This window comes from Dipodomys merriami, unplaced genomic scaffold, assembly GCF_024711535.1.
Source record: "Dipodomys merriami isolate MVZ:Mamm:240054 unplaced genomic scaffold, mDipMer1.0.p SCAF_230, whole genome shotgun sequence".
Taxonomy (NCBI): Eukaryota; Metazoa; Chordata; class Mammalia; order Rodentia; family Heteromyidae; genus Dipodomys; species Dipodomys merriami.
This window is the reverse complement of record NW_027203716.1, coordinates 847,331-919,419: the sequence shown is the minus strand read 5'-3', so window position 1 is coordinate 919,419 and position 72,089 is coordinate 847,331. Positions and strand designations below refer to the sequence as shown.

The window sequence follows — 72,089 nt, the reverse complement described above, 5'->3', positions numbered from 1 at the left end:
ACCCACAGTATAACCCCTGCTTTCACTGTATTTGATGTCGGTATAGTTTGTGGAGGGGAAGGGGAAAAACAAGTCGTTTAAATAAGGATACAGGTGGACCCATTGCAACAATGAGAAGTACAAGTTGTCATGTCGAAAACGAGCTTTACAACTTTGGTGGGGAGGAGGATAGGGTGAGTGGGGGAGGCTGGGAACGGATGGGAAGGGGAAACAAAGGAGGAGGCTGCAATGTTTGATAAGAAATGTACTCATTATGTTGCCCATGTAATTGTAACCCCTCTGTACAGTATTTTCACAATAAAAAATAAATAAAAATTAAAAAAAGAAAAAGATAACCCCACAAGTGATCACACGAAGAATGCTTATTTATAAAATATGTAATAGCATCAAACAGGAAATGCTATCTATTTGTTTAGTTCTTGCTTAGTATTTGTTAAATTCTGATGTGCTATCGTAAACTATCATAAAGGGATATAAGAATGGTAAGCAACTAACTTATTATTTTTTTGGGTGGGGGGTCCGGTTGTGAGGCCTGAACTCTGGGCCTGAGCACTCTCCCTCAGCTCTTCAGCTCAAGGCTAGCCTTCTACCACTTGAGCCACAGCACCACTTCTGGCTTTTTCTTTTTTTTTGCTTATGTGGTGCTGAGGAATCGAACCCAGGGCCTCATGCATGCAAGGCAAGCACTCTACCGCTGAGCCACCTTCCCAGCCCTGCAACTAACTTCTTAATATCAAATTCTAATATTAGCTTAGTGCTACCTGTTATATATATGTGGCTGTATTTGAGTTTTGCCTCAATTTTACATGCTATATTCTTCCAGCATATAAGTAGAAGGAAGACTCCCTCTGGAAATATGCTATTTTTATAGCTAATTGAACACAAGTCAGCTGTTTGACACAGAAATGAGATAGAAATCTTCCCCTAGAAATTCCCTTTCACCATTTATGGTTTATTTTTGTAACCTGAAGTAAGTCACATGACTCATCTTGACACTCCAGAGTTGAGAGATAAATCTCACCTACTGGAAGCTGAAGCAGGACATAAAGTAACATGCAAAGATATGCAACACTTGAAATAAGGAGGGAAAAAATGAACCTATAATATAATCAATCATACTTGCCATAATATGTCACTTCCGGAAGGAAGATATTATTTACCTTTGTTTCTAAAACTACTGAGATCTTCAAATCCTGCCTTTTATTCTTGGATATTACAGGAATTAGAGAACATTTGCATACTGAGACAGCAAAAAACTCTAAGAAAACTGGAGTTAGCATTTTAATACTACATTTTGTTCTGCCTGGAAAGGAAATCATTTTATAGACAACAATTTATATTTTCTTACCTATTATCTTTTTTTTCCAGAACTGGTTTTTGTTAATATATGTGACTATCTACTAGAATAAATGTCTTCATTTATCTGCATCTTGTGCAGAGAGCATAGTCAATTAGATGTAAATGGGAGTTCATCAGTAGCACTTTTTAAAAATGCAAAAAAATGTGGATAGGGAACCAAAATACATATTTTTCCACCATCACCTTCCACATCTCCTTCTTCCTTCCCAGGACACACCCAATCTATAAAAAGGCTACGATATTTGACTCTTGACTTTGAAAGTGGAAGTAGAATGCAATGGATGTTGGAGATGACTGTTAATAGTGTTTTCTATAGTAATGTCACATACAACAGCCCTATGAGTCCTGCAGCTTGTAACACTATATTTCCTTAGTTATGTGATAGGAATCTCAGCCTTACTGGACTTAGTATTGTTTTCCACTTCCTTTTCTACCACCTGCTCTGGATTATAATATATAGTAAAAAAATGAAAAAGTAATGCCATCTTAAAAATTCCCATTGTAACTTTAGAACTTTGGCACAGGGCAGGGGGAAGAGGATTGGGGGGAAATTCGTGGGCAGGGATGGGAAAGGGAAGCAAAACATGAGGCAGCAATCCTTGATACGAAATGTACTCATTACCTTGCTCATGAAATTGTAACCCCTCTGTACAATATTTTCATAATAAAAATAAACTTATGAATATAAAAAAGAGAGTCATTCAGAGGGTAAAAAACAGTTTTGACAGAAGAGAAGGAATAAATCCAGATGGAAGGAATAAATAATAATAATAACTAACGCATACCAGAAACTCTTCTAGGGAACCTATTTTGGTTATTGAAAAACTTGTTATCAACTAGGCTTATTCCTCATTGCCTTTAGAATTCTAAATCTCTTAGGCTAGTTCTCTGTGTGATAAATGATATATCCTTCTATGCTGTTCTTTCATACCTGATCTACTTTGTTTTCTAAAAATCTCAGTTTTTCTCTATTTCTATATGAACAATATCTGATACTATATTCACATAAACAGACAGTGGAGGATGGTAATGTAAGAGTCTCATAGCTCATGAGTCATTAATGAAACAACATGGAAAAGGAGGACTTGTTACTACCTCAATTTTTCTAAAAAGTTGCAATGTGATCCATTGCTTCAAATTTCCATTCTTTGTCTTCATAGTGTCATTAAGTGCACTAAATGGACATATGAGCCAGACACTAGTGGCTCACGCCCATAATACTAGCTACTCAGGAATTTGAGACCATAAGATTGTGGTTCAATGTCAGCCTGGTCAGGAAAGCCCATGAGACACTTATCTTCAATTAACCACCAGAAACCAGGAAGTGGTGCTGAAGCTAAAGTGGTAGAGTATTCAATTTGAGCTTAATAGCTTAGGGACAATGCCCAGGATGAACGTTCAAGTCCCATAACCAACTAAAATGTGTAAATATGACTTTGAATTTCCCCAAAAGGAACAACAAGGTCAACAGCAATCTTCCCAGGCAGAAAAAAATATAATTCTAAAATGATTCAGTGCACCTACTTTTGCTGAGTTATTTAAGATATGCCTTTTTTACTGGACGTATTGCCTTCTTTAAAAATTGTCAAATATTAGCTTTATAATAAACTTCATCTAATATTTCTTGTTTCAAAAAAGAAGTCTATAGAGTTCGTGTCAGTTGGCTTTCTTACAATCTTAGTTCAAAGCCAACCCAGGAAGGAGAGTCTGTCAAACTCTTATCTGTAATTAAACACCAAAAAAGCCAGAAGTGGATTTTTGTCTCAAGCAGTGGAGTACTAGCATTGGGGCAGGTGGGCAGGAAAGACAACTGTTCAGGGACAGGGTCCAGCCTCTGAGTTCAAGCTCCACAACCAGCGCAAACTAAACAAACAAACAAGCAAACAAAAAAACCCCACATATTTCTTTGGGACCTTCCTTAAAGCACTGGTTTGAAAAGAGGATCATTTTGCTGATAATACTTACTGGATCCTGTTTTTTGGAATCCTTATTACTATAGAGAACTCAGGAATATACTAAAGGAATGGACAACTGACTTCTGCACCAAGAGAATCATCTCAGGAGGGAAATATGCATGCACAAGACACTTTAAAACCACCATTTCTTTCTTTCTTTGCAGTAGAACACTTTTTTGTTTGAGTGTTTTGTTTTTCACCTTTTTCTTTTTTGTTATTGTGAAAATACCCTACAGAGGGGTTACAATTACATGGCCAAGATAATGGGTACATTTCTTATCAAGCATTGTTGCCTCCTCCTTTGTTTCCCCTTTCCATCTCTTCCCCATTCCTCCCCATCCCCACTGCCACCCCCCCGGAGAAAGATGTAAAGTTTGTTTTCAACATAAATTCTTGTACATCTCATTGTTATTTCCATTTCTCCTATGCTGGCCTTCAAATGGCATATTGTTTTCTTTAGTAATACTTTCAACTAGAAATTTGCAGAAAGGTTTTATATGAGTAAAGAGCAACAACACCCCAACAAGTCAGGGATAGAGTTTCCTTCAAGCCTATTCTTTTCTTGTACAGTAAAAGGGACAGCACAAATTAATTGGAACTTTGTCATTTTTCTATGTTCAATTCCTCTCTTGGATTCAGTTTCCACTTGCAGTATCAGTTCCTTCCACTTACTTCCAGTAACAATCTATAGTGCTTTTCCAGGTAAAATGAATGTTTTCTGGCCTCATTGAAATAGCTCAAGTATATTTTTGGACATGAGGTAACACATGTTTCAGAGAAGAATTCGTAACGAGAAATATGATATTTAAATGGCTTATAAAACATTATCTAAGTACATATGGTCATATAAGATGATAAGTGAAATGGACCCCAATATAGGGACAAAACTTGTTTTCTTCTTTCTTGCTATTGTTTTTAATGTATCTAACATGTACTATGTGATTTTTTTTGTTTCTCTTCTATTTTCTTCCTACTCGGTATAACCCCTGTTTTCACTGTATTTGATGTCAGTGACCTGTATCTTGCATATACATTTTTCTAATATGGAAAGGGGAAGGTAAATAACTAAATGCTGAAACATGGATACAGTATGACCCATTGTCAAAATGAGATGAACAAGACACTATGTAGAAAATTTACAACTTGGGGAAGGGAGGGGGGAGTTGGGACGGTGAGAAGAAAAGGGATGGCAGGGGAAAAACAAAAGAGGAGGTAACAATGCTAGATAGATAATGTAATCATTAACTTACTTATGTAACTCTAACCCCTCTGTACACTATTTTTTTAAAGCGTGAAAAACCGTTTCCTGAAGCACATTATGTTCAAATTTCATAAATGCTCTGTAAATTAAAACCAATTTTAAATGGGAAGAAGGTTCTCAGAAATATATTTTGTGGGTGAGTGTGTGTGTTGTGCATTATTTCCCAAGGGTACATAAGTTAACAGTAGGAAAAACAATAGGAATAATAGGAGAGAGAGAAGCTCTGTGTTCAAGTATAATGGTTCAATACACTATAGAAGACTTTGCATATAAGACAACTTTGAAACAATAATGCCAAGACCAGTATGTTGATTAATGGGAATGGTACATTACTACTAAGTGGAACATGGAGGATGAGACTACTCTCTTTCATCTACCAGCTCTAAATCAGGGTAGCTAATCATGCAAATTTGTACAAAGTAGAATGGAAGAATAATTCTGGTTCCAACGAATGTTGGATATAAGAGCATGGACTTTACTGGAAATAATATCAGGTTGAGAGAGCAGGAATTATACTAGCAATGAACTGGTTGCTAAGATCACATTTCTTTTTCTTTCCTTTTCCTATTTTTTTTGATGGTTGTGGGGCTTGAACTCTGGGCCTGGGCAATGTTCCTCCACTGTTCAGCTCAAGGCTAGCTCTCTATCACTTGAGCCACAGCGCCAATTCCAGTTTTCTGTTGGTTAATTGGAGATAAGCCTCGGAAACTTTGAATTGCAATCCTCAGATCTCAGCCTCCTGAGTAGCTAGGATTAGGCCTGAGTCACTGGCACCAGGCTTAAGATCTCATTTCTAACAATGTACATTCAGGATATGTAATGTATATGTTCATCTAACTTTATATGAATTCTTTTGTTAAAAATCTGTGCTACAGATTAGACTTTTCACTTACAAAAATGTTTCTAGTTTAAAAGTTGATACTCCTGTAAAAATAAAACCTAAGAATTTAAAGAAGTCTGGGAAGTTCAGTTTGCATCCAGTCTGGGCAGAACAGTCTTTGAGACACTACCTATCATTAACCAGCCAAAAGCTGCATTGGAAGAATTACTCAAGTGATGGAGTAGTAATTATGAGCAAAATTGCTGAATAAGATCTTGAGGTTTTTGCATACATACATACAAACATGCACATACAAGCAGAAGCACTTATATGTGCAAACACATATATGCAACAACTCTCAGAATGTATAGAAATGTTAGAAAATAATAGAAAATATGTCCTGAGGAATACTATAACATGTGATAATTTTTAATATTAGAAAGTCGTCAAGTAGGAGGCAACAATGCTTGATAAGAAATGTACTCATTACCTTGCCCATGTAATTGTAACCCCTCTGTATGGTAGTTTCACAGTATCAAAAACTAAACATAAAACAGTCCTGAAGTAAACTTTCCCCAAAAAAGGTTGAGAATATTACATAGATAGGTCGCAGAGATAGTAAGAAAGTCAAGTTATCATAAGGGATCAGATCCATCCATGGAGGAAAGAATCAGAGACCATTGCTCGTGCATCTGATAATATTCATATCCTGTGTTAAATGTTAGAACATGATTTTTAAATTGTACATAAACATTCTGAGCGGTCAGTCTAGTGGATAAGATCATCAGAGAAATTCAGAATTGCTAGTCTGTTTCTAGATTAAATAAACCATCTAACTATAGCAGGACAATGTGATACAAGTATGGAATTCTAGCACTCAGACTAAGACAGGAGGCTAGAGAGTGGAATTACAAAGTGATACCTTCCCTGGACCAGGTAGTATAATTTCATGTCAATAAAACAAACCAAAGAAGAACATAATACAGAGTTGGGAAGTTTGTCATTATGATTTGAGAAGTCAAGTTTCCTATTGAAATGTTACTCACATATAATCCTCAGTTGTGTTTTAAATACTCTCTTCATTACAGAATATTCCTAGATGAGATGCAAAATGGTTCATGATTTCCAACCAAAAATTTGAAAAAGTAAGTATCATTCGGTTGGATTCCAAAGTAATGATGAAGGATTACAAAATGTTAAGCATGGAGAAATAGAGAACTTCCTCTAATGTAGGAATTTGCAGACATGGCTTAATTGGAATTTAGATTTAAAATAAATATTTTTGTTTGTAATTTCATATTCTATTGGATATTACAAAATTGTTTTCAAGTAAAAGATTTTATTTGCAAATTCAGAAATAATTCTGGCATTCTATTTGCCTAGAATATTCTTTCAAGTGAGATATAATTAGAACTGAGTTAATAGATAATTCCAACAGTTCATATAAAGTATGATAATGTGATAATCTAGACAGCGTTGCCAACAAATGGATGATACTAATTTATAAATTTAGAAAAAGAGCAATTTTTTGAGACTTTAGTATAACATGGTATGAAGAGTGTAATTGTGTGACATCTTTTTTTTCCTAACTACACTTAACACGAAGAAATTTCCTTAATTACGTACCTTTGTATACAATGATAAAAAATGCTAGGTTTGGGATTTGTTTTGTTGTTGTTGTTGTTTGGTTTGTCATAGGGCTTATCCTCTGGGCCTCGGCACTATCCCTGAGCTTGTTTTTGCTCAAGGCTAATGCTCTATCACTTGAGCCTCAGTGCCACTTGTGTCTGGCTTTTCCTGGGCAGTTTATTGGAAATAAGAATCTAAGGTACCTTCCTGCCTCGGTGGGCTTTGAACCATAATCTTCAGATCTTAGCCTCCTGAATATCTATGATAGATTAAAAATATATCTAAGTATATATAATATTTGCAAGTGTTCTGATTTCAAGAATACCACTGGGGAGAAAATGATGCAGGAAAGTTTAGTGTAGCGTTCTTTCCACCAAAGGAACAGTGCCCCATTAGCAGAAGTTTAGTACTTTTTCACAATAATGATAAGCTAGTCATGATGTGAATTTAGGGGTTTTAAGGTGTACCTTACATGTTGGAACCTGTTAGGATAGTTTGACTTTACTGCATAAAAACTTGGGATTGATTATCATAGAAATAATACCTTACTTTGATGAATGAATGTGTGCTCTTGAGGAATTAATTATTATACATACTTCATAGTTTTATCTTCTACCAGAATGTGGCTATTTTTTTCTGTTCTCTTTTAAATATGCAATGCCCCATTGGAAACTGCATCTATTGCAGAATTAAATAAAATGCAAATAGGTACTGTTTTGAATGTCTCTGATATGGCATGTTCAGTTTTTGAAAATGAAGAGTTAGTAGTCATAGGAATTTTGAAGAACACGTATATTCTATCCTCTTACAATTATTCAGTTTTAAAAGTTAGGAGTTTCCATAGAATTGAACTGTTTTCTGTTCCGTGTGACACAGTATTAAAATAATGTTTTTTTTCAAAATTATGGCAAATATATTGTGAAAATATTGTATAGTTAGATAACATTCAAGTTGATGACCCTCTGATAAAGGGGTAATTAATTCAAATTAGAAGCCATATATTGTTCATTTTCTAAAAAAGTTAATACACATAGAATAACATTTCCAATAGCATTACAGTGAAATTATTTGTAGCTTATTTTTTTATTTAATTTTATTGTCAAGGTGATATATAGATGGGGTTGCAGTACTTGTAAGTTAGTGAATACATAACATGTCAAACATTTTGCCCTCTCCCTCATTTCTCTCACACTTCCCTCACCTCATACCCCTCAGAAGTTGTAATGTAAATTTCCAATATGTTGTCTTGTGAGTATTTCTATTGTATTGGTTTGTCCTTTGTCCTTTGTCTCTCCATTTTGTTGTTCCTCTTCCCTTGCCAAATTAAGATAAATGTATATACAATACACAGGATACTGAAATCAAATACAGCAGAGGATAAGCCATAGGGGAAAACATAAAACAAAAAAGAAATCACATAGTACATTAAAAAGAACAACCACAAAGGAAAAACTCTGTTTCCATATCTAGGAGCTCATTTTGCTCAGCATCGTCTTATATGGTTATATATACATAGCTATTGATACGTTCTGCTCATCTGCTAGGACTATCCTAGACATTTCCTAGTTATTACAAATGACGGAAATCATGGAATCTGTTTCTTTGTTTCTTGTTTATTTTACTTAGTAGGATTTTTGCAAGTCTTTCGATTTCCTTATGAATTAGAAGCATTGAATTCCACTGTGTACATATATATATGTATATGCATATATATATATATGTGTGTGTGTGTGTGTGTGTGTGTGTGTGTGTCTGTGTGTCTGTGTGTCTGTGTGTCTGTGTGTATATATCATATTTTCTCAATTCAGTCATCGACTGAGTGGCATATTGGTATAAAACATGATTGCATGTAAGTGTCACTTAGGGTCTTTCAAACATGACAGATGCCACTTCTCCAGACGTTCTAAAATCACGATTTCTAAGTAAGATAGGATTTTATGGTAGTACAAGTGTTGAGATATCTGCATGAATCTAACGTATATCTTGGACTGAATTAGGCAGAAAGAAATCCAATATCAAATAGGACAAAAATGGTAGTGAAGAATATTACCTTGAGAAAAATATAGGAGGCTGCCAGAAGTATGAAGAAATTCAGATAATTTTGAAGAATTTAGAATTGCAAGTTCAAGTATGTCTCTTTAAATAAAAATTATGTAAGTGGAAGGGTAAAAGAAGTTAGAGAGAAGAAAATAACTGACAGCAAATCATTGTCCCAACTTAGAGTATAAAAGACATAATCTATAAATTCCAAGTAAAAAAGAGACCAATATAATATGTCCCACTTACATGCAAAATATTTACTTGGCTTTTTCCTACTTTAATGCTTTAAAATAAAGAAGTCATAAGAACAGTTATGTGATTGTCATTACTTCAACCTAAACTCTAACTGTAATGAGCCCTTTTTTTCTCACTTTGCACTTGGAAATAGTCCCTATGTTGATGATATTTTGGCTAAATAGAGTCAGAGTTAGGGGATTCTATTTGTACAATTAACTCAGAATAATTTAAAACAGTTTTTCTCACGGTATCCAACTACATTTTCTGAAGCTGTACTTTGAAAACACCATCATACCTGAGCACATAATTTGAATTCACACTTCAGCATTTCCTTGGAATATTCGACTTTGTGCCTTCCTTCTTTTTTATACATTCCTTTTGAGTTTATAGTTGCCCTATTGCCATTTCATCTGTACAAACTTCTAAGAATATGGTTCAACTACCACTTCTTGTTTGCACACACCCAGTCTATGTAAGAAGGTACTTTGTCCATATTAAGCAATAGAGTAGTACTCCCTCTCTGAGGAGAAAACTTCCACAGTATAACCCTATGTCCACATTAGAGAATGTAGAATGTAAAGCAATTTGACACAAACAGCGATACTAGAATTGAAACGCTTCTTTGGGACATTTTTTGGAGCTCAATTTGCCCAGGAGAAATATAAATATCCACAAACTTTGGAGCCAATTAGTAACTAACCAAATTAAGACTAGATCATAGATGTTGTGTTGATACACGTCACCATTGTATTATCAGAATCATTCCCTACTTCCAAATGTGTATGAGAAAATGAAAGAAAGGCATTAAAGCAAAATGTCTTACCTTTTTAAGCATTTAATCTTAGTGGGGACGGTAATGTCTGAACTCTTCCATTCAATAAAACTTGAAGTATATAAGAGCACTTCCTACACATAATAATTTCTGGCAGGTTGATTGACAGAGTTATTTCAGTATGGAGATATCTCTAACAATGACTTAAGTAGAGTATATGGCACTTATGATGGGTCAATGGCTATTGTGGCATTTTCTGTTCTAAAGAAAAATCAACTTGAGGAGTTTTCAGTAACATCAGTAAAGCTGTATGTTCAACCTAATACTTGGTGTTTCTTTTTCTACATTTATAATAAGTAGGCTGATAAGATATCCAAACATATCTAAAGATATTTCAATAAAATCCCAAACAAATGTGAATACATAGGTCACTTGTGCTGTAGTTCAATCTATAATCTCGTGGCTAAACAAAGTCTTCAAAAATATTCTCAAAATCATTCTAAATATAGTTCAAGAGAGTTATATCTGTATAATTCTTCTAAGGTCAGGATAAAAGCATTTGTTCCCAACACGTAAAATTAATAGGCTCTGTTGAATTCATGGATCAAGAATTTTATGTCTTCATATTTATATCCCAAAATTTTATCAAAACGACTTTCACCAAAACAATGTTCTTATTGAACTTGTTTATATCCTTTTAATTTTCATACCCAAATAGTGTGTTTCCTTCAATACCTTCTTGCAAATTCTATCCTTTCTTTACTTCCATAAATCTGTTTTTATTACATTTTTGTTTCCTTATTTATCTCTTTCTTCGAAATTGTTCACACTGTTGCTCATATTGCTCACACTTGTGTCAGAACTTTCCTTTACCTCTTCCCTTTAATAATTCACCCGATTTTATTACTGTTTTTCACATTCATGGTGGTGGATATTTTCGTGATGTCAAAACAGACCTATTTTTCCATCTGTTTAATAAAAACTTTAGAACTATCAGAGGGTTTTTCCCCCTGCATCCATCATTTGCACATGTAGTCCTTATCACCAAGAATATCACTCACACAGTTGCCTGGCCAGAGATGTAGAAGCCCTTTAGATTTCTCCTTACCCTTCTATTCCCGTACATTAGGTCAGATGTATGATGAAGGTTTTCTCAATTTCTCTCACTAATATGATTTCTATGTACTCCTTTTTATGCCCCTGACACAAGCCTGTTTCAAGTACTAATCACTGGTCACCTAGTCCTAAAACAACTATTTACAAAGCATGCTTTTTCCCCATAGTATTTTCATATTGGTCCTCTCCATCACCAAATTATTCTCCTTGTAAGCACACAGAGTGAAGAGTTCAGACACAAATTCTAGTATCATTATTTACTCAGTATTGACTGTTGGCCTTACATTTCTTATCTGTAAATGGATGTAATCTACCAGAAATATTGAAGAATATATTTGTTGACTTCTAGAGCAAGAAAAAAGAAAAGTGAAGAGTCCTTACATTTTCCACCTTAGCTTACAAATAAGGAAAGAGTCAAATTCAGTTTGCTGATATAAAGTCACAAATTGTTTCATGCAGAAATAAAAATAAATTTTAGCTCCTGGCTCTAAGAACTGTGTCCTTTTAAGGCAACTACAGATATGTACGTGTTATTAGGTAAATTATGTCATGTGTATACAGCTGTATTGAACATTCTCTCAATATATCTAGAAAACATTGGTTATTGAATAGTATCTATATGAGAATGTTATTTGAACAAATCACACTAAGTTGAAAACTACATCTTAGTCCATCAAAATCTGGAAATAAATAATTTTACTTATAAGAAAAAATACCACCACGAAAAGTGAGTATATATTAGAGAGACTGCAGGAATAACATTAGAGTTTTTACTGTCTCTACCTGTTTATGTGATTGTATTTCTTGATATTGAAACTCTCCACTTGTTATTCTTGATGTATATAATCCAACGCTGTCTATTACTATGTATTCAATGTGGGGAATAAAGCTTCAAATATATCTAAACTTTGTTTCCTTTTCCATTATAACGTCATTATCAGGGTACACTGATCATCCACACCTAACTTGCCAGTTTCAGCTATGGCTTCCTTAATAGTCCGCCAAACATCAGCAATGCAAAGTCATGTACTCTTTCTTTGCCTTGTCATTTACATCCAGAATGGTCACAATACAAAAGAAAAAAAAGGAGCAGCCCCAAGATTTGAACTCAGGTCCTAGGATCCAAGGGTTGGCTGTGGCTGAGGTGCCAAGACCTGAGAGCAAGCCCTGTGCTCGGCTAACAATAATAATAATAATAATAATAATAATAATAATAATAATAATAATAATAATGCCCGGATTTGGAATTTGCACTATTTTTCTGGCAGGCCTTGTATTTGAACTCAGGGTCTGGATAACTTTGTGGCACTGTGGATGAAGGGGAAAGGCTCACCATCCTTGAAGACAAGAAATTCAGACCAGTTCCCAGAGCATGAAATGAAGCCCCAGCACTGGAAAAAATAATATTAATATATAAGATCTATTTACATACATGGGTTTAGTGCATATGATGTTTATTACCCTTATTTATTTAGTATTATTACACATATAACAGTTCTTTTATTACATCATATCACATAAGATATATTTGCATATGGATTATACATCATACTGAGACCCCGGACTTTCACAGAAAAGGAAAAAAAATGTGTCAAAATTGACTTCTTACTCCACGAATAAATTTTTGGACATGCTGAGATTTGAACTTATAGCCTACAATGGCCAATCCTTAAATGGGGTCACAGTCTTAGCACAGAAGCCTCTAGCAACCTGAGCTGCCAGAAAGTTTTGAGGACCTGTGATCAAGCCACAGGAATACCCAATATAGATAGATAGATAGATAGATAGATAGATAGATAGATAGATAGATAGATAGATAGATAGATAGATAGACAGACATGTAGATAGATATGCAGAGAGAGGGAATGTGAGGATATTAAATGATATATATAATGAACAATTATCAATTTTCAAATTATGCCTCCATTTAATGAAGTATCATGTTTGAATATTTATAAAAGCATTAATTAAAATTAGTCAATAACCTTCCATTAGGGGAATCATACCATGGTGCTAGAATCAAAGATATAAATCCAATAATTTTTATGTGGCATTCTAAATTAGAATCATATTTAATTTCAAATTTAATAATTACTTTTATAGCATTCCATTAGCATTCACATGAATAGGAATGAGTTTGTCAGGATCACCTTCAATTTGTGGGTGGCAGTCTTGGCATTCAAACTCCAGGCTTGGGCAGTTTATTTATAATGCAAACCATTGAAATGACAGCGTGAAAACTTCAGATTGTTATGATTACAAAAAAGAACAAGAAAAGAAACCCAGGAGCCACGGGCTCCTGCCTGTAATCCTAACTTGTCAGGAGGCTAAGATATAGAGAAGGCCAATTTGAATTCAACCAGGACAGGAAAGTCCAAGACATTCTTATTTCTAAGAGATCACAGAAAAAAAAAAAACGAACATGAATTGGGCTGTGGCTCAAGGGCCGAGTATTACCTTTGAGCAAAGGAGCTCAGGGACAGGGTCTAGGCTCATAGTACAAACCTGGAACTGTCCCCACCCCAAAAATAGAGGCAATAACTCCTTGTCTCTGTGTATGGATGGATGATGGATGGATGAAAGGTATTCAGCAGGTTGCTCATGCCCAACTCTCCAACCTGGGCAAGCTGGGACAAGCCTTGAATTGTACAAAGTCTGAGCTGGAAGCTTGAACATAGCATCCTTTTCTGCCATTTAATAAATGAAGCATGATGGGACACCTAGCAGCCAGCCACTGCTTCCAGGGAGACCATAATACCTACACTGTAGGACTTGTCAAAGTTTCTGGCTCCATATTCTCTATCCCTCTGTAGAATGTGAGACTAGACCTCTGGGGCATGGTGGCTATCACTCATTCATCATTCCTCATTGCTGAGTCACAGGCTGGTCCCAAATCTTGGCAAAGATAAGAAATAGTCAGCAATATCTATGCCGAAAGGGGTATGCCAATCAATCTCACCCTCATAATTCCTATTAGAAGTGAGCCTTGGTCTGTGAATATGGCTTAGTGGTAGAGTGCTTACCTAGCACACACTAAGTCCTGAGTTTGATTGCTCAGTAGCACACAAACAGAAAAAGCCAAAAGTGGCACTGTGGCTTAAGTGATAGAGTGCTAGCCTTGAGCAAAAGAAGCTCAGAAACATGCCCAGAACCTGAGTTCAAGCCCAAAGACTGGCAAAAAAGTGAGCCTGGTGAGACATATTCTTCTGGGACTCAGAGGAGGACCGAGGTTATAGGTAAGAGGTAGGGTAGATGGCAGGTGCAGGTGGCTCACCCCTGTAAGCTACCCAGGAGGCTGAGATCTGACGATCCCAATTGCAAGCAAGAAAGTCTATATGAGACATTTTTCTCCAATTAAGCATCCAAAAAGCCAGAAGTAGAGCTGTGGCCCAAGTAGTAGAGTGCTAGCATTGAGCACAAAAACTCAAGGATAGGATAGCATGCATGCCATGAATTAAAACCCCAGAACTGGCATGCACAGGCACACACTCACACACACTCACTCTCTCTCTCTCTCTCTCTCTCTCTCTCTCTCTCTCTCTCTCTCTCTCTCTCTCTCTCTCTCACACACACACACACACACACACACACACACACACACACACACACACACACACACCAATAGAGCATTTGCCAGTAAGCCTGCAAAAGTTCCATCTCTAGCAACTCAATATTAAAAAGAAGAGGGAGAAGGGAAGGAAAGACTTGCTCCACGAGGTGATATAATCAGTGCCAAAATTCCACAGGAGTTCTAAGATGTGGATTCAGGAGAGAAGGTCTCAGGCAGAAGGTCCAACATGGGCAAAGGTCCTGAGGTGTGGTGTAGAGCAGATGGTGTGTTTGGGATGAAGGTTCTGTGGCTTCAGACAAGTTTGTGAGGACATTCAAGGCTGTGTGAAGGTTTGTACTTCAGTCACAGGTAGGGTACACAGTCGGGTCCCAGAATGGAGCCCAGGGGGAAGATTAGCTTGCTTTTTACCAGGTACCCCAGCCATTTTCTGTGGCTGGATGCTTATTTTTCACAGCTCCTGACCCTCAGACTTCCTTTGCATGGAGGAGTCAAGGCAAACTCAGGGAAGAAAGCTTGCTTAAGAAAAGCTTCTAGCCCAATGCCAGTGGTGGTTCAACCCCTGTAAATCCTAGCTATTCAGGAGACTGAGAAAGAGATTGTGGGTCAAGCCAGCTCAGGGAAAGAAAGTTAGTGAGGCTCTTCTTGCTAACTAATTACCAAAAGCCAGAAATGGAGTTGTGGCTCAAGTGGTAGAGTGCTAACCTTGAGGGAAAATGTTAAGAGACCAGAGCCCAGGCTGTGAGTTCAAGCCCGCGTACAGATAAAATAAAGAAAAGCTTTCAGGAGCTCCTAGTCTATTGTGGTGAAAGGCCAGATCAGCCGTGCACCGGTGGCTCACACCTGTCCTCCTACCTCCTCAGGAGGCTGAGATGTAAGGATCACTGTTCAAAGCCAGCCCAATTAGGAATCCTAGAGACTCTGATCTCCAAGGAACCTTCAGAAAACTGGAAGTGGCTCTGTAGCTCCAGTGATCAGCTGAAGAGCTTGGTTACGGCGCCCAGGCCCAGAGTTCAAGCCCCATGACCAACACCTGGCCTGCTTGGACCTCCCTCTGTTGCTCTAGGCAGATTACTTTCCAGTGGGCCACTGAGTGTCTCCCAATGTCTAGGTGTCCTACAAGTCTTGAGAGCAGCCTGTTTGGGGGCCATTACCTATAAAGCAAGCGACAGTACCAGAGAAGGGTTGAGCCTTGGGGCATGGAGATAATCAGAATGGCATCTATCGTGGGTGTAATGTATATCTGAGCAGTAAATTTACATCTCAGACAACGGTTCTGGGCCAGGAGGGGCAGAAGCTGCAAGATATCATACCAGGTAATGCCCACTCATGCGGGTATCACAAGAGTGTGAATTTGTCTCAGGAATTCACAGCCACCTGGTTGCTGCTTGTAGCAGTCGATGTCCCTGGAGTCCAAGGGCTTAGAGGCATGCTTTCCTCACCTCACCAGTGCTCAGGGACAGATGAAGGTCTGCAATCGTGGGCCGACTACAAACGAGCATCCGTACTGTCCATCCCGTGGTCCTGTGGCCCTGAACATGGATGTATCTCTTGAGAGTTTACTGTGACTCTGCCTCAGGACTGCCCCCAGTTCTAGTTCAGCTCATCATAACCACCTTCCTCTGTGTGTTGTGTTGTGTGTGTGTGTGTGTGTGTGTGTGTGTGTGTGTGTGTGTCTGTGAGTGTGTGCATAAGCATCTTGGGACTAGGGCTTGATCTCAGCGCTTGGGCTCTGTCCCTTACTTTTTTCATTCAGGGCTAGCACTCTACCAGTTAAGCCACAGCTTTTCTTCCAGCTTTCAGGTGGTTATTTGCAGAAGAGAGTCTCACAGATTTTTCTAGCTGGGCTGCCTCTGAATGACAATCCTCATATCTCAGACTCCTGAGGAGCTATGAATATGAGAGCATGAGTTATTACCATCTGGCCACAGTTTCTTTCTTGGCTAAAACAGACTACCTCTCTCCAGCTGAGCACCCATCTACAGCTACCCCTCCTAACCCTGGCTTCAGATGAAACATATCCTCCTCCCCTGAGGAAAAAGAAATGGGATCTGGTTTGAGCTTTATGTTCTTCACACAGTCAGGGGCTGCTGGGAGCTGATGTGGAGGTCAGAGATCTAGGCCAGGGCAAGAAGACAGCTTTTAGAACAGAAGAGATTATGAAAACACAGCCTTGCAGCTGGGGTCCAGTGGCTCATGCCTATAATCCTAGCTACTCAAGGCTGAGACCTGAGGATCAATCAAGATTCAAAGCTAGCCTGTGTAGTGACCGTCTACTCGACCAGCGAGGAAAAACGACCACCACACCAGGAGTCTTCTCAGATCACGCTTTATTGGAGAGCCTTTTAGTTGTAGGAGAGCTTGGGCGCGAGAGAGCGTGCACCCGAAACACAGCCGCTTATATAGGAGAATCGGAATGCGGGTCTTTCTGTTGTTGGTCGCCTGCCTTTCACCGTCAGCAGGTGTCATGGGATTGGCTGGGGACTCTACCTGGCTCGTGCACGCGCACAGCCCAGGCGTCCCGCCAAGCACCGTCTGGGGTGGTTACCTCAAAGCTGCAAGGGAGTGGGCGGAGTCTCGCCTCGGCTCCCTACCGTTCCCCCTTCTTTGTTTTATGGCAACAGGTAAGAGTAGAGGTTGGGCCTCTGTCTAAAACTTTAGGACCTTGCACTGGCCTTCGCCTGAGGGGCGCGCCTTCCCCAGTGATGACCAGGCCCGTCCGATGCCTTTTTTGCAGAGGTGGGATCTTGGGCATCAACCCATTTGCAACCCAGCATGCTCTTCTTGAGGAGATGAGAACCATCTCCTCAAGTGAAGTGCACTTGCCTTGCACCCTGTCCCAAATTGCAAGTTGCATACCTGTCCCGGTGCAATGGGATCCCCTGATCCCTCGGGGTGCTAAGGCTATGCAGAATGGTAAGGCTTAACTGCCTCTTAGGGCCGACAGCCAGATCTGGGGTGAGGATCCACTCTCCAAAGCGGCTAATGCTTGCAAGATAACAACCTTGTACCTTCTGGTTTGGGCTCGAAGGCGACAGACCAACCATAGGCAGACCACGCATCCTCCCAAACAGCAGGCTAAAAACATTCCGACTCCCACCCGCTCTTTAGAAAAGGACACCGCAGAGGCAATCCAGTCAGTAAATTGTAACAGCCCACAGCATCATTGGTTTAGCTATCACAGGGATTGCTATTAGCACTGTTGCTAACAGCAGGGAGATCAACTGCATCTTCAAGAGGGGGTTTTTCTGCAGTCTCCACCGGCCTGGTCAGTCTCATTGGCACCCAGTGAGGTACTTCTTGACTCTGTGGAAAAACACAAACAGCTCCCCTGGATCTCGTTATTACCGGATCCGGTCCATACCATTTATTATTAATAACATCCTTCCACATAACCATGTCTTTAGTATCCATGGAGTCTCTTGTCATATGCCGATCTGCGGCAGACTGATCGTTGTCATTTAGAATTAAAAAATTAAGGGTAAAGAGCGCAAGAGAAAGTCTTTCCCTGGGGGACGCGGACTCAGCAACTCCCCCTTTTTGCTTTTGAAGCATTTCTTTTATGCTTCGATTAGCTCTTTCCACTATACCTTGTCCTTGAGGATTGTAGGGCAATCCGGTGGTGTGGGCAACCTGCATTTGTGCGCAAAAGGCGCGAAAACCATGGGAAGTATAAGCAGGGACATTATCCGTCTTAAGTCTAAGGGGCTTTCCCCAAGCTGCCCAAGCTTCTAAGCAGTGTATTCTGACGTGAGACACCTTTTCTCCTGCCAAAGGTGTGGCATGAATGACACCAGAAAAGGTGTCCACAGACACATGTAAATATTTCAACTTACCAAATTCCATCAGATGAGTAACATCCATTTGCCATAGGGCGTTTGGTCTCAACCCCCTGGGGTTTACCCCCACATGGGGAGGATGAAGAAAGGTAACACAAGATTTACAGGCTTTAACAATAGCTCTTGCCACATGCCTGGACAAATTATATCTTTTCCTAAGGGTATTAGCAGGTACATGATACAATCTATGAAAGTCTTTTGCCAATTCTACAGGATCAGCAGCGACCAGAGCCATAGCCCGAGTTGCCTGGTCCACCAAATCATTACACTTTGCCATCGGGCCCGGCAACATAGAGTGGGCACGAATATCTCCAATATAAAAAGGATGTTTTCTGTTTAAGATAAGGGATTGAATCTGTAACAAAACATTAGAAACTGTACTGGCCTGCTTAACTGAAGCAGCAACTTCAAGAGAAGCAACGGCATTTACAACATACAATGAATCAGAAAATAAATTAAAAGGTTGATCAAATTTTTTAAAAACTTCAAGCACAATTAAACATTCAACAGCCTGTGGGGCATTCGGCCGAAAATTAAAGACTACCGGCTGTTTGTGTCCTTGAACAAAAAAGGCACCTTGTCCAGATTTTGATCCATCCGTAAAGATGGTCAGGGCATCAACCAAGGGCTCCTTTGAAGTGACAACAGGAAAATACACTAAATTTTTGTTAACTATGGCAAGCAGAGGATGCTTAGGATAATGATTATCAATTACATTTGGAAATGAACAAACAAGAATTGCCCACATATCCATTGTGGCTGCTAAAATTTCAACTTGCTCACGGGTGTATGGAATAATTAATTTATCTGGAATTTTTGCAAAGTGCATTAAACAATACTTTATACCCAAAATTGCCTTTTTTTTATTTTTTTATTTTTATTTTTTTTATTTTCAGATCAAAATTGCCTGTTTAGCCACTAATTCAGGAAAATATTGAACAGTTTTTGCTCCCACAGAATCATAGCATTAATAGTTAGCCTTTGAAGCAAGGCAGTGGTATAATTGGCCGTCACCCCATAAGTCCTGACTGCCTCAGCTAAATCTTTTAACTGGGAGTAGGAAACCCGCTCAAAATTTCTTTCATTAGTAATGGGATTTTCAAAAACTGGAAAGGTGGACGCTAAAGGAGACCAGGTGCTGCCTTTTATAAAGTGACTCTTCCCTGCCGGCGGGCACGGCAGGGGGGCCGACGGGTGAGGGGCAGCTCCGTTTCCTCTTCTTGGCTGCTGCGGTACTCCCACCCCTAGGGGGCGCCACCCTCCATATCTGTCTGCCTCGTGCTCCGCCGCAGCCTCTTCTAACTCTTCACTATCAGCTGGATCGAGCTGCTCTCCCTCCTCCTCTAACATTTCTTCCTCTGAGTCACTCACAAGATTACTATATTCTTGGTCCCGCCCTTCCACATGTAGGGCTGAGAACTGGTTTGCTTTTAAAGAAGGGCACGGGGGTCTCCTTGAGACCCCCTCCTCTCTGAAACCCTTCTCCTTTTGTGAGGGCTGCAGCCTCTCTTGCTTTAATTCTTTAGGATCCTTTTGTCTTTTTTCCCTTTTTCTTTTAGGCCTATTTTCCTCCCCCTTACTGTATGCTGACTCTGATAGACTATCCTGATGCCGTGTTAGTACTTTGCATCCTTCCTGGATTAAATCAAACCCTCCCTCCTCGAGGCAAGTGCGCACCATCAAAAAGACAAGCCACAAAGGAAGAAGCAATGCAAGCAACCAATAAATATCTAAATCTACAGTGAACAGCATACCAGGGGATATTTACCGACGTCCCCTCTCCGCGTGTTGAGTTCTGGCTCCGGTTCGGCCTCTCGCGCGGGTCCCGTCCCAGGTTCGTTCCCGGGTTTCAGCACCAGTTGTAGTGACCGTCTACTCGACCAGCGAGGAAAAACGACCACCACACCAGGAGTCTTCTCAGATCACGCTTTATTGGAGAGCCTTTTAGTTGTAGGAGAGCTTGGGCGCGAGAGAGCATGCACCCGAAACACAGCCGCTTATATAGGAGAATCGGAACGCGGGTCTTTCTATTGTTGGTCGCCTGCCTTTCACCGTCAGCAGGTGTCATGGGATTGGCTGGGGACTCTACCTGGCTCGTGCACGCGCACAGCCCAGGCGTCCCGCCAAGCACCGTCTGGGGTGGTTACCTCAAAGCTGCAAGGGAGTGGGCGGAGTCTCACCTCGGCTCCCTACAAGCCTGGGCAGACTCTTCTCTCCAATGAATCACCAAAAAGATGGGTAGCAGAGCTACTGTAGTTCAAATAGTACAGCAGCAACCTTGTGCAAACAAGCTAAAGCATACCACAGAGGCTCTGAGTTCAAGCCCTGGTACACACACACACACACACACACACACACACACACACACACACACACACACACACACACACACACATCCTTAGCAGGTGCCAGTGGCTCATTCCACCAATCCAAGATACTCAAGTGGCTGAGCTCTTAGTGCAGAAACTTGAAGCCAACCCAAGCAGGAAAATATGTGAGACACTTCTGTATACTAAGCTACTAAAAAAGATGAAAGGTGAGCTGTGGTTCAAGTGTTAGAGTGTTAGCCTTGAACAAAGGAAGCTCAGGGACAGTGCCAAGGTCTGAGTTCCAGCTCTAAGATTTTTTTAAAGACACCCTGCACCCCAATAAGACCATAAATCCAGATTTTGGTCATTCTAGATCTCACTTCCGCTCCTGCCACTTCCACAGCACAAGTGGCCTGTACTGGGTTAAGAAGTGAACTTACACAAGGAGGACATAGCCAGGTCAAGGATAATGCCCCAGAACATTGAGGTACTGGCCAAACCATTCTCTCATCCCCCAGTTGCCTTGCCCTACAGTTCAAAATCTGTGTCCCTGTATTCTGGACATCCAGAATTGTTTAGAAGGACCTGAGAGGCCCTGCTAGGGCCAGAAGATAGACTTGTCTGCGACAAGACATTGGCCAATACTTCCAAGCCACCTTGGCCTCACGTCTCATGTAGCCCCTGATCATCCTTGCTGGGTCAGCCTTCAGTCAGCCATCAAGCTCGAGTTGGCCAGAGCCACTGGCAACCAGCCTTCCTCCACTCCACTGCTCCACTGCCAGCCTGCTGGGAGTAGGATATGCAGTCAGAGGCCCAGCTGAAGAAACGGACAGGACATCGCATGACGACTGAACTTGCCCCCCCAAGAGGCAGGGGAGAACATATGCTAGCTGGACCTTCTGACCCAGAATCCTCTGGAAGTGGACAAAGATATGGACAGTCGAACTTGGGCCCCAAAGAAAAACTGGAATATTCAGGTCTCTGGCAATTTAGGACTCATTATAGATCCTGATAGGGGGCTAAAGGCAAGGCTGCCATGGAGGAGGGGCACTATATGAGTTAGGAATAGGCAGACAGGCACTCAGGAAGTGGACAGAGAAAGATGAGAGAAAAATACACACACACACGCATGCACGCACACACACACACACACACACACACACACACACACACACACACATACACACACACACACACACACACACACAAACGGGTAGTCCAAGGCCTCAGCAGTCCCTGAGCACATGAATATCCCAAACCCAGAGAAGATGGCACTATTGTCCTCAGACCAAATGTAGACAAAACTCAGAGCCTCTCACACATCTGGAATGGCTCCTAACACAACATAGCATTTCCTACTGTACACAACGCTGTGAAGAAAACTCAGCCACATTAGTTTTGGTTGTCGGTCATAGAGTTTGAACTATGGGCCTGTAAACAGTCCCTCAGCTCTTCAGCTGAAGGTGTGCGCTCTTCCACTGGAGCCAGAGCACCACTTCTGGTTTTCTGGTGGTTCACTGAAGATAGTCTCACAGACTTTCTTGCCCAAGCTAACTTTGAACTGTGATCCTCAGATCTCAGCCTCCTGAGTAGATAGGATGAGAGTTGTGAGCCACTGGCATCTCCCAGATTCAGCTACTTGCTCTACCACTTGAGCCATGGCCCACTTCCAGTTGGAGGTTGGAGATGAGACTCTCATGGGACTTTCCTGCCTTGGCTGGGAAATAAGATCCTCTGGATCACAATCTCCCAAGTATCCAGGATGACAGGTGTGAGCCACCAGCACAGGGATTATGTTCTCTCATTCTTTAGAATTTCCACCTAGTCCTCCTCTAGATAGTACCACCTAGACACTCTTTAATCTCCCTCAGGGACAGCAAAGTGAGGCTCGGAATCTGGGTAGGACCATGGGCATTAAAGGGCTCCTTCACATCACTACCCGTCTCTAAGCTCCCATCCACCTCCTCTGGATGGCCTGGTCATCTGGGACAGATCAGATCCACTAGGAAATCTGGTGGATGTCCTGTATCCCCCGCACCTACCAACTGGTACCTGAGGATTTCTGGAGCCAGCTACTCCATATCCATGTGGAAGACATTAAGAGGTTTGCTGATAACCAGGTCCAGGGTTGCCCAGGGAAGAAGGAGTGTCCAAATCCCATCTGTCAAAGGAGACACAAAGCATGGATGGATCTACTAAGAGCTACAGGGCATGGCCATCCACCTGTCATCCAGGTCCCTTGGAGTGCTGTTATATGTTGACAGTCCTGGTGCTTGACCTTGGGGCCCAGGCACTGTCCCAGAGCTACTTTTCCTCGAGGCAAGTGCTCTTCCACCTGAGCCATGGTGCCACTTCCGGCTTTTTCTGTGTATGCAGGACCTAGGAATCAAACTCAGGGTTTCCTGCATGTTAGGTGAGCTCATTACTGCTAAGACACAATCCCAACCCTGGATAGCTGTTCTTCTGTGACACGTTGGGCCTGTCTCGGGACAGACCTGCACATCTTTTTTTTTGGGGGGGGTCAGCTTGTGGGGCCTGAAATTTGGGCCTGGGCGCTGTCCCTTTAGCTCTTCAGCTCAAGGCTAGTGCTCTACCATATGCGCCACGGCGCCACTTCCGGCTTTATTTCTTTTTGCTTATGTAGTGCTGAGGAATCGAACCCAGGGCCTCATGCATGCAAGGCAAGCACTCTACCACTGAGCCACTTTCCCAGCCCAAGACCTGCACATTTTTACTGAGTTTTTCATCACTAGCTCTGGTTGGAAATGAACATGCTCAGCTATGTTGTCCTTTATCTACCGCATTTTTGCTCTCTGTGCTTCCTGTCAGGTCCTCCTTGTTAAGCAAGACCCCCTTTCAAGTGTTGCCTCTAAGAAGCCTGCTCCAATCACCCCGGCAGAGAGGGATCTTCTCTGCTCTGCAGGCTGCTGGCCTTGTCAAGCTTGGCCTACCAGCTGGTGTGTGTTCAGAGAGCACAATGTGGAAGGTCTGGCTTTTACCACCCAATTTCTGAAGGCTCTGATACACTACCCAGAGACCAGTACTGTATCACACTTCAGAAGAGAGCACTCAAGGCTCAGGCAGTCTGGGGGCAACACATGGGACCATTTCTTCATGTAGGCTTGAACTGAGGATCTGGGAGCTGTCTCTCTGAGTTTTTGTGCTCAATGCTGGTGCTCTATCACTTGAGGCACAGCTCCACTTCTAACTTTTTGGTGATTCCATGGAGAGTAGAGTCTCACTGGCTTTCCAGCTTATGGCTGGCTTCGATCTTTGATCCTCAGATATCTGCCTCCCGAGTAGCCAGGATGTCAGGCATGAGCCTGAGCCAGAGGTGACAGGCACCAGAGCCTTTCTTTTGAGCTTCTGTTTATCTCATGTCAACTAGCAAGCCCTAGTTAAAATAGTCATTTTACAGGTGATCAAGTTCCCCTCCTAGGACAGTTAGTCCAAGGAGATAAAGTGTCTTTGAAAAAGGCTACTCTGAGTTGGCCTAGGTGAGTGTGTGTTTGAGAGTATGAGTTTCAGGGATAGTTACTCCCATGTCTGCAGTGCCTCATCCTTCCAGTGGTGAGTAAATCCAGGATCCCCATCCCAAGGAAGGAAGGTAGGGGATGGTACTTAAGGTCATACCAAGAGGGATGATCTGATTTCTATCCTGTAGTTCAATCTGGGGGAGAGAAAATAAGACAGAAGGAGAGGTTTAGAGGAACATCAAGGGAAGCCCCTTACAAGTAAAAGAGAGAAGACTGAATCCATCCTTTTTGGTAGTAACATAACAGGTGCCCACTATTCATTTATTTTATTTTTTGTGAGTCCTAGGGCTGGGATTCAGGGCCTCGGCGTCATCCCTGAGCTTCTTTTACTCAAGGCTGAGGCTCTACCACTTGAGCCACAGCACCACATCTGACTTTTTTCTGGTGCGGGGGAGGTGGTTTATGGGAGATAAGAATATCACAGACTCTCCTGCCTAGGCTGGCTCTGAGTCACAACCATTAGACCTCAGCCAGGATGAGCAAGAGCCACCAGCACCTGTTCACCACCATCCATTTATAATCCCCTAGGGCCAGTCCTAGGCCACCCACACTGCACCCTCCATGTTGTGGGAATCAGACATGGGTGGGTTTGATACTTCAACAGCCTACCTACCTTTGAACATTTTTCTGGGTCAGTCTGATAGTGGCTTCCTTCTTATCCACAGCAATGACTTGGCTCTGACACAAGAACAAATGTCCCCCAGGAGGTGTCAGGCCTGGGGTCTTTCCTCTGTACACCACACCCTCTCCCCAAAATGATACAAAGCGAAAGTAGACATAGAGTGAATTCATTTTCTGATAATCAGTGTCTGGCCTGATATGTGGTGGTGAGGATCAGAGGCCCAGGATAGTGCTGTGCGGTTGGACAACGTGATGTCTCCTCATCCACTTTCCTTAGAAGAGAGTAGTGGAGAAGGACTCATCAGACAGATTGACAATGAATAACCATCATGGTCTAGCTCGGGCACAGAGGGGCTTACCTCAGGGAGCTAGTTCAACAGGCTGAGCAAGACAGCTCCTGACCCACAGCTCACCTCCAGAATGAGAGGGCCACCTTAGGTCCCAGCCACATGGGGACACTAATCCACCTCCTGCAGCACCCATTCAACAAGTTCCTATGAGAGAGAGAGAGAGAGAGAGAGAGAGAGAGAGAGAGAGAGAGAGAGAGAGAGAGAGAGAGAGAGAGAGAGAGAGAGAGAGAGAGAGAGAGAGAGAGAGAGAGTGAGAGACAGACACAGAGACAGACACAGAGACAGACACAGAGACAGACACAGAGACAGAGACAGAGACAGAGACAGAGACAGAGACAGAGACAAGAAGACAGACAGACAGACAGACAGAGAGGGGGAGATTCTTATCTCCAAAGAACTACAAGAAAACCGGGAATGGTGCTGTGGTACAAGTGGTAGAATGCTAGACTTGATCTGAGGGGCTTGGGGACAGCATCCAGGCCCAGATTTCAAGCCCCATGACTGACAAGAAGTGGACTTCCTACCACAAGGAGTGGACTGATTAGCATCCATAGTCTTAGGGAGCATGGCAGAGAAGTCCTGCCAAGCTTCCTGTAAGCTGGGGGCCATGAGTAGGCCATCCAGCTTCTCCATTCCTCGTTTTCCCCAGATGCAAAACTTAACACAGTGAAGGATCCCTTTCCTCATGGGGATAGGGTAAGGATGAAAGAGAGCCATGTTTTGTTTCATAATCCATACATGATAAATAACAGGCCCCATCTGAGCCTTTTCCAGCTATCTTCCTGTCATATGCTCACAGAATTGCCAAGAACCTTCTCTGACGACCGCTCCCTCTATGCTGGCCCTGCCCAGAGATGCTCCTGTATTGATCCTTTGTTTCCTCACAACTTTCCTGTGAGGAGACTGAGGTCCGATGGTTCCAGGCCCAACCCAGAGCTTCAACTTTGGTCAAGAATCGGCTGCCATGGACTAAGAGTTTGGGATAATCCATCTAAACCATTGAGTGAGCAAGGCGCAACATGTCTTCCATCCCAACTACAGATGAACATGCATGGTGGCCCATGCCTGTCACAGGAGGACCATGATCCAGCCCAGTCTGAGCATATATTGAGTCTCTAAATGCCAAAGACAGAAAGATTTAGCTCCCATGGTAGAAGACCTGACTGGAAAACCTAGGCCTTGAGTTCAAACTCTAATATACCAAAAAGAATCAGACGTCTGGTGCCAGAGGCTCATGCCTATAATTCTAGCTACTCAGAAGGCTAAAATCTGGAGATACAGGTCAAGATTTAAAATAAGGTTGGCCTCGCCCCTCAGACGTCATGATCAGAAGACCAGAGTCTGACCAATGCCAATACGCTCCATACTAACAGGGTTCACATCCATACTAAACGCTGGTCACACTCTCTGTCCCACTGGGGAGCCACCCCCTGAGGGCCCCACCCCCAGGTCCTCCCAAGCTCCCTCTGCCACCACCAGGCCCAAGCGAGTAGACACTTTCAGGAAACAAAGATCCCTTGGTCTTATAATTTAATGGTGTTGAGTCCCCTTCAAGTGTCTCACCCTTCCAGGCCCCCAGACTTCAGCCACAAAGCCCATGCACCTTCCCCGCAAAGATAGTGGTTAGAAGTTACCAAAGGGCCCAGCGCTCCTTTTTACAACCCACTTCTACACACATCACTCACACACAAACATACAAACACACACACACACACACACACACACACAAACACACACACAAGGCCGGCACTGGTGGCTCCTGTCATCCTAGTTACTCAGGAGGCTGAGGTCTGAGGATCACTTTTAAAAGCCAGCCCTTGCAGGAAAGTCTGAGAGGCTCTTATATACAGTGAACTACAAAATAGCCACAGGGGAAGCTGTGGCTAAAGTGTCAGAGCACTAGCTATGAGCACGAAAGGTCAGGAACACCACCTAGGCCTTGAGTTCAAGGTCCAGTTCTTGTACCTTCAAACACACACAGACATAGATACAGACACACACACACACACACACACACGGACAGCCCAAGGCTTCAGCAGTCCCTCAGAACAGAACCATGAACTCATTCCATTAGGATCACATCCCAACTCCAAGAAGGTGGCACTACTGACCTCAGACCCACTGTAGACAAAACATTGAGCCTCTCACATATCTGGAATGTCTCATAGACCAGCATGGCATTTCATACCATATACACGGCTATGCAGAAAATTTAGCCACCTCTTTTGTTGTTGTTGGTCACGGGGTTTGAACTCTGGGCCAGGTCACTGTCCCTCAGCTTTTCAGCTAAAGGTGAGCACCCTCCCACTTAAGCCACAGCACCACTTCCTGTTCTTTGGTGGTCCATTGGACATCAAGTCTCACAGACTTTTCTGACCAAGCTGGCTCTGAACCATGGTCTTCACATCTCAGCCTTCTGAGTAGCTAGGATGACAGCTGTGAGCCACTGGCAACGTCCGGTTTCAGCTACCTTCACGTACCCAGAGGAAAACCATCTCATAAGGCCACAAACTTCTTGCAACCCTTCACTTCAGAATTAGTCACCAAGCATCCTAACACATCCTTTATTGGAGAGAATACAGACACAGCAATCCCACCCCTGCAACGATTTAGCCACTGCCTGCCTGCCACAAGCCACGTCCTCTTGAAGCTGTGTCTTCAAGCTAGGGTAAACTTGGGGGATTCATAGAAATGTCGGTACAGTGGGGCAAGCACCTTGTCTCCCAACCACAGCAACCCCCTCTTCGTCCATCCCACACATGGACCATCCTTTGCAGGCAAATGTTTTACTTACTTTCTTTTTTCAGTTGTGGGGCTTGAACCCTAGGCCTCGGTGCTATCCCTGAGCATTTCAGCTCAAGGTGAGCACTCTACTACCTATGCCACAACACAACACCACTTCTGCTTTTCTGGCAGTTCGTTGGAGATAAGAGCTTCAGAGTTTTTCCAGCCCAGGCTGGCTTTGACCCCTGATACTCAGATCTCACCTCCTGGGTACCTAGGATGACAGTCATGAGTTAGTGCCACCAGGCCAAAGATACTTTTCCATGCCTGTCATCCTATCCCCTCAGGAGACTGAGATCTGAGGACTGCAGTTGGATACCACCCTTGGCAAAAAAGTCCATGAAAACTCTTTATCTCCAATTATAAACACCTAAACAAGTTGGAAGTGGAGCTGTGGCTCAAATGTTAGAGTGCTAGCTTTGAGTATAACGACAAGAATAGGACCCAGTCCCTAGTTTCAAGCTTTTTCTAACAAAGACCCACCCAAGAAAGGGAAGCAGGTGGGCATACGCGAGCTGAAAGCTCACACATAGTGCTCAAGCCTCCCAGAACAGACCCCATCCTGCTCTGATTCTCTAGATTCTATGTCCTACATCATGGTAATCTTAGATGGAACTTACCATGCACCAAGTCAGGATCTTCAAGTACAATCGCATATTCAGGATCCCCTGACCTTATCAAAGACTCAAGATCTCTCACTGTGTTGACTCTAAACTGGATAGGGAGGTGAGGTCTAGTTATCCAACCACAGGATGTGGGAATGAAAGGATTTCTCAGCCAAGGGACACAGACTCAAGGTCTCCAGGTCCCTCTCTCTCAGGAAGGAGAAAAGGGCTGATCTTTCTCAGGAATGTTCCTTGGTTGTGAGTATCCTCAAAGAAACAACCCTGCTCAGAAACCAGTACCTCTTGTTTTCCCACCAGCCTCTATCCAAACCGGCCCCACCTTCAGTCTGCCTTCTCTTAATCCCAGATCTGCCATCTAGACTAAAGGCTGAGCCAGCAAAGAGACCCATCTCTGCCTCTGAGAATGGCAATCACGGGGTCCTCGTGCCTCCTAGAGGAAGTCTGGGGAAACTAGGCTCCTTACTCCCACTCTCATTCCTTGGCTGCCCTGTGCTAGTGGCCAGCTTACTTCTGTCTCTGGTGGATGAAAGAAAAGGGCGGGGGTGTCAACTTCAGATTGAGCCCTCGAAAGTCCCAGTCCCCAAGAATGTACTGCACAGGCGTCCTGCAGTGGATGATAGCCAGGTGGTCAATGGTGAACCCAGTGTGCCAGGACTCTTAATAGCAGTGTGGCTGGGTCAAAGGCTCTATCACTTTTGGTCTAGGTTGTCAGGCAAAGTCATGGCTACAATGTCCTGACACTTCGAAACTGTGACCATCTTCCCTGTTCCTCTTCCTGCTTGTTCCTTGCCCCCCCCCACCGACACTCTCTCACAACAATATCTCCCTAGCCCTTGGACAGCTTGTTCTTATCTGACCAGAAAATAAACTCATTGGCACCAGAGATGATTGAAACCTGGTGACCTGCCCTGAGTCCTAGTGTCTACCGGAGGTTGCTTCCCTCTGCAGTCGGCTACCACACAGCTCCTGGATATCAGAAAGTTGCTAAGGTGTCAGTAGCTTGGTCCTACATACTGGCTTTAGGCTCTGAAATTGTCCCCACATAGATTGTGAATGGTTGGCTCCTTTGTTACTGGGACTCAGAACAAGTCTCATATATTCTCCCTTCTTCCTTCCTTTCCTCTTTTTCTCCAACCAGACTTTCCTCCTCTTTCTCTCTTTCCTTCCTTTCTCTCACTCCTGGACCTTGAACTCAGATCCTAGGTGCTGTCCCAGAGCATTTTTACTCAAGGAAAACAGACTACGGCTTGAGCTGTGGCTCCATTTCTGGTGTTTTCTTTTTGGTAGATAGTTGGAGATAAGAGTTTTACAGGCTTTCCTGCTTGGGCGTCAAGCATCCATCCTCCCATCACAGCCTCCTATGTAGCCAGGATGACAGGAATAAAGCATTGGCATCCAGCTCAAACCAATGTTTCTTCATGTGCTGTGGAACCAGCACTGGAAACTCTCATTGTCTATGACCCCTCCAGAGCCTGGTGCACACTGTTACTCTTTGTGGATAAATAAATGAGCACCTGTCTACAAAAAATATTACAGAAAAGTACCATCCCATTCAGGTAAGCATCCTGGTGGGTGGGGCAAAGCCTGATGTAGCTTTCCCACAGTTCTCCCTTCTCCCTCTTCCCACCTTCCTGGTGCCACAGAACTTAACTGTTTTGGCTCTGAAGACAGGATCCATGGTGTGCTTGCTGGATTCTGGGGCCTCTGGGATGCCTATCTTCTCAAAGATCTCTGGCCAGCAGCTGACCACACGGTGGCACTCAATTTCCCACTCAGGAGTGAATGAGGTTGCCATGAGCTGAAGGCCAGGCTCAAGGCGTCTACTCTCCTACCCCTGGGGCCAGCCAGGATGGCCCACCACATCTGGCCCCCAAGTTTCATGTTGCAGAGAAAGGATCCTCAAGACATCTTGGGTTTCTGAATCTCCCAGATTCCAGTGCATGTGCTGAGAATCCTCTCTACACACAGCTGGCTGGCTAGGGATGGTGAGGTCACAATCTCTGCTCCCCATGACATCCTCTATTTTATGTCTAGGTGGCAGGACCCCTACCTAGAAGACCACCAAGAATCAGACTCTAAAGCTGTTTCATTTAAATGGGCTGCAGCTTGGCCCTTGTCCTACACTCTGTCACAGCAGAGCCCAGGAGGAGAGCCCCGAGCTAAGAATTTACAGGTCTTATGAAGACACACAACCAGGTGCTTTAGTACCATGTCTTGCTCTGCTCTGAAACAAGCAACAAATGGTGACTGCCTCAAGTACATTAACCCTTCACTCAACTTGGTGGTCACACTAGAGAGAGTCAGAGGAGAATCAACAGCTGCTGCATAAAACCAATCAAGGCATGATATTCATAGCAGGAGACCATCTGGCTTTGGAATTCTGCTTGTGATACTTTGAATGTCATTGATTGTTGGCTGAAATGGTTCATCTAATTTGACCCATAATCCCAGGTGTTAGTGGAAGTGGAAATTGCCAGCTTCAAGAAAAAAACCCTGGAAAAGGTGGTATTTTAGTTGTCCCAATCAAACTTAAAGGATTCCAAAGTTAGTGGACCCCTTTTCTTCCCAGACAGCCTACATCAGGTTACAGAAACTGGCATTCAGCAAGCCCTAGCTAACTACCATGGCCTGATACCGAGCAGGCTCCAATAGGGGGAATGCACTTGCCTACCACGGCCCAGCTGGAAACGGCACAGGCAGGACATAGATTAGAGTCTGCAGGATTCCAGGGAGGACTTCCCACCAGTGCACTCCCCTGGGAGGTAATCCACGCCACCAGTGGGATCCCAGAACTCCCTGCCCAGATGCCCATGGACACCGTCAATGCCCTGGGTAAGATTGCCCTCTCATCGTCGGTAGTGGTGAACCATCTGCAATATCACACCGTTCACCACTTCCTAGACCCTCCTAGCTTCACAGCCCCTGCCCTACTCACCACCCTCCATCTTGTTCCCTAATTACATTTGGCCAACACATTCCCAACTCTTAATTAGCTCCAACTATACAAACGAGAGCAGACTGTCTGGCTGGAAGAGTGTGGCTGTGGTCACACTAGTCTCACAAGCCTTCAGGCTTAAGACAGAAGGTATCAACTTTGGTCTGTGGTTCCCACAGGCCTCCTAGGGGAGACCCACGCAGGCCCAGAAGCTACTGTGGGCTACAGGAAAGGGGGAAGAGAGAGGTGGAAAGGAATATCTACTGAAATCTTCCCCAAAGCAGCCATGAAACAGTGATGGTGAAAACATACTGGTCTCATACTTCGCATTGCTGAAAAAAAGAACAACAAATACACACACACACACACACACACACACACACACACACACACACACACATACACAAATCCAGAACGGTGACTGTAGACTCATCCATGCAGCACCTGCAATTTACCAATTGATCACTCACTTGAGCACAGTCAGGCTCTCTCTCTTTCTCTCTCTCTCTCTGTCTCTTTCATGCACACACACACACACACACACACACACACACACACACACACACACACACACACACACACACAAATAGACTCACAGTAGTGCCCCTCCTGAGTTTGTTGGTTCCTCATCTAGGACAATGTACAAGCTGGACCACGGGAGTTCCCTTGTCAGAACCAGGGGCTCGACCCAAGGAAGCACCACTCTAATAATGCTGAACCACCATGCCTCTCCCTTTCTCCAGGGCCAGACGCTTTCCCTTGGGAATAAACAGCCATGACTCCCCATTCACCAAAACCCTAGGCCAGGGCTCTGGGTGAAGGAGTCCTGAGACAGGTGGCTCTTCAGAGCCTGGACTGAAAACAAGCAGGAGATCATGGTGTACCCAGAGAATTGTCTGACCAGGGGTGTGGGCAGTGTTGGGGAAATGGATGAGGTCCTAAAGGCTACATACATGGATGAACTTCCTACTCCAGCCTAGATGCTTCTGGGTGACTTGGTGGATTCTTGGGGAGGATGAGGAAACCAGATGGTCCTGGAGCACCAGCAGATGGTGGCAGAGCTGGGAAATGTGATCACCCTGTGTGTGCTGTTGACAGCTGGAATGGGAAGGACCAGCAGGGTGTACCTGTGTTGTGGGGGCGTGTTCTTCCCAGACATTCACCTTCTATCTGAACCCTAGTGCCCTCACCTCCCTAGTGGGCTCTTCTGGGACCCTCCTCAGGGGAAAGTGTGACCGAGCACAAAAGACAAGGGCTCACACAGAATGGGGGGCTATCTTCTTGTTTTTTAAAATCAAGGGATAACATATGTATTTAGACATATTAGCAGCGAAAAATGTAATCTTCAACACACTTATTGGGGAAAAGTCTGAAAATATTACTACACTGAATTCAAGGGTATTTGCAGGAGACCTGACAGAGAAGTTCTCTAGAACATTTCAAGAAATTAAAAAGGGAGGGGAGGGGAAGGGAAAGGGTCAAAAGGGAAATATCCTCAGTTTAATTGACAAAGTGCAGTGCTTGCTCCGACTTAATTTCTGTCTCTCCCCTGCCCCGTCCCCAAAAAGTTTCCAGATGAGTACATCACTTAGACGAAAGTTCATCTACTGGAATAAAGGGAGATACCACTTGGGCAGGTGACACAGGAGAGTCGGTGGTAGTGCTGACTTTAGCTGGTGAGTTACAAGAAGATCCCGCACTGCTGCTGTTTCCATCCAGGGTATCCGAAGACACACACACACCAGGATCTGACAGCTGTGCTACGTCAGAAGAAAGCATGTTGGTGATGCCCTGGAAAAATCTCTTTGGCTGAAACTCAGTTTCCATTTCACATTTTCTTTTCAATGGTCCAAGAACACTTGGTTGGATACAATTGATGGGACTCTGGTTTCTCCGGGTGGTAAATTGGGTCGTCGGGCTTGGGATGGGGCGTGGAGGCAATCCATTGCTACTCACAAAACTTTGCAAGGATGGTGAAAACACTGCTTCCCAATACCCCGGGTGGGTGACGGTGCTGTTGACACAGGAATAAAATCCATGCACTTGGGCGAAAGCGGATTTCTCCACGTCGTTGTCACTAAGTCTGAAACTTTCCTCCCAGGAGTGGCTTATCTGCATTGCGGTCTGGACCACGTGATCATGGACCATCTCTTGGTTGATCAGGTCCATGCCCTCCGCCTGTTTGATTGATCTGGTGCAAGCCGCTGCTGTGCATGCAGATGGAGGAGGCCAGGAGCAGCAGGCCATGGCGGCCTGGATATGTGGTGCTGTTCTGCCTGGGGCTAGGAGCCTTGGCCTGGAACACCGGCGAGGTGTCACTGAGGCCGTGGATGAGGGGGGCGCTGTTAGACCTCCAGAGGCCCCCTCTGCCGCGGCCGTTGCTGCAGCCGCCTCTGCCTTGGCCACTGCCACAGCCATCCTCCGCCGGACTACTGCCGGGACCCGGAGGCAGCTCTGGGTCCAACTCCATCTTCACCTGAATCAGGTAGGGGGGCAGGGAAGCGGGGGCGGTCCTCGGTCAGGCCTCGGGGACTCCCATATCCCGCAGTACAGGGAAGCCACAGCCACCACAGCCTTCTGGGGGGCTATCTTCTGCATCCAACACATCCCCACCCCCAGAAAAAAGGAAACATCCCAAGAAGGCAGGTGTGGAGGTGCTGCTCCCTCTGACTAAAGCCACCAGGTTCCCTGTGGCACACCCTCTTCACCCATCCCTGCATCTGCCTTTTTCCTGGGACACTGGCCACTAGGGATGGGGGTGGGATTCCAGGATCAACATCCACTCTCCCACCCCCCACTCCTGGGGGGCATTTGTGGCAGAGTCAGGGCTGGCCTGCCTGGTGCTGGGGAGGCGAGTTTGGGACCCAAAAGGCGAGGCAGGTGTCACGGGTCTGGGTCCGTGGGGGGTGTGGGGTAGGGGGAGGTCGTGAGGTGCAAACCCGCGTGGTTTCCACTGGGGAACAGGTCCGGCTGCAAGGAGGCCAGGGGTGCACCATCGCTGGATGACTCCAAGAGGCACCACGAGTCCAAGGTGGCTGCAACCTGTTTCAAATGAGGTGCCACGGGGAGGGCAGGAGAAGGGGCCGGGGCAGGAGCTGGCAGGTGGCAGGGCTGAGCTTGCCCCCTGGTGCAGGGGCCTTGGACTCAGGGCCTACCTGGCCTCTGAGCCTCCCTGAGACTGTGAGAGGGATGTGCCTGCTGTGCGGGCTTTGTGTCCTCTGTGCTCCTGGCCCAGACCTGTGCTCCTACATCAGCGGAGGCCAGTCATGGATGCTGCCACCCCTGGTGCATGTGCCTGCTCTTCTCTGCTCCTTCTCTCTGCCCCCACTTCTCACCCAGGCTGCCCAGCCCCTGCTGCACAAGTATGCCAGCTCCCGTGTGCACCTGTCTGCAGCAACTATGTGCCCCTTCAAACATGCCCTGTCCTCCCCTCAGTCACACTACTTCCCCACCTCGGCCATGCCCCTTCCCCTGGCTTGGTACTGTTCTGACTCTGCCTTAAGGCTACCAGGCCATGGCAGAAGCATCCTCACATCAGCTCAGGGCTTTCCCCCAACCCAGGCAGCTGTCTGGGGGAATTGAAGTTCCCCTCAGCCCAACCACTGGGGGAGACTCTTCTCCATCCACCCCACAAACCAAGCAGGTGCAAGGTAACGCTCCAAGTTTGTGTGTGTGTGTGTGTGTGTGTGTGTGTGTGTGTGTGTGTGTGTGTGTGTGTGTGTTTGTGTGTGAGTGTGTGTGTGTGTGTGTGTGATTGTCCTCTCAAGGACTCAGAACATTGAATCTTTTGGCATGACAGCACACAGCACACTTATAAAAATGGAAAGGCTTGGAAAAAATTATATTAAGTGAAGTAATCCAAGCCCAAAGAAACATGGTTTCTCTTATTTGCAATATCTAGTATATGTATGAGTCAAGCAGAAAAGGTCAGATAATGTGATGTTAGGAAAATGAACCCTTAGATATGTATTTAAATGTTTTTTTTTCTTTCATGCATTTGTTTCTAACTCATTTATAAGATTATTTCTTTGTTGCTTTGTATGTCCCTCCCCCAAAGTATAACCCCTGTTTTCACTATATTTCGTGTCGATATAATTTGTGGAGGAGATGGGGAAAAACAAGTCGTTTAAGGATACAGGTGGACCCATTGCAACTATGAGAAGTACAAGTTGTCATGTCCAATAAGAACTTTACAACTTTGGTGCCGGGGTGGGGGATGGGGGGGATTGCATGGTGGAGCGGGGGGGCTAGGAAGGGATGTGAAGGGTAAACAAAGGAGGAGGCTGCAATGCTTGATAAGAAATGTATTCATTATCTTGCCAATGTAATTGTAACCCCTCTGTACAGTATGTTCACAAAAAATAAAAATTAAAATAAAAAAAGCACTAAGAACCCTGTGTAATGGATTCAGCACAATGTGCCTTTTGAAGGACTCAGCACATAGCAACTTTTCGGATCCTCATGGTAATTTAATTACCAATAAGATTAGACATGCCATTTTGACATCACTAAACTTAAATATCATATTATGTCATTATATATCATAGTGACATTAGAGACATATTGTGAATTCCTATTCTGTGATTTCATTCTATTACAAGCTAGCAATATTGGAATATTGGTGGATATCAGAAATCTATTGTGATCTCAAAGCCATTGTGACATGAAAATTCCTTTTTGACATCACAGTGCCATTGTGATACCATTAACCTGTTCTGACATCACAAACCTGTCCTGTCCATTGTGACCTCATCACCAATGTGACATCACAAAGCCAATGTGATATCACATTGTTATTGTGACATTACAATCACCTTGATACCTCCAAAACCCATTATGACATGTTTAGCACCTTTGAATAAACACATGGCCTTTGTGACATCACAGTCCCTTTGTGTATCCATATCCTCATTGTGAAATATCAACTGAGATCAAATACGCCATTGTAATATCATAAAGCATTAACAATATAATCATTGGTGTACATCACATTGTCATTTTGACAATATCAGGTCATTGTGACATCACAAATCTGTAATGACTCTACATTGTCATTGTGACAACATATATACATTATGAAGGCCTATTATGTGATTTCGTTGTATTTCAAATGTGGGTTCATATCAAACACATTTGAACTTCATAACCATTGTGACATGACAATCCCTTTGTGATATAAGATTGCCATTGTGACATCTAAACAACTGTGACAACTCAAACATGTCCTGTCCTCATAAGTTTTGTGACATGTTGCCACTGTGTTAGGCCCATTGAGAGCTCAATCTATTTTCGATCTCATATTATTTCAGGTATGACATTAAATATTAGAAATATACTGTGATATTATGAATATTGTGACATCACACTGCTAGATGTAATGACCATTGTGTCATATTGTTACATCACAAATCTGTTCTGACTTCATCACATTTGGGCCAACAAATGACTTTGGAATCCTCACAATCCCATTCTAAACTCATATACTCATTATGAGTTAATGACAATTGAGGTCTGGAATGCCATTGTTACGTCACCAAACTACTGCGACATCACAAAACTATTTTGAACTCATCACTATTATGGCATCACTAACTAATTGTGATATAACAACACTCTAATGACATTATAATTTGACCTCATATTGCAATTGTCATATTACTGAACCCTCATGCTCTCATGCTATTATGATCTCATCACATCTTAGAAAATTATGGCCTTTGAGACATCGAGCACTTTCCGTGAACTTGTATCATTGTGAACTTGTAGCAATTGAAAATTGAAATAAGATGTGATATTTTAAACTAGTTTTGACATCACTAACCCATTTTTTTTAACACTTTGACAACCAGAACCTGTTAGGTACCCTACTACTTTTGACAAAAAACATGGCCTTTGTTTCATCACAGTTCATTTGTATATGTCATTGTGACTTCATCCTCATATCCTCACTATAAACTAATGGCAATTAAGATCTGACATGCGATTGTGACATCATAAACACTTTGTGACATCATCACCAGTGTGACATAAGACTGTCATTATGACACCATCAGCTCATTGTGACAACACAAAGCTACAGTGACACATAGGATTATGAAATCACATTGCCATTTTGCTGTCATAGACCCATTGTGAATGTATATCTTGTGATTTCATTCTATTTCAAATGTGGCATATCAGTTGATATCAGAAACACATTGTGACCTCATAACCATTGTAAGATAATAAACCCTGTGTGACATCATAACCAGTGTGACATTATATTGTTGTTATGACATCTTTAGCTTATGGTGACATCACAAAATGTTAATGACAGTATAGCATTTGCCATTGTCATTGTGACATCATTGTCACATTACGAATGCCAAATCTGTAATTTCATTGTATTTGAAATGTGACATGTGGGTTGATATCAGAAACTCATGGTGATGTCATAACCATTGTCTCATAAAAGTCCCTTTTTACATCAATTTGGCAATGTGACATCACACTGGCAATGTGATGCTAGTAAGGCATCGTGATATCACAAGGGTCATGAACTCACAATGGATTTCTGGTATCAACCAACATGCCACATTAGAAATAGAATCAAATAACATAATAGGCAAACACAATGTGTCTATGACATCAGAATGACAATGTGATGCTGCAATGCTATGATGTCATTGTAGTTTTACCTGTCAAAATGAGCAAATTGTGTCATAATGGCAACCTGAGGTCACAATTATGATTATGTCAGAAAGGATTTATTATGTTTCAATGGTATATCTGATGTCAGTTTTCATTAGTTCCCCATGAGGATATGGATACAAAAAGGTTCTGTGATGTCACAGAGGCCATGTGTGTTTTCAAAGGTGGAAAGAGGTCATTATAAGTTTGGGATGGCCCAATGTGATCCATAATGTCACAATGAAAATGAGATATCCCAGTGGGTTTTTGATGTCACAGTGGTGATGAGGTCAAACCGATTTTGTGATGTCACAGTTTGTAATATCAGAATGATATATCAAATTTCAATGACTCATAATTCAATATGAGGATACAGGTGATGGAAAAAGCTCCATAGTATGAGGTCATACTATATGAAAACCCGATGGGACAGTGATTTCCCAATGACAATGTGATATCTCATCATCATGTTATAAGAATGTTTTGGGAGAGTTCCGGGAAGATGGCGGAGGAGAAGCTGGAATCTGAACAAGCTCTCGCATAGAAAGCAGTTTTAGAGTTCCAGTGAACAGTCCTAAGCCAGAGAATCACACCAAGTGTGTCATCACAGGACAGAGAGTTAGACAAGAGAGGGGAAGCCAAGGAAACGCAGCAGCTGCCGCTCCGGCAGCGACCACCGCCGCGGAGACATACCTGAGACACAGAGAGTCGGGGACGAAGGAGACAGACGCAGCGGACGAGCGGATTCTACTCAACACCAACAAGAACCGACAAGGAGCGAACATCTTCATCCTGCTGTTTGCAGACCAGAGACGACCCAGGATCCAAGACTCGGCGTGAGTACAAGCCCGACATCCTCACTCCTCAAGGAGCAGAGGAGGGAAGGCCACCCCTCCCCCCCCCAGCACCGGTGATCTCCATCATGGATACCGACAAAGTTCGGAGGAGCTGCTAGCTCCAGCTCAGGCCTTGGAATAAAATGAGTCATTTAGCAGGTCACAAGAACTTAACGGCGAAGTGACCTGCCAGACTCAGCTCCATCCAGGGAAAAGTAACCCAGCTCAGGCGCCAGCCATCGGAGTGCCTTGCTTCACTGGGTAACCAGAGCCAGAGGCTGCCCCTCCCTCTAGCAGCCTCGACAATCAATTGAAAAACAGAAACCCTGAGAATGGCTCCAGGCTGGGCGCTGTGAGCTTTATCACAAAATAGCCCCAGGGAAAAGCTACTGTTTATTGAAAGGCCTCAACTCTACCCAGAACCTAGCCTCATCACCACATCCCCCTCTTTTGTGACTCTCAAAGCAGACCACCCTCCCAGAAAACTAACCTGGGAGGGGGATCTCAAAATCTTGGGTAAAGCAGAGCATTTTTCTGCCTCTTCCAACCAACCGACTTAAGAAACCAATCAAGCCAGAGGACCTCAAGCTGACCAGAGACTCCAAAAAGAGACTGATTGCAGACAAAAGGGAGATACAGGATTCTTCCCACTCCACCCCCACCCAAAAAAAAAAAATCAAAAGACTTTTTTTTCTTTTTTTTTTTTTCTTTTTCTTTTTTTTTCTTTTTTTCTTCTTCTTCTTTTCTTTTTTTTTGCTTGTTTTTTGTTTTTTGTTACCTTATATATATATATATATATATATATATAAATTTTTTCCCTTCTAAAACTTTTATTAATCTTTAATTTTTGCCTCTTCTGAAAAAATAATTGTTTTCCAGTAACCTTTGTTTTTTCTCATCTTATAATTTTTATTTTAGGAATACGTGAATAAGAGTTTTCCTTTCTTTTCTTGTCTTCTTTCTCTTTTTCTTTCTTTCTTAATTATCTTTTTGTTTTTTATCTAGCTCTATTGAACTTCTGATCTTTTCTTCTCCCGTTCCCATCCTTAAAGCTTTTCACATCTCCTCTATGTCCCTCCCCTTCTCTGAACATATTCACATTCCTCTCTAAATAGACGGTCTTTTAACCTCTATAATAACATTAATTTTTACGTTTCTATTCTTTTTTTGGTCTCTCTTTATTCCCCTTTCCGTCTCTTCTTTTTCTCTCTCTCTCTACTTGCATCCTACCCAACTCATTTCCTGCACTGTGATTAGGACATAGTTAACTCTCCCTGTGCCTCCCCACACCAATCTATTCCTATTTTTTACCCACATCTCTCCCTAATCCTAATAATTTCTGGTTTTCCAAATTCTTTTCTGCGGTTCGAAGTCCTTTAACATATAGTTGTTTGATGTTGAATAGATGTATCTGTTGAACTAGATTGTATCTGTAGACTATTGACTGTACAAACGCAAACGTTGGTTGATGGTTGCCTTAAGATAGTGTTCAAGCACAAAACTGGTGCAATCTTCATCTCAAATGGGCAGAGTAAGCCGGAAAAACACAAGAAAAATGGCAAATTCGGGTATCTCAATTCCCAAACTTGATAATCAGGGATTAGAACAGATAAAGAATAATCCAGAGGAGAGTTCCCAAATAGCTCTAAAAACACTAATAGCAAACATGATAAATGAGAAGTTTGACAATGTACAAAGGACTCTGTCTGAGCGTGATAGGGAGAGAGAGGAGGCATCACAGAAGTTTATACAGGAATATCATAAGCGTGAGGAAGCTTCTCAAAAACTGATACAGGATTTGCGTGAACAACTTGAGAATACTCAAAGAGAAAGGGAGGAATGGCGTGAGCAGGCAGAGAACACTCAAAGAGAACTGCAGGAATCCCACAGAAGGGAGGAAACTAATCAAAGAGTAATTCACTAATTAAGAGACCAGGTAGAGAATACACAAAGATCACTAAAGACATTCATGGAATCCATTAACAAAGAGCTGAAGGAAGTCAGGGAGACCACAAAGGGAATGCTGAATGGAACCCAACAGAAGGAATGGGAGTCCAAAGAAACCATAACCAATCAACTAAGTGATTTGAGAACAAACACTGAACACCAAATTAAGGAAGTAAAGAAAATCATACAAGACCTAAAACAGAGCTTCAACAAAGAACTTGAAGCCATCAAAGCTGACCAATTAGAAGGAAAAGAGATAAAAAACAAAGTAGAGAGTCTTGACAGCAGGTTAGACCATGCAGAAGATCGAATCTCAGGGATTGAAGACAGCCTAGATATTATAGAGAAAGAACATACAACCATCCAAGACAAGTCCAAGAAATATGATAGGTCTATCCAACACCTGGAAGACACCAACAGAAGGCCCAATCTAAGGATAATGGGTGTAGAGGAGCACCTAGAAACAGAAGTTAATGGTCTAGGAAATTTGTTTAACAGGATCCTAGCAGAGAACTTCCCAAACATACAAAAAGATAGGCCTATTCAGATACAAGAAGCTTTTAGAACCCCAAATAGACCAGACCAGAATAGGACATCCCACCGTCACATTATAATCCACACAGGATCAACCCAGACCAAGGAAAAGATCCTTAAAGCTGTCAAGGAGAAAAGGTTAATCACCTATAAAGGGAAACCAATTAGAATCACCTCAGATTTCTCAGCAGAGACAATCAAAGCAAGAAGAGCCTGGAGTGACGTATGCCATGCCCTAAAAACAAACAACTATCAACCAAGAATACTGTACCCAGCTAAACTCTCCTTCATAACTGAAGGCCAAATAAAAACCTTCCATAGCAAAGAAAAATTGAAACAATACATCTCCACCAAACCAGCCCTGCAAAAGATTCTTAAAGATGTCCTACACATATAAAACCAACAAGAACGCAACAAAGGCCAAGAAAATGCACCCAAACTGAGAATCCAAGAACCTTAGGAAGAACCCAGTTTTCACAGCCCCCAAGAAGGTGGATAACATGGCAGGAACCCCCAAATACCTCTCAGTCCTATCTCTTAACGTTAACGGACTGAACTCTCCAATTAAGCGACATAGACTGTCTAGTTGGATTAAAAAACAAGACCCCTCCATCTGCTGCGTGCAGGAGTCACATCTTGCCCGTAAAAACAAACATATTTTCAAAGTTAAAGGCTGGAACAAAATCTACCAAGCAAACGGCCCTCATAAACAGGCGGGAGTTGCAATCCTAATATCAGATAAAATAGACTTCAAGCTAAAATTCGTGAGAAGAGATAAAGAAGGTCGCTACATACTAATTAAAGGATCTCTCCTTCAGGAGGATATTACAATTCTAAATATCTATTCGCCAAACAATGGAGCACCCAAATTTATCAAAGAAACACTACTTTCCCTCAAATCCCATATAGATCCAAAGACATTAATTGTTGGGGATTGTAACACACCACTCTCCCCACTAGATAGATCAACTCGGCAAAAACTCAACAGAGAAACTCAGATCTAAACAGCTGCATAGATCAACTAGACTTAACAGACATTTACCGAACATTTCACCCAGCAGCAACAGAATACACGTTCTTCTCAGCAGCACATGGAACGTTTTCTAAAATAGACCACATTTTAGGCCACAAAGCAAACTTGTCTAAATTCAGAAACATTGAAATTATACCTTGCATTCTCTCTGACCACAAGGGAATAAAATTAGATCTCAACACCAAAAGCCACCAAAGAAAGTCCGGTATCACATGGAGGCTTAACAACACACTGCTGAATCATGAGTGGGTCATGGAAGAGATTAGAAAGGAAATTCAAATGTTCATGCTATTCAACAAAAATGAACACACAAATTGCCAGCTCCTCTGGGACACAGCAAAGGCAGTACTCAGAGGCAAGTTTATAGCTCTGAGCTCCTACATCAACAAATTGGAGAGATCTGAAACTAACAATTTAATGACACATCTAAACCTCCTTGAAAAAGAGCAGCAAGATAAACCCCAATCCAGTAGACGGAAAGAAATAATCAAAATTAAATCAGAATTAAATGAATTAGAATCCAAAAATACTATAGAGAGAATCAACAAAACAAAGAGTTGGTTCTTCGAAAAACTTAACAAAATTGACAGACCCTTAGCAAACCTTATCAGAAAAAGGAGAGAACACACCCAAATTAATAAACTCAGAGATGAGAATGGAAACATCACCACGGAAACAACCAAGATTCAGAACATTATTAGGGCATACTTCTCAAAACTTTATGCTAATAAGTTTGAGAACTTGACAGAAATGGACCTTTTCCTAGCAAATATTGACATGCCAAAACTAAACCAAGATGAGTTAAACCAGCTTAACAGGCCCATATCAAGCATTGAAATCGAAACAGCAATAAGAGACCTCCCAGCTAAGAAAAGTCCAGGACCAGATGGTTTTACAGCGGAATTTTACAAGGCCTTCAAAGCAGAGCTCACACCAATACTCCTCCAACTCTTCAATGAAATTGAAAGAGAAAGCTCACTACCGAACACATTCTATGAAGCCATCATAACCCTCATCCCAAAACCAGGCAGGGACTCATCAAAGAAAGAGAACTATAGAAGCATTTCTTTCATGAACATTGATGCAAAACTTCTCAACAAAATTTTGGCCAATCGACTTCAACAATTCATCCAAAAAATCATACACCATGATCAAACAGGATTCATTTCAGGGATGCAAATCTGGTTCAATATACGCAAATCAATTAATATTATTCATCACATCAACAGGAGCAAGAATAAGAACCACGTGGTTATCTCAATAGATGCAGAAAAAGCATTTGACAAGATCCAACGCCCCTTTATGATGAAGGTTCTGGAAAAATTAGGAATCCATGGAACATTCCTCAATACAATAAAGGCTGTATATGACAAACCTACAGCCAGCATTATACTCAATGGTGAAAAACTAAAGCCATTTCCTCTTAGCTCAGGAACAAGACAAGGATGCCCACTCTCTCCACTTCTCTTCAATGTAGTATTAGAGTGCCTAGCTACAGCAATAAGACAAGATGCAGACATAAAGGGGATCCAAATAGGGAAAGAAGAAATAAAACTCTCCCTCTTTGCAGATGACATTATCTTGTATTTAAAGAATCCCATAGACTCCACTCCCAAATTACTCAAGCTGATTCAAAACTTTGGCAAAGTAGCAGGTTATAAAATTAACCCCCCAAAATCAATGGCTTTTCTATATGCCAACAATGAGAAAAGTGTGGCTGAAATTAGGAAAGCAACTCCATTTGTAATAGCCACACAAAAAATAAAATACCTAGGAATTAACTTAACCAAAGAAGTGAAGGACCTCTATGATGAAAACTTTAAAATCTTGAAAAAGGAAATCAACACAGAACTTAAAAAATGGCAAAACCTCCCATGCTCCTGGATTCGCAAGATTAACATCGTGAAAATGGCAATACTTCCCAAGGCTATCTACAAATTCAACGCGATACCTATCAAAATTCCACCCTCATTCTTCAAGGAAATAGAGGAGGCAATCCAAAAATTCATATGGAACAATAAAAGACCCCGAATAGCAAAAACGCTCCTCAACGGAAAGAACACTGCTGGAGGAATATCAATACCAAATTTCAAACTCTACTATAAAGCCATAGTAATCAAAACAGCTTGGTATTGGCATAAGAACAGACCTCAGGACCAATGGAATAGAATTGAAAACCCAGAAATGAACCTAGAGACCTATAGCCATCTAATCTTAGATAAGGAGGCTAAAACAATAGAATGGAAGAAAGACAGCCTCTTCAGTAAATGGTGCTGGCAAAATTGGTTAACTACATGTAGAAAACTAAAGCTAGATCCTTATATATCACTCTGTACCAGAATCAACTCCAAATGGATCAAAGACCTTGAACTCAAAGCAGACACTCTGAAAACATTACAGGATGGAATAGGAGAAACCCTAGGTCTCCTTGGTTCAGGTCGAAATTTTCTGAATAGAGACCCGGAAGCACAACAAATCAAAGAAAGGTTGGACAAATGGGATTGCATAAGATTGCAGAGCTTCTGCAGGGCAAATGACATAGCTGGCAAGATCAATAGAAAGCCCACCGATTGGGAGAAGATCTTTACTAGCCATACAACGGACAAGGGTCTCATATCTAAAATATACTTGGAACTCAAAAAATTAAACCACCCAACAACAAATCCTCAAAGAATCAACTGCCCAATAAATAAGTGGGCGAAAGACTTAAAGAGAAGCTTCTCTGAAGAAGAAACAAGGATGGCCAATAGACACACGAAGAAATGTTCAACATCCCTAGCCATAAAAGAAATGCAAATCAAAACAACATTGAGATATCACCTCACTCCAGTTAGAACAGCAAAAATCAAGAACTCCAACAACAACAGATGCTGGAGGGGATGTGGACAGAAAGGAACCTTACTTCATTGTTGGTGGGAATGTAATCTTGTTCAACCACTTTGGAAAGCAGTATGGAGGTTCCTCAGAAGACTTCACATAGATCTCCCCTATGATCCAGCAATCCCACTTTTGGGCATTTACCCAAATGTTTTCAAACAAGACCACACTAAAGCTACCAGCACAACTATGTTTATTGCAGCATTATTTACCATAGCTAAGATATGGAACCAACCCAGATGCCCCTCAGTAGATGAATGGATCAAGAAAATGTGGTATATATACACAATGGAATTCTATGCCTCCATCAGAAAGAATGACATTTCCCCATTTGTTAGGAAATGGAAAGGTTTGGAAAAAATTATATTAAGTGAAGTAAGCCAGGCCCAAAGAAGCATAGGTCCCATGGTTTCCCTTATTTGCAATATCTAGTATAGGTATGAGTCAAGCGGAAAAGATCAGATAATGTGATGTTAGGAAAATGAACCCTTAAACATGTATTTTAATGTTTTCGTTTCTTTCATGCATGTGTTTCTAACGCATTTATAAGATTATTTCTTTGTTGCTTTGTATGTCCCTCCCCCACAGTGTAACCCCCGCTTTCACTATATGTGATGTCAGTATAACATGTGGAGGAGATGGGGACAAACATGTCGTTTAGGGATTCAGGTGGACCTGTTGCAACAATGAGAAGTACAAAATGTCATGTCAAAACCAGCTTTACAATGTCGGTGTGTGGGGGGGAGGGGGGTATAATTGGGTGGGGGGAGGGGGGTAAAATTGGGTGGGGGGAGGGGGGAGGCGGGGAAGGGAAGTGAAGGGTAAACAAAGGAGGAGGCTGCAATGCTTGGTAAGAAATGTATGCATTATCCTGCCCATGTAATTGTAGCCCCCCTGTACAGTATGTTCTCAAATAAAATAAAATACAATTACAAAAAAAAAAGATTGTTTTGATGTCACAATTGGAGATGCAATACTGATGAAGTCGCAATAGATTTGAGATGTCCCAAGGGGTTGGTGATGGCACAATGGCATGTGGGACCTCAAATTTCATTAACACACACTGAGTATATGAGTTTGGGAAGGGATTCTGATGTCAGCAAATCATATGTATTCAAAAAGGTTAAGAACTAAGAGATCTGAGATGTCACAAAGTGACATAATGGTTATTATATCCAGTGGTGTGATATCATGATGTTACACTGGATTTTAGATATGTCATGTCATATCTGAAATACAAGGTTGAACACAGATTTTCAACTCACAAAGGTCCTAATATATCACAATGGCATGTCACAAAATTATGAGAACAGGAGACGTAGTTGATGTAACAGTAGGTTAGTGATATAACAAAGGGAATGTGCAGTGACAGAGATTTAGATGTCAAAAAGGTTATGAGTTCACAATGGTTTACTGATAACGCAGATGGCACATTTCAGATAGAATGAAATCAAAGAATAGGCATTCAAAATGGGTCTATGACATGAAAATGACTATGTGATGTCAAGGCAGCAATGATGATAGTATATGTACACATTACCTTGGTCATGTAACTGTAATCCTCTGTACACTGTATTTACAATTAAAAAAACTCAGAAGAAAAAAAAAGAAAAATATGGTATGGTGTCACTGGGGTTTGGTGAAGTCACAATGAATGGTGGTGTCATGATGATAATATGATTTCACAGTCATAATTATTGCACAAAATATTTGTGATGATACAATGCTATGTGTGATAACAATTTTCATTACTTCACTATGAAGATATGAGTACACAAAGGGGCTGTGATGACACAGAGGTCATGTGACTTTTTTTCATTTTTTCATGTTTTTTTTTTTACTGTGAAAATACTGTACAGAGGGGTTACAATTACATGGGCAAGATAATGAGTACATTTCTTATCAAGCATTGTAGCCTCCTCCTTTGTTTCCCCTTCCCATCCCTTTCCATCCTCCCCCTGCCCCCCCAATCCTCCCCCCTCCCCCTCCCCCAATGAAGGCTATAAAATTCGTTTTCGACATAATGACTTATACATCTCAAGAATTCACAATAGCTTTGTGATGTCACAATGTGATTGTGAAGGCACAACAGCAATGTGATGTCACAATGGTTTTGTGATGTCACAGTGGTGATAATGTCACAATGAGTTTTTGATATCATTATGAGTTTGTAAAATCATAATGACATATCCAATTTCAATTTCTACTAGTTCACAACGAGGAAACAATTTCAAAGAAAGAAAAGCTCCAATGACCATGAGTTTGTGTCATAACTTTTGCGATATGCTGCCATTAGGATACTTTAGGCGTTCAGTAAGCATATAATCTGTTTTCAAACTCATAATGTGACTATCAATGTGACGTCACATTGATAGACATCAAGAACATGGTGTCACATTGTGAACTCACAAATTTGTTAGGGCTTCATCACATTTGTGCCAACACATAACTTTGGAGACAACACAGAGATCCGGCATGCCATTGTGACATTTCCAACCAATTGTGACAGCACAAACCTATTATAGTAGAAACACATTGTGATCTAATAGCCATTGTGGTAGCACAATCCCTTCATGACCCCACATTTCCATAGTGATATCGCTAACCCAATGTGAAATTCCAATCCTCTGATACCCAATCCGCATATGAAATGTGATACCGAATCCAGTGTGACATCTTGATCATGGTGACTTCACACTGATAGATATTATGAGCATTTTGTCACATTCTGACAACACACACCTGTTAGGACTTCATCACTTTTGTGACAACGCATGCCTTTGGAGAAATCACAGTCCGTTTGTGAGCTCATATACTCATAGTGGGTTAATGACAATTGAGATCACATGTGTCATTTTGATATCACCAACACATTGTGACATCACACACCTCTTGTAAACTCATCACCAGTGTGGCATTACCAATTGTGATATCAAAACATTATAAAGTCATCATATTGCAACATCACATTGCCATTGTGATGTCACTGTTCCACTGTGTTTACAAAAACCCACTGTGTCTTGACAGCATTTTAGAAAATTCATAGCCTTTTATACTTCAGTCTTCTGAGAACTCATATCCTCATTGTGAAATAGTATCATCTGAAATTGGACATGTGATTATGAGATGTGACTTCACAAAATTATTTGATTTCATCACCAATGTGACATCACAAACCCCTTGTGAGCTTTCATTGCCATTTGACATCACTATCACATTGTGACATCCCAAACCTATTAGGACCTCTTAGCACCTTTGAAATAGCACATGGCCTTTGTGACACCACAGTCCCTTTGTGTAACTATACCTTCATTATGAACTGACAATTGATACAAACATGCCATTGTAACATCACGAACACTTTGTGACATCACCAGTGTGACATTATGTATTGTCACTATGGCAGCATCAACTACTTTTGACATCACAAATCTACAATGACAAGATAGCATTATGAGATTACACTGCCATTGTGATGTTATAAAACATTATGAATGCATGTTATTAATCTTTTTTTTTCGATCGTGGGGCTTGAACTCTGGGCTTTGGTGCTGTCCCTGTTCTTCAGCTCATGGTGAGCACTCTATGCTTGAGCCACAGAGCCACATCTGGTTTTCTACTGGTTTTCATTGGAGATAAGAGTCTCATAGTCTTTCCTGTCTGAGCTGGCTTTGAACTGCGATCCTCAGATCTCAGCCTCCTGAGTAGCTAGGTTTACATTCATAAGCCACTGGCACCGGGCTTTATCATTCTATTTTAAATTTGACATGTATGTTGATATCAGAAACATAATGTGACCTCATAACCATTGTAACATCATAAATCATCAGTGACATCAAATTGTCATTATGACACCATCAGATAATTGAGACATCACCAAACAACAATCGCTTCATAGCATTATAAATCACAGTGACATTGTTATGACTTAACAGTGTGAAGGCCTATTCTGTGAATTCACTCTGTTTCAGAAACCCATTTTGACCATATAACCATTGTGATGTCACAATCCTTTGTGACTTCACATTGCCATTGTGATATCATTCACCTGCTGTGCCGTCACAACCAGTCCTGAACTTGTAAGTTTTGTGACATGCTGCCATCCTCATATAGTAGGGCCTTTATGAGCTCATAATCTGTTTTCAATCTCATATTTCTGGTATGACATGTGATATCAGAAATCCCTTATGACATCATACTGCCAGATGTAATGACCATTGTGTCACATTTTGACATCACAAAGCTGTTAAAAAGCCATCACATTTGCGACAACAAATGCCTTTGGAGACATCACAGTCCCTTTTTGAACTCATATATTCATTATCAATTAATGACATTTGAGATATCCCATGCCACTCTGACATCATGAATCTATTGTAACATCACAAACTTATTGTGACCTCATCACGAGAATGGTATCAACAACTAATTGTGGTATCAAAGCATTATTTTGACATTATATTGTGGTATTGGCATTGTTATTTCACTGTCCCATTGTGTTTTTACAAACCTATTAAGGTCACATCACATCTTAAAAAATTCACGGCCTTTGAGACTTCAAGGTCTTTCTGTGAACTCGAGTACTTACCTCTAAGGTAAGGAGACAAACCATTGAGTCACATTTAATACAATAAATCAATTTACACTAGAAAGGAGACTGTGATTACTTTATCCTGGACTGGATAACCAGGTCCAAGAGCAGCCTTGACCACCAAACCTCAGACCTCCAATGGGCAGCCCCGCCCTCTCTTCCTTGGTCTGCAAACCACCAGCCAAAAAATTATGAGCTCCAAAGCTCCAAACCTCAATGTGCAAGGCATTTAACTTTTCCATTACTCCCTCCTTCACTACAGACCTGTCATTCCTTTCTGGTCTTACTCTTTTTCCCTTCCACCATTTCCTTCTTCTCTTCAGGCCTCTCCAGGCTCCACAGGCCTACACTACTCTGCCCTAATGACCACTTTTCTGCTTCCTCTCTTCTCAGGTTTTTCCCTTCCTGCTGTCTTACCACTTTCTTCCATCCGGGTAGCTCTCATTTTTATCTCCCCTTCCAATGCTCTGAAAATGCAACTTATATATAGGTTGTACCCCTCCTCACTCCAATCGGTCTTCTGCCTGACAGTTTTCAACTGTCACTTCCCAAACTGCCCAATGTTCAATCACTTCTTGACAGCTCACCATGTGAGGCTTGACACCTCCACCTTTGGTGGCATTCCCCACACTCTCTGGTGGGCCAGGCCAAGAATTTACAATGATTAATGGCTCCCACAGATAATTCTGGCTCCACTGGTTATTACAGTATCCTCATATTGAATTAAAGAAATTGAAATTGTATATGTCGTTGTTATATTACAAATTTGATGAGACATCACTAACCAATTGTGACCTAATCACTGAGGTGACATCATAAACTCATTGTGGTAGCACATTGCCATTGTGCCACCATGATCACATTGTGACATCCCAAACCTATTATGAGCTCAGAAGCTTTGAAAGAAAGCATAGCCTTTGTGAAGTCACAGGCCATTTGTGTACCCATAGCCTCATTTTGAGCTAATGAAAATTGAGATCATACATGCCATTTTAACATCGCAAAAACTTTGTGACATCATTACCAATGTAGCATCACATTGTCATTATGACAACATCAGCCAATTGTGACACCATAAAACAATGACATCATAGCATTATGACATCACATGGTCATTGTGATGTCACAGATATATTGGAATGCCTATTCTGTGATTCCATTCTATTTCAAAAGTGGCATGTGTGTTGATATCAGAAAAATATTGTGACCACATAATCATTATGACATCACAATACCTTGATGACAACACAGTGCCATTATGATATCACTAACCCACTGTGACATCACAAACCTGTCCTATTCTCCTAAATTTTTTGACATGCTGACAGTGTGATCTCTTCAGCATCACTGAGTTCATAAATTGTTTAACTCATACTTCAGGTATGACATGTGATATAATAAATCCACTGTGACATCACATTGCCAGATGTCATTACCACTTAATCACACTGTGATTCACAAACCTGTTAAGACTCATTACACTTGTGCCAACATATGCCTTTGGATACATCATTATCCCTTATGAATTTATATAACCATTGTCAATTAGAGATCTGGTATGAGATTATAACATCACCATCCCATGGTAAAATCACAAACTTATGTGACCGCATCACCTGTATGGATCACCATTTGTGACTTCAAAACAATACTATCTCATGTAATTGTAACATCACATTGCCAATGGGATATCTCTGTCCCATTGCATTTTCACCAACCTATTATATCCTCATAATATTTTACAAAATTTATGGCCTTTCTGACTTCTAGCTCCTTATGTGAACTTGTATCTTCATTGTGATCTAGTAGAATGAAATTGGACATGTAGTGGTGATATTACAATTTCATTGTGACATCACTATCCAAGTGTGACCTTATGACCACTGTGACATCACAAACCTATTGTGACATCACATTGCCAGGATCACCTTCTGATATCCCAAACCTGTTGTGATCTCTTAGCACTTTGAAAAAGCACATGGTGTTTGTAACACCACAGTTCCTTTGGTAACCATACCCTCATTGTGAACAAAGGACAACTGACATCAGACATGCCATTTTACCATTACAAACTCTTTGTGACATCATCTACAGAGTGAAATCACATTGTTGTTAGGATACCATCAGCCCACTGTGACATCCCAAAATGACAATTACATCATAGCATTATGACATCACATTTTCATTGTGAGGTCATAGAGACAATGTGATTGCCTATTCTGTGATTTCATTCTATCTCAAATATGGCATATAGGTTGATTTCAGTAACCCATAGTGACCACATCACGATTGCACCATTGCAATCCCTTTGTGACCTCATATTGATATTGTGATATCATTAATGCAATGTAACATCACAAACCTGTCTTGTCTTCATAAATTTTGTAACAAATGTCTACATTGACCTGGGCTGGATGCCCAGAGCTAATTGCAGCTTCAACCATGAACCCTCAGACCTCCAAAGAGCAGCCCAGCCATTTGCTAACTGGTCTTCAAACAACCAAACTCCAAAATAATCATCTCCAAACTCCACACTTCAAAGGACAAGGCTTTTTCCTTTTCTTCATCCTCCTTCTCTACAGACCGGTCCTACCGTTCAGGTCTTTTCATTTTTTCCTTCCACCATTCCCTTCTTCTCTTCAGGTTGCTGTACTCTTGTCAGGCCTTCACTGCCCTGTCCAGGTGGCCAGTTGCTGTCCTTTTCCTCCTGTTCTCCCTCAATTTCCTCTCCTCCCAGGTCTTTACCCTCCAGTACTCTCACCACTTCTTTCCTTCCAGGTCTTCCCCCTTTTGCTTCCCCCTTCTGTTGCTCTGAACATGCAACCTATATATAGGCTGTTCCCTGCCCCCACTAAAATATGTTTCCTGCATAACAGTTTTCAATCATCACTTCCCAAATGTCCAAGCCCAATAACTTCTTGGCAGCTCACCATGTGGAGCTTAACATCCTATCTCTTCAGCAGCATGTCCTGCCCACTCCAGCGGCATGCACCCCCCCCCTCTGTTGGTCCAGACCAGCAGGTCATGATGACTATCTGTTCCCGTGTATTATAGGGGTACTACTGGTTATTACAGTGTACTGATGGTGAACTAGTAGCGCTTGAAATTGTACAAATAATTGTGATATTACAAACTCATGACCTAACTAACCCATTGTCACCTCAAAAACCACTGTGACATCATAAACCGATTGTGACATCACGTTGCTGTTTAGACACCAGGATCACATTGTGAAATCCCAAATCTATTATGACCTCTTATAATCTTTGAAAAATACATAGCTTTGTGACATCTCAGTGCCTTTGTGTATCCAAACCCCACTGTGAAATATTGACAATTGAGAATCAGACATGATATTTTAACATCAAAAAGTTTGTGAGGTCATCACAACTGTAACATCACATTGACGTGATGATTCCATCTGCTCATTGTGAAGTCACAAAACTAAAATATGATAAAATTATAATTTCACTTTGTCATTGTGATATCATCGACACATTATGAATGCCTTTTCTGTGATTTCATTCTACTACAAATGTGGCATATAGGTGTATATCATAAACAAATCATGAACTCATAACCATTGTGATATCACAATCCCTTTGCACATCACATTGCCATTATGATATCACTAACACACCGTGACATCACAAACCTATCCTGTCATCATAACTTTTGTGACATTCCTTTTTTTCCTCATAATCTGTTGGCGACATCATTAGATTTCACATATGACCTTTGATATCACAAATTCCCAGTGACATCATGACCATGGTGACATCACACTGCCAGATGTCGTAGCCATTGTGTCAAATTCTGACATCACAAACCTTTTAGGATTTCAATATGTGACAACACATACTTTTGTAGAAACCACTGTACCTTTCTGAACTCATGTACTCATTGTCAGTTAGAGACAATTGAGAACGATCATATCATTGTGACATTGCCAGCACATTGTGACATCACCAATCTCTTGTGACTTCATCAGCAATGTGGCATCATCATCTATTTGTGACACCAAAACAATATTCTGACATGAAGTAGTGAGTTGACATTGCCATGGTGATATCACTGTCCCAATGTGTTTTCAGAAACCTAATATGACCTCCTAACATTTTTAAAAAAGTCATGTTCCTTAGGACTTCAAGCTCCATCTGTGAACTTGTATGCACATTGTGAAATAGTAGCAATTCAAATTGGACATGTGTTTGAGATATTACAAAATCATTATAGCATCAAAAACCCACTGTGAACTCATCACAACTGTGAATCATAAAGCTTTCATGAACCCTAAGTACCTTTGAAAACACATAAGTCATTTGTGACATCACAGTCCCTTCGTGTACCCTTACCCTCAATTTGAACACATGAAATTGAATTCATATATGCCATTGTAACATCACAAACCCTTTGTGAATCCATCACCAGTGTGACAGCACATATTCATTATGACACCTTCACCTCCTTGCAACATCACCAATTTAAAATGACCTCATAGCATTATGATATTATATTGTAATTGTGAGGTAATAGACGCATTGCAAATGCCTATTCTCTCATTTCATTCTATTTTAAATGTGGCATGTGGGTTGATATCAGAAAATCATTGTGATCTCATAAGTATATGACATCACAATCACTGTGACATCACAGTGCCATGGTGATATCACTAACACACTGTGACATCACAAACATGCCCTGTCCTCATAAGTCTTGTAACTTGCTGTAATTGTGATGTCTTACGCCCTTTAGGAGCTCGTAATCTTTTTTCAAACATAATATTTCAGTTATGTGATATCAGAAATGCACTGTGACATCATGACCATTGTGACATCATACTGACAGACATCATGACCATTGTGTCACACTATTACATCACAATCCTCCTTGGACTTCATCACATTTGTGACAACACATGCCTTTGGAGATACCACAGTCCATTTGTGAACTCTTATTCTTTGTGATTTCATGACAACAGAAACTTTACGCCATTTGGATATCACCAACCAATTGTGACATCATAGACCTACTGTGACCCCTTACCTGTATGGCATCACCAACTAAATGTGACATCAAAACTTTTTGTGATGTCACAATGTGACACGATGTTCATGACATCTATCAGTGTGATGTCACAAAGGTCACGATGTCACAGTGGATTTCTGGTATCTCATGTCATACATGAAATATGAGGTTGGAAACAAATTATGAGGGCAAAAAGCTCTTAGATATCACAATGTCAGCATGTCACAGAGGTTATGAAAATAGGAGAGGTTTGTGATGTCACATGGTATTAGCTATATCACAATGGCACTGTGATGTCACAACGTGATTATGATGTCAAAATGGTTATGTAGGCACAAAAATGTGTTTCTGATATCAACTCTCATGCCATATTTGAAATACAATGAAATCACCTAATAAGCATTCACAAGGTGTCTATGATATCACAATGACAATTGTCATAATGTGATTATGTCATTGAGTTTGGTGATGTCACAATGAGCTGATGCTCTCATAATGAAAATGTGATGTCACACTGTTGAGGATACCAGAAACACTTTTTGATGTTATAATGGCATGTCTGGTCTCAATTGTCATTAGTTAACAACAAGGATTTGGGTACACAAAGGGACTGTAATGTTGAAAAGGGCATGTGATTTTTCAAAGGAGCTAAGAGGTCATAATAGATTTGAGAAGTCACAATGGAATCATGATATCACAATGACAATATTGTCACAATGGGTTTGTGATGTCGTGCTAATGATGATGTCAAAATGGGTTTGTGATGTCACAACGAGTTGGCAATATTACAATCAAATTTCCAATTTCAATTGTTCCTAATTCACAAGGAGGATACTGTAATAATCAGCAGGGCCCCGATAGTCTATAGGGTCCAATAATCAGCCTGGCCCTCTCTCCTGGCCAGCTGGAGAAGACAGGGCATTCTGTGGGAGGGGCTGGTACATTAATCACCAAGTGTTGAGCTGTTAAGAAGTGATTGGGCTGTGGGGAGTTTCGGATGTGACAGTTGATAACTGTTAGCAGTTGGAGTGGAGAAGGGGTACAGAATTTATATGTGCTGCTTGTTCAGAGCAATGGAAGGAGAGATAAAAATTGAAAAGTCATGGAAGGAAGGAAGTGGTGTGAGAGCAAAAGGGTAAAGGCCTGAAAGGAGAGGAAGTTGAGGGAGAGCAGGAGGTGAAAGATGGCAACTGACTACAAAGGCAAAACAGTTCAGGCCTGTGGAGAGTAGAGAGGCCTGAAGAGAAGAAGGAACTGTTAGTAGGGAAAAAGGGAAAGACTTCAAAGGAAGTATAGGTCTGTAGTGAAGGAAAGACAAAGGGAAGGGGACAAAAAGGCTTGCCCTTTGATGTTTGGAGCTTTGGATATCATAACCTTGGGGGTTGGTGGTTTGGAGAACATTTATCATATTAAATGTGTCTCGATGGATTCTCTTGAACAATAGAGGCCCGAAGTTTTGGAGACCCCCACAAAGATTAATCCATTTGGATGGCATCAGGCCTTGGCCCCAGGGGAAAATCCCCATAGGTGAGAGCGTCAGCCTTCAGGGCCTCGAGGGTTTATCTCCAGAGGACCAACATGGACAAAAGTCATGTAGGTACCTCTAGGGCTGCATCTGGGCAAGCTTCCCAGCATGTTTTTGGGACCCCTCTAGAGGTCATTTGTGGCTTTCTTGGGAAGCCATCTGGGAACTCCTTAAGAGGTCATGTGAGGCTTCCTTTGGAAGCCATCTGGAATCTCCTTCAGAGGTCATGTAGTGCTTCCTTGGGAAGCCATCTGGAACTTCATCAAGAATTCATCTGCAACTTCTTTGAGAAGCTATCTGAGACCTACCTGGAGGTCATCTTGGGCGTTCTTCAGTGTCCATCTTGGACTTTCTCCAGAGGTCATCTGGGGCTTCCTCAGGGGGCCACCTGAGACCTATTCAAAAGTAGTCATTGGGGATTCCTTAAGAGGCAATTTAGTATGACCTCCTGAGGTCATGTGGGGCTTCTTTGGGAGGTTATCTCGGGTAACCTTGATGAAAAATCTGTCTTCGGACATCATCTGGGAGGAAGGTATATAGGACCTTCTCTGGAGGTCATCTGTCACTTTCTCAAGAGGGTTATCTGGAACCTTCTTGGAGTTCATATATGGCCTCCTTGAGTGGCCTTCTGGGAGCTACTCAAGAGGTAACCTCAGCATCATTGAGAGGACATGTGGGGCCTCCTTTGGAGGTTATCTGACACTTCCTTGGGAAGCCATTTGGAACCTCCATGAGAGGTCATCTAGGGCCTCCTAGGGAGGATATATGTGACATCCTCCAGAAGTCATCTGCAGCATCCTTAAGAGGCAATCTGGGATGTTCTCTCTGTCATCTGGGATCTCTGTAGAGGTCAAAATTGAGTGGTGTGGGACATGTGGGTTAAGTGTCTGTGGCTCTTGGTCTTTGTGTGTATGCTGATAGTTTTATCTGTGTTCTGTATGCAACTCTGTTTACTCCTTTTCTCAGGATGGGAGAATAGGCCTAAAGTTGTCATATCCAAAAAATATTCTCCCCCATGGTTACAGAATCCTTCAGAGGAAGATGCACTGATGAACTCTCCTATTCTTTGCCATCAGCACCTCTAATCTAAAGTCCTCCCATACCAAAAGTGGTTACTTTTACCAGCCTGAGGTGGTACAGTGTGGTATGTTGCCCTTATTACCCTTGAGACAGGAACATGGAAGAGATGGTGGGCAGGCGCCCTTTCTAATATATGTTCCCTTTACAACTAGTGATCTGTATAACTGGAAACAGCAAAACCCATCCTTATCAGATAAAATAAAACCAGGGGCTCATTACCTCATTAGAGGCAGTAATTTTCACACACAAGCACATCTGGGATGAGTGTCAGCAAATTTTACAGGTGTGTTTCACCTGGTAGAAAAGAGTGGATCTTGCTCAGTGACTTAAAGGTGGTCCTTGGAACACACAGTAGCCGCACTATTGAACTAGACCATGGGGAACAACTCTTTCCCGAGATTTACTCAAGCTGAGTCTAACAGCGATCAAGGTATGGAGGTGCTTACCAATTATTGCCAGGTTCGGTTAGCAGGGATACCACAATGGCTAGAAAGCCGAGTCATCAATCTAAATTGAGTGAGATGGGACAGTTTCCCAGTGAGTACTCTAATGCTTTTCTGGAACTTCTCTCAGAAGCCTATAGGACCTATAGGCCTATAGATCTTGAAGCCCTGGAGAATCAAAAATCCCTATACATGGCCTTTGTTATCCAGTCAGGCACAGATATTAGAAGAAAGCTTCAAAAGTTACAAGGTTTTGAGGGAAAGGTGTATTCTAAGTTGGAAATGGTTGCCCAGTGGGTGTTTGATAACAGAGATAACTTGGAAAAAAAGAGTCTAAGAAGGGAGTTTGAATTTTGGTAGGATGACCAGTATAGGGATCAAGAAACCTTTGGCAAGGACAGTAAACTTCATTTGAAAATGGCAGTAGGGAACCTCTAGGATTAAACCAGTGTTTTTATCGCAAGTAAAATGGACATTGGGAAAAGATATGTCCAAGGAGGAGAAAGACAGAAAATGACAAGTAAATAATCACATTAACCACCTGGAAAATGTGTTCATATCTCTGGAGAAACATGCAAAGGAGCTTGGGGCCCCAAATTCCAACTGTGTTCAATTTAAAAAGCAGCCCTCTGAACTTAAGAATAAATGTGGTAAGGAAAAAAATCACCCACTTCTAACTCAAAACACAGGCTTATAAAAGACTGAATCTCCTATAGGTGCCAGTCAAAACCCACCAAGAGGTTAAAAAAAAAACATAGAGCACACAGGAGAAAACAGAATTATTTTACATGAAGAAAAGATTTGAAAATATAAATTAGGAACTTGTTCGAGTCAAAAATGAGAAGAAAATCCTCAAAAGGAACCTAGAAAACACTCAGAATCAAATGAAATTCAAATACATTAGCCTGGGTGAGCATGAGGCAAATTAGGGACTACAGGTCAGAGGCCAACAGAAGCACAGGACAGCAATGTTGCCATCCTTGCTAACCACAAGTGAGGCCAAGGAAAGATCTTGATGCTGCATTAAGAAATCATAGCCATGAAAAAGGAGCTGGACCTGATACAAGAATGTATTAGGGTGAAGTACATGTTGATTATAAGCTTTGAAGAGTGTCACCAGAAATTCAAGGCAACAGAGAAAGAAGGAAAGAGTAGTTAGCAGAGAAGACGGGGAAGTGCTGTGTCATAGATGATCAGGCCAAGAAAAATGAACAGGAAAATATCAGGCTGAAGAAAGAGATTGTTACTCTTCAAAAAGAGTTAAAGGGCCACATGCTCTGAAAGAGAATGCCGGGAAAGGGAAAGAGCATTGGGAAGAAAAACAGAAAAGCTAAACAAACAGTTGAAAGATCTGTCACAAAATTACACTGAAGTGGAAAACCAAAAAGAGAAAACACTAGAGTAAACGGCCAAAAAGACTGCTGAGATCTTCACCTTAAATATAATGCAGAAGCATCGAGTCCCAATGGAACAGATGGAGGTGGGAAAAAATACCTCTCAATAGCACCTTTGTGAACTTAAGGGAGGAGTTGAAGAGCAAGAAAAGGTCTGTGAGAAGGAGCAGCAGTTGGCCAGTCAAAGGAACTCTCTTGTGACCCTATCAAATTACTTGCAGGTTAAGGAGCACATTGAGAAGGAGAGTAAGATCATGAAAGCAAGTTTGAGAGAAAAGGAGCAGAATAACATAGAAGAAGTCTCCAACATTCAGAGTACTATACAGGAGTTAAACTAGAGACCCTAAGATACAGTGAAACATCTGAGCTGATCAGGTAGCTTGGGAGACCACTCTAAAACCAGTGTTTTCTCTAGAGCTACTCGTCGTTAAGATTAAAGGAAGAAGCAAAAACAGTAATAAGTAATAAGTGTGCAAATGTGGACACTGAACTTGTGAAAAATGCATACAGGCTCAAGCTTTCTGTCAGTTTACATGTAGATATTTGCATCCTGGTAAATTGCCCTAGGCCACTGCCTATAACTGTTCGAAAACTAGTGGGGCCTCAGCTTGACAATTCTTTGTAATGTGTTTAGGTAATTTCCAACGGGTAAATGCTGAAAAGCTGGAATGTAGGGAAACAATTCATATGTGAGGAACCTCAGATGATGATTTTGGGAAAGTGGGCTTCACCGAGGTAAAGCCTAGAAAGTATGGTTATTGGTATCTGTTACTAATTGTGGACACTTTTTCAGGCTGAGCTGAGGCATGTGATAATTTCTTGATTTGGCTTACCTTCACCTATGGGGTCCAAAGATGCCCCTTCATTCAGGGCCCAAGTTCTCAATTATTAACTAACACCCTAGGAATAAATTGGAAGTTATAATACATTTATAGATCTGAGAGTTCAGGGGACTAGAAAGAATGTATATGAACTTAAAGGAAACATTAACTAAATTAAATACAGAGATTGGCCATGTCTAGGTAAGCCTCCTGAACTTTGTTCTCCTTCAAGCTATATGTAGCCCTTATGTTAAAGGATTTAATCCCTTTGAAATACTTTAGGGTAGATCACCCCCTTTGGTTGCTAAACTTGGAAAGGCTATATTAACAGAAATGTCTAACTACAATCTGCAGGCTTTACAACATATTCTTTTATGTATCTATTCTTTGGTAACCAACGTCCAGAGGTTGCCTAAGAAAAACTCCACCTGAAGGGGAGGGCTCTGTTGGGATGACAGAGGACACCTAGTGGAGGAACTGGAATAGGTGGGGAGATGGCAAACAGACCACTCACACACAAGAGGAGTGAATGGTGAGTGCGATTTAATGCAGAGGATAACAAGCTTTTATACCAAAAGTCTCCATGAGAAAGGGCAAAAGGTTACACAATCTTGCTGCAAGGCTTCGTTCTTGGGTGGTCACCAGCTGTTCCCCTGATCTTGTTTTTTGGATGACGAGTTATGACGATAGGCACTTGTTTTCAGCTTTACCTCTATTTTTAAGAAATACAATTGGTTTTGATGTTTATCACCTATTAACCATTAACCAGAGCATATGGGCAAGATGCTGAAGAGAAAGCCATGAACTCTAGTACTTTATTATTACTTTTGTTTAGTTTTGTACTTTTTGCGTTTTAAATCTTTTCTAAGCAATTGTGCTTCTTTGCCATTCTTTAGAGGGTCCACAATTTGTGGCCAAAAATCATGATATTCAGTATACTTAGTTAAATCTGGCCATATATCAAATTTACGCTCATAGTGATTTTTCTGTAACCCTTTCACATAATCGTTACTCTTTTCTATAGAGGCCTTAACTGTCTACTAAGATCTTTCTTGTTCCTTCTTTAATAGTAAGCACCAAAGAGGCCTAGATCTAGCAAGTCTCTCAGTGAATGAAAGAAAGTAATAGGAAGTTCTTTCTCCTAAGTAGTTTTCCCAACAATTGCCATCCTTATCATACACACCTGTAAAAGGTTATGGATCTGGGAGAAGTCTTTGGGGTCCTCTAGATAATGGAGGATCCCACCATTTTCCTCTGATAAGCCATTGCCACCTTTCATCTACCAACCTTTTAGGAATCTTATTTAGCTTTTGGTCTAAATATCCCTCTACATCTTTCATATCTACAGGATATCTATATGAGTTTATTGTATATGCTTTAAGATTAAAGGAAATTCTCCAGTAGCCATACACTCTTTCTGCTCTAGCCGTGCCTACAGCTTCTTGTAAATCTCTTATAAACTATTCCTTCTGCTGAAGTGACGTCATGAAACCCCCAATATTTTAATATTTACTTACGACTTGTCTACTAGTCTCCATAAGAGGGGCTTTCAGGGTAGCACTTAACTCTGGTGAGTTAGTCATATTCTCAGGACACTCATCAGATGTTGGAGTCGTCAACACATTTAAGAAAGAGCCTTGAATAAGGGAAGGTTGAGCATGAGTAAGTACAACAAGAAGCAGGAACAGTAAAAGATTAATGGGCACTCCTATACAGCAAAGAAAAAAAAAACAGCAACACATCTTTCCCAGGGGCTTGCCAGCCTTTTCCATGAGGTAGGACTCTTTGAAGCCCCATTCTCAGATCTGAAAGCAGGTTTCCCATGCTAAGCAGACTCCACCGGAGTAGGCGTGGCAGGGGTCAAGATGGTGATAGAAAAGCAGGGAAACACCACAGCTCTCTCTAACCAAATACAGATTTCAATGCTCTGTTTCTCCAAGTGACCCACCAGAAAAAGGGCGATTACTCAGAGAGCTACAGGAAGTGAAAAAAGAAAAGGGAAAAACTTACACAGACATTAAAGTGGGAAGACCCTTCCCAAACCCCTTGTTGTTGAAGGGGCTCCACATTGAGCAGCTTAAATTGCAGGGCTTCTTACCAGGCTGCTTAAGTGGCCCGGCTCTGGATCTTCAGAGGACCACACACTTGCAAGCATCCAAAGGCTCCCAGAAGACTCCCAAGAGCCAGTGCCAACCAAGAGAATACAAATAGAAATCTCAGAAGGCAGAGCCAGCACAAATAATCCCCTCACCCTCCCTGGCACAGCGCCTCTGCCTGGCTGGTGCAATCAGTCCAACCCAGTCGGGAGCAGCAGTAGCTGTCAGCAGTGGCGAACGACCCTAGACTCACAGCATGGCACCTCTGTCCTGCTGGTGTAAACATCCTAGCCTAACCTGGAGCAGCAGTGGCAGCTGGCAGTGGCAGCAAACCACCCAGACTCTGGGCACAATGCCTCTTGGCACTAGCCACAGGAACATCCCAGACCAGCCCAGGGAGGCAGTGGTGGCTGGGGCGGGGACAACTGCAGTGAACAACTCCAGACCCGTGGCAGTTTGTGCCTCTCCATACTGGCCCGCATCAGCAGCCCAGCCTAGCCCGAGGCAGCAGCAGTGGTTAACACCTGACTCATGCTGTGGTGCCTTCCTTGCATAAGTGGCCCAGCTGATCCTGCAGTGGCAGCAGCTGGGGCAGTGGCAACAGCTGCGGCAGCAGCTTTGGCGGCAGCAGCAGCGGCATCGACAGGAGCAGCGAATGACTCTGGACCCTTAGTGGGGTTCAGCACCTCTCCAAACTGGCTTGTATAAGAAGTCCAGTCCAGCCCATGATGGCAAAGGTAGTGAACATCCCGACTTGAGTCAGGGTGTGGTGCTGAACAACCCCAGAAAAGCCTCATAAACTTTCCTGCCTGGGCTGGCTTTGAACCTGAATACACAGATCTAAGCCTCCTGAGTAGCTAGGATTACAGGCATTCACACAAGCAGGGTCTTTTTCTTTCCAACCCCCTAACTCTTTCTAAAATAGATAATTTCTTAGTTCATACAAGGAATTTAGGAAAATACAAGAGGATTGACATAATATCCTGTATTCTATCTGACCATAGTGGAATCAAAGTAGTTCTCAATAACAAGGCATAAAGTAGAAAAATCTTAAACACTTGGACATTAAACAGCACTCTATTGAACAATACATGGGTCACAGAAGAAAATAAAGAAGAAATTTAAAAGTTCCTACAATTCAATGACAATGAAGATACATCACAAAGAAACCTATGGGACACAGCAAAAGCAGTCCTGAGGGGCAAATTTATTGTTCTCCGTGTGCACATCAAGAAAACATAGACCAATTAACCAATCTTATGATGCAAATAAAACTGCTAGAGAAACAAGAAAAAATTGAACCTAAAGTTGCTAGACAGAAAGAGATAACCGAAATAAGAGCTGAAATCAATGAGAGACTAAGAAAATTATAAGTAAAATTAATAAAACAAAAAGCTGTTTTTTTAAAAAAATCAATAAAACTGATGGACCACTGGCAAAAGCAACAAAATAGGAGAGGAGCCCCAAATCAATAATATCAGAGATGCCACAGGGAAAATTACAACAAACATACATGACATCCAAACAATCATAAAGAAATAATTCCAGACTCTACTCACAAAGGAAGGAAAACCTAGCAGAGACAGATGAATTTTTACAAAAATACAAATTTTTATTTCCCCCTTTCCTTTTCAGCCATGCTTCTCCACCATGTATGGTGGGGGCAGAAGTTCAGTACATAAACTTCTTTTCCTGCCTGAATAGCATGTGGTGTTCTCTTCATAAGCTATCTAATGAAACCTACCTATTTAACATACCTTACATATGGTGCTCTGTCTAGGATGGGGTTTTTGAGTTGGAAATGTTAGAATTTCCTAACCACCCTTTTTTCTGCAAACCAAACTGCCTTGAGACACCATATGAGACTTTTCACCAATACCATTGCTGGCTTTGACATCCACGACCTCACCACTTCTGTACTCTGGTGAGTGAAACTAGTCTCTATGGTTCTCTGTTTCTCAATCTCTGTTCAGATGTGGTGCCATGTTAAAGAGCTCCTTTGGCCTTTAGCTGAAAGGCTTGTCACTCTGGATCCGAGGATGCTTGGTTTGGGGGCTTGGACATTTCTCTCTAGAGGGTTCTGGGGGAAGTCGGGACGCCACTTCTTCCTGGTCAGCTTTCCTTCATTCACCAGACTGATTGTCCTACACATATATTAGGGTGCTGCGAGCCATGCCTGAGCAGTGAAACCCCTCTGAAATGCTTCCTGCACTCCCTGGATAGACGGGACACCTAATATTTTTATGCTGCTGTCAGATTTAGACAATTTTTGCCTCTGCAATGGTACATGGTTGAAGTCTGTTTACTTTCAGGCTCACTTTGCTCTCTGCCATTCATGTCCAACTTTCCATATCCCTCCCTTTCTTTTCTACAACTTTTTGGATTGTGCCCTGAAGAATGCTACAAGGGCTGGGTCCTGGGGAGCCCCTCTAATTCCCTCTCAAAGGCTAGCCAAACTAGGCTTGATGTTTTGTTACGATTTTCTTTCCATTTTTTCAGAAATTCGCCATCTTGAGTTTGCCATCTTGGCCACATGGTGGGTTAAGGGTTTGGCCCCATCCAACCTGTATCCTTCCACCAAGCTTACTTCTCCATTCATCTATTTGTAATGTGCCTTGCTAACAAGTTGCTCTTTTCACAGACCCTGGTAACTGATGCCCAACCATCTGATGTGATTTGTTAGCAGAGATATCTAAATATTTTTGTCAAAAATTTTAAGATTTGACTTTTGCCTTTTTTGTTTTGTGTTGTGTAGTTTGGTACTGACTACTGATTCTAAAATATTGGGTATATCTGTGCTAAGATTCTCACGTCTAACGAGTTTTGTCATTGCAGATTATTTGGTCAATTTTTGATAAGGATCAGGTAAGCGCCACATATTCTATTTGATCTCCTTGTTGCTTTAATTGGAAATAACAAAGGGATTTTGTGGCAAAGATTGCAGTTCAAAGCCAGCCAAGGGCAAAAAATCCCTCAGACTCCATCACCCAACTAACTTGCAAAGACAGGCTGGAAGCATGGCTCGAGCCTCTTATCTCTAACCTGCAAACACTGGAAGAGGTACTATAACTCAAAGTGGTAGTGTTCTAGCCTTGAGCAGAAGTGCTCCGGGACAGTGTCCAGGCCTTAAGTACAAACCTCCTTGAGTACCAACTGGGACGAACTATTCCAGCAATGAGAACCTAGACTCGGCTGGTCTGGGAACAAGGGAACATAGAGAGGAGTAAGAGGAGATGATAGCACATCAGCCACTTTGTGCCTGCCCTTTCAAAATAAACCAGAGCCAGGAGATCAATAGAAGTAACAAGGCTGCCCATCTAATGTTCATTGCTGTCTAACTTTCAATTGGACAGGAATTTATATTCTTGTCTTTGTCACTTGTCTTCTCTACCTAGTCGCCAGATGTCAGAAGTAGCTAGGGGCATTTCTACCAACATTTTCAGCCCCAAGTCCTTCCTCTTGTCATTTATTTGCTCTCTAGTACTTTTTTCAGTCACTCAATGCCTAATGAGACTTCTCCACACTTCATCCAAGAGTCCAGATTTCATCTAAGGACTCAATGACCAAGTGACATCTGTTGCCTGCTTCCTTTGCCCAGAGGGGAGCACATCTCAGCCTTTTACCCCTACTGTTGACAGCCTTTGCAAACAAGAAGTAGCCAGAGAGAATGTTCGTCCTTTTTCATAATTATCAAAAGGCTGGAATATCAGGTCTGAACAGGGACACCTTCTTCCCTCTTGGCTAAATTTCTGCCCAGCATCTGTTACATAGGTAACTGGCAGACCTGGACGTCACATCCTGGGCCACCACTGGTCACATGCCTCCCATCTGACCTTAGGAGGGTCCAAGACCCTGAGGTCACATCCAGTGTGGCCACACCTTTCCCCCACCTAGCCACACCTCTTCCTGTCCCTGGCCTGGATAAGTCTTGGCCCAGAGCTGGGTCGCCCCCCTTCCTTTTCAGCCATGCTTCTCCACCATGCATGGTGGGGGCGGCAATTCAGTAAAGAAACTTCTTTTCCTGCCTGAAAAAAAAAGAAATACAAATTGCCCAAACAGAACCAATAAGAAATAAATCAATAAAATGTCAATAACCTACAATGAGATAGTAGAAGTAATCAGAAATCTTCCAACAGGAAAATCCCAGGACCTAATGGATTCACTACACAATTCTATAAGACCTTTAACGAGGAACTAATACCCAAACTCCTCAAGATCATCAGAGAAATAGAAACAGAGGGAGTAATCTTAGACTCATTCTGTGAAGCCAATATCATATTCATCCCAAAGCAAGGCAAAGACACCCAAAAAAAGAACTACACACCATCCTCTTTGATTAAGACAGATGCAAAGCTCCTCGATAAAATTGTAGCCAACAGAATAAAGAAACATATGAAAAAATCATGCATTATGACTAAGTAGGCTTCATTGCAGAGATGCAGAGATGGTTTAACATGTAAGTCAATAAATGTAATCCATCACACCAACGGATCCAAGGTCAAGAACCAGATGATTATCCCCATTGATGCAGAAAGGATTTTTAACATTCATTCATGTTAAAAGCTCTGGAAAAAAATAGGAATAGAAGGAATATTTCATAAGACAATAAAGGCCTTACATGGCAGATCAAAGGCCAATATTATACTTAATGGGGAAAAACTATAAGCAATTCCCTTAAAAACAGGAGCAAAGCAAGGATGCCTACTCTCTCCACTCCTCTTCAATATAGTTCTGGAATTCTCAGCCAGAGCAATAAGGCAAGAAAAATACATTAAAAAAATCCACATGTGAGAGGGAAAAGATCGAGCCACGTAGGAGAGGAAGAAGTTCAACTACCTCTTTTTGCAGGTGGCATTATTTTATAAATTCACGATCCCTAAAGCTCCATCCCCAAACTCATACAGCTTATAAACCAATTTTAGCAAAGTAGCAGGATACAAAATTAACCCACAAAAATCAGTCACCTTTCTACACAGCAACAATGTCCAAGCAGAAACGGAAATCAAAGAAATAACCCCATTCACAATAACTTCAAAAAAAAGTACCTAGGAATTAACCTAACCAAAGATTCAAAGGGTCTATTTCATGAAAACTATAAAAGCCTAAAGAAAGGAATCTTACAGGATACCAGGAAATGGAAAGACTTCCCATGGTCCTGGATAGGCAGAATTAATATGGTGAAAATAGCTAATCTGCCAAAATTAATAAACACATTCAATGCAATTCCCATTAAAATTCCAATGACCTACTTTACTGAAATAGAGAAAATAGTCCAAAAGTTCATATGGAACAACAAAGGACATAGCATAACCAAAACAATTTTAGGCAAAAGAAAGAATACAGGGTGAATTATGATAGAGGACTTCAAGCTCTACTATAGAGCCATAATAACAAAGACACCTTGGTACTGGCACAAAAGGAGACCTGAAAATCAATGAGACAGGTTAGAGGACCCAGAAATATAGCTGCATATGTACAGCCAGTTGATATTTGACAAAGGAACCAAAGACATACGGTGGAAGAAGCATAACCTCTTCAACAACCGGTGTTGGGAAAACTGGCCACATGCAGAAAACTAAAAATGGACCCTAGTCTTTCACCATGTACTAACATCAACTCAAAATGGATTAAAGACCTTAACATCAAGCTTGAAACTCTGAAACTACTGCAAGACCAAGTGTGAGAGACACATGACCTTATAGGCACAGGCAGGAACTTCCAGAACAGATGCCCAGGGTCACAACAAATTGGAGAATGACTCGATAAATGGAACTACCTTAAAATAAAAAGTTTCTACACAGATAAAAAGTAGCAACTAACTAGAAAGAAAGCCAAATAATTGGGGAAAATGTTTACCAGCAATATATCAGACAAGGGTCTAATATCTATTATATATGGTGAACTCAAGAAACTAACCTTTCACAAACCTAACAAACCAATCTTGAAATTGTCAAGGGAGCTAAAGAGAGACTTCTCAGAAGAAGAGATAAAAGCGGCAAAGTAACACATGAAGAAATGTTCTTCATCCCTGACTGTAAAGCAAATGAAAATAAAAACAACTCTGAGTTACCACCTTACCCCAGTCAGAAGAGCCCACATTCTAAATTCAGGCAATGACAAATGCTGGAAGGGATGTAAAGAAAGAGAAACAATACTGCAATACTGGTGGAAATGTATACTAATATAACCACTTTGGAAAGCACTCTGGAGGTACCTCAGAAAGCTAAATATCGACCTCTCCTATGAACTGGCCATACCACTCCTAGACATCTACTCTGAACAAGAGAACTACTTTACAAAGACACACACACCTCTATGATTATTGCAGCACTGTTCACAATAGCCAAGATTTGGAAACAACCCAGATGAAACACTACTGAAAAGTGGATCCCAAAAATGTGGGACCTATATACAATGGAATAATATGCAGCCATTAGAATGGACAAAATGATGGCATTTGCAGGGAAATGGATGGAACTAGACCAAATTATTTGAGTGAGGTAAGCAAAGAACAAAAAGACAAACGGCACATGGTCTACCTGATACATGGATGCTAAGGCCAAAATGCAAGAAGCTATGACAGAGTAAACAGGACTCGAGAAACAAAGGACAGCCACTCATTTTGTTGTATCACCATTAATGACTCCATGTTATTGACCATGTAGATGATAGAAATATGCACACAATGGAAGGAGCCAGGAGGAGGAACAGAATAAGTGGGAAATGGAACAACATACAACAAAGGGGCCCAGCAGTTGCACTGGACATAGAAAAATATCTAAGCAACCCAAACACAGTTAAAGGAAGGGAGGAATAAGAGGGAAAGAGGGAATAGCCCACACTAAGCAAGAGGAAAAAATGTAAACATCACCTGAGGGGGGAAAATAATTTGGATTGTCAAAGCTCATAGAATTAACAAACTTTAGACCATAATAACAATAACTTGCCTTGTCAAGGTTAAAATGTGTTTGTGACTTTACGCATCACAATTCCACAGTACTGTGAAATATGTGAAATATATGTAATCACCTATCTCAAATTTTACAAAAAAGTATGAGAAGGGAAGGGTTACGAGGGATGGGTGACAATGTTGTCAGACACCTTGCATTCATGTACTGTTTTGTAGAATGGGAACTTCTCTGTACAACTACTTAAAGATAATAATAATAAAAATTGTTTAAAAATAAATAACCAATAGGATGACAATAAAAATGTTCAAATATAAAATAAGAAATTAAATCCAGTTGGAAGGAAAATTTCTTTGGGGGGAGTAATGTAGTTTATTCTATAGCAAGTCTCACTTCAGAAATAAATTCAAAAGCTAGGCCTCAAGTAAGTGAAATAAACTAAGAAGTAGAGTTTAAAAAAGAAACTCTACCCATTCTTTCTTGCCTGGACAGCTGGTGTGGGTAAAAATGTATCATCCTCCTAAACTGGAACCGAAGTAGCAAGGACCTTACTTGGTGGTGCTAATTTCACTGTTGGCTATTAAATTAGTAGGAAAACAATATTAGATCATCAGTCTCAAGTGAAAATGGCAGTGAACCAATATACAGAGAAGGCTGCAAGATTGACTCTTCAGAGACACTCAGAGGATTCCTTAAGGATAAGGCTTACTAAGTGTTAATTAGTGCTAACTAGTGTGTTTCTATAATTTACTTGCTTTCTATTGTTTACATTTTAAGCCTGTTCGTTGGGAGGAGAGAAGGGAATTTTTAGGATTTGGTAAGAAGGAATCAGGATTTGAATGGACATGAAAACCAGTGGGGGATGTGTAAAGCAGTGAGGCCCAAATAATCAGCAGGGCCCACTAATCAATGTGGTCACATGACATGGCCCACTGGAGTGCATGGGGCATGCCACCAAAGGGGACAGGGCATGCTGCTGAAGGGGGGTAGTGTGTTGTCCTCACATGACGAGCTGTGAAGAATTGATTGGGTAATGGGCAGTTTGTGAAGTGATGGTTGAAAACTGTTAGGCAGGAGACGCACTGGAGTGATGGAGGGGTTCAACTTATATATAGGCTGAATGGTCAGAGCAATGGAATTGGAGAAAATCAAGGCAAGACCTGGAAGGAAGGAAGTGGTGTGACAGTAGGAAGGGAAAGACCTTGGAGGAATTTGTGGGAGAGCAGGAGGGGAAGGATATCAATTGGCCACCAGGCCAGAGAATTGTAAGCCTGTGGATAGTCTTAATGAGAAGAAGGAAGTGATGAAATGGAAAAAGGGAAATGAAGTAAAGATCTATAAAGAAGGAGGGAGTAAGGGAAAAGCATTACCTATTGAAGTTTGGGGCTTTGGAGATTTGGGGGTTGGTGGTTTGCAGACCAATTAACTATGTGCGGGGCTGCCCATTGGAGGTCTGAGATTTGGTGGTTGGAGCTGGCTTGCCACTGAGTGCACAGCCCAGAACAAGGTAAATGCATGCTCATTTCTAGTGTAAATAAAGTTATCTTCAATGTGTCTCATTGGATTTTCTTGTGCTTTATGCATCATAAGTATACGAGTTCAAAAGTTAATAATCTCAAAGGCCACAAATTTTGTAAAATGTTATGTCATAATAGGTTTACAGAACCCAAGGAACAGTGATATTACAAGGGCAATATGAGGTCACAATATCAAGTCATAATAATATTTTGATGTCATAATTAGTTGGTGATGCCATAACAGTTATGAGGTCACAATAGGTATATGATGTCACAATGGCATGCTGGACTTCAATTTTCATTAACTCCCATTTAGAATATGAATTCAGAATGGGATTGTGAGATATACAAAGTCATGCATTGGCCCAAACGTGGTGAACTCCTACCAGGTATGTGATGTCAAAATGTGACACAATAATCATTTCTTATATCACATGTCACACCTGAAATATGAAGTCAAAAACATTATGAGATCACAAAAGGCCTATGTATATCACAAGGGCATCATGTCAAAGTTATGAGGAGAGGACCAGTCAATGATGTCAGACGTGATCCTTCCTCCAAGGTTTTGTAATATTATAATGGTATAACTGATCTCAATTTTTAGACCACAATGATTATATGGGTAAACAACTGAACTTTGATATCACAAAGGCCATATGCTTTTTCAAAGGTGCTAAGAAGTCATAACCGATTGAAATGTCAAATGTGAATGTGATGTCACAATGGCATGTGATGATGCAATAGGTTTTTGTTATGGTGGTAATGAGGTCACCCATGGAATAGTGATGTCACTACGAGTTTGTAATATTACAATCACATGTTAGATTTCAATTGCTACTAGTTTACAATGAGGATAAGACTTCAAGGAAGGAGCTAGAAGACCTAAAGCCCATGAATTTTCTAACATATGATAATAGGTTTTTGAAAACAGAATGGCACAGTTATATCACAATGTCAATGTGATGTCACAATATTATGTCAAAATAATGTGTAAGTGAGTTCGGAGGAAGATGGCGGAGGAGAAGCTGGA

At 41.8% G+C, this 72,089-nt stretch overlaps 1 pseudogene; it reads right to left on the bottom strand.

Moving 5' to 3' along the window:
- Positions 1 to 33,286: 33,286 nt before the first annotated feature.
- On the bottom strand, positions 33,287 to 57,402 carry LOC138835206 (PPP2R1A-PPP2R2A-interacting phosphatase regulator 1-like; annotated as a pseudogene).
- Positions 57,403 to 72,089: the final 14,687 nt, after the last annotated feature.